Genomic DNA, 72,089 nt, shown 5'->3' with positions numbered 1-72,089 from the left:
GTGGCTAAATGTGATAAATGCCAAAGATACGATAATAACATGCATAGACCTGCAGAGTTGTTACATCCGGTTGCTATACCGTGGCCTTTTATGAAATGGGGGATGGATATCGTGGGTCCTCTACCACAAACAAAAGGCAAGGTAAAACTTTCTTGTACTCACTAATTATTTTACTAAATGGGTAGAAGTAGGAGCATTTAAACAGGTACGAGAAAAAGAAGTCAGAGATTTCATTTGGCAAAATATCATATGTCGATTCGGTGTACCAAAGGAAATCGTGTGTGATAATGGCCCGCAATTTATAGGCGCACAAATCACGGAATTTTTTCAAAGTTGGCAGATTAAAAGGAATACTTCAACACCTTATAATCCGGTGGGTAACGGACAAGCTGAATCGTCAAAAAAAGTCATTATCAACAATTTCAAGAAACGATTGGAAGAATCCAAAGGTAATTGGCTAGAATTGCAACCTGGTATTTTATGGGCATACCGCACCATAGAAAAAACAAGTACGGGTGAAACACCATTCTGATTGGTGTACGGAGCTGAAGCCTTAATTCCAGTTGAGATAGGGGAGCCAAGCACAAGGTACACGCAAGCGTCAGAGGAATCTAATGAAGAAGAAATGTGCATAAACCTTGATCTACTTGAAGGAAAAAAGGAAGTTGCATTAATAAGAATGGCAGCACAAAAACAAGTCATGGAACGATATTACAATCGGAAGGCACGTCTAAGATACTTCAAAATTGGGGACTTCGTACTCAAGAAAGTTTTTCAATCCACAAAGGCGGCTAATGCGGGAAAATTAAGTCCAACTTGGGAAGGACCTTGCAAGATTCATGGTATCGCGGGGAAAGGAGCATACGAGATGGAAACAATGGATGGCAAGATATTACCTTCACATTGGAATGTTGTTCACCTAAAGAGATACTATTTCTAAGCAATACCTATGGTCAGGTATCCTCGTTTTAAAATTTTATTTTTGAAATGTTAAAATTTTACTAACGATTTTAGATGATATGCAAAAAGCTAACCCGTACTAAATGATGAATCACGACCTGCAAGGCATTTGGAATAGATTAAAATTCCCGGTCTAGGGTTAAAACTATTCTGATAGAAATTGAGATAGGTTAAGCCGTCTTCATCTAAAATCGTACCTCCGAGTCCCGTATGTTTTATTCCTTTACAGGAAAAGGACCAAATAAGAGGAGTAATCAAGTGCTCGAGACTTCATACTTCAAAGCTCAAACACTCGGGGGACTATGTAATATACATAGACATATGTATAAAGAAGGCAAAAAAGATTGGGAAATAATCAAAGTTCAAGCCTAAAAAGTTTACTCATTGGATGAATCAAGTGCAGAGCAAAGTTACGAGCTAAGGCCAAAGAAAAACCTTATCATAGTTAGGTTAAAGGCAATGTACTGAAACGGATTATAAATAAAAACCTTGTATTTTATTTTCTTTTTTGAAATTTGTTATAAGGAAAATAGTTATGAAGAAGTTATAAAAGTTATTTAAATACATGTAAGGTGTTATTTAAAACTTGACAAAGTTCAAATAAAAACTTGTCAAAGTTATTTCAAGAAACATGTGTATTCCTATTTCTTTTGTCGTACATTAACACCATTATGAAGTTTAGACGTCTTCTTCATTAAGTGTCGAATATAAAAGGGCCCTCTTTTATAAATTTCATGATTGATTTAAACATTCATGGAGTTAAAAAAGCATTTTACAAAATAAAAGTGCAAAATATTGAATAAGTCCTTAAAATATAAAGTTAAGAATGAGCAAAACAGAAGTTCAAAAATAACTACAAAAACTTCTTAATATTAAAAAGTTTAGACTAAGTACGAACTTAGTCATAAACTAAGAGTTACTTATACAAAACGCCCCGGAAAAGATCTGGGGACTTGGTGTTTTTAACAAAATCTCAAATAGGAAAGGGTTGTAACCACATTCCACCAAAGAAAAAAAGAGGAGTCACATACCATTAACTTGTCACCGAGGAGTTGAAGAAGGAACTAAAGCAGGGTCATCAGCAGCAGCAGGCCCAACTTGACTTGAAGGAGTTGGAACATTCACCGTACCCATATCATCTTCAACATTGTCAGAAGATTCAGCCCCGGGAGAAGGAAAGTCTTGGCTCTGTTGAGTCTTTTCAATAGTTTCTCTTATTTTGGCTAACTCAGCTTCCAAGTTAAAATTCTCCTGGTTAACTTCCACAAGGGTATCATGGCGAGTATTTAAAAATGCCCAACTCACTTCAATTGCGGTTTAGTCTTCAAAAATCTCGTAATCTCTCTCCCAATCAGCAATTTCATTTTTAAGCTTTTCATTCTCAACCAAGGCAGAATCATAAGAAGTTTGAAGGGAAGCATGTGAACTTTCTAAGGAACGAACCTTATCAGAAGATTCCCGGAGATCTTCTTGAGTCTGAGTCAGAGTTTGCACAAGTTCACCGGCATACGCTTCTTTCTCACTTAACAGAGCCTTCAACTCTCTGATTTCTTCACTAGCCTTGGAGAGTTTCTCGGAAAAAGAAGTTTCGAGAAGATTCTTGTCCTTACCAGCATGATTTGAGAAAGCTCTTTCAACCGCCAATTCCGTAGTTAAAACCCTCAATTGTTGCTCTAAGGTGCACTTGTTCTCTTCTAACACTTCTATGTCAATTTGAAGGCTTTCATATTGTTCTCTCCAGTTATCTACTTCAACTTCATACTCATACATTAGTTGCTCCATGTGGGAAACCATCTTCGTCATTTCTGTACCAACGAGGTTGATCTAAAAAAAAGAGAGGAAAAGGTAAGAACCTTAATAAAAAGGAGTAGCAAATCATTAAAAAGGAATACCTTTAGTGATGATTGTATTATGTCATTCATCCAAGTTAAAGAGTTGTGGCTCTCTCGATTGGACCAATTAGGGGCTTCAACCACACGTCAGCCCCACCTGATTTTCTCAAAAGATTACCATCGGCAGGAACCTCGATGATAACTTGTTTCATGGCTCCGCTTCCACTTGAGGAACCTGCCTTAGTTTGTTGAACAGTTGTAGGAGGAACTGTGGAAGGGGTCAAAACAGCCTGGGGGGAGCAGCAATGGCAACGGTCACGACTGGCAAAGAAGGTATCATAGGAGCACATATAGAAAAAGAAGCAAGGGGTGCTTCATCAGAAACTGGGCCTAAACTTTCATAACCAAACCCGCGGGCAAAAAGATATTTAGTAGAATCATGAGTATCAGCGGGAGTTTCATCGTCAGAAATCACCAACAAGGCTTCAACAGGCTCGGTAAGAGGAATAGAATGAGGGGGAGATGCTTCATCATCTGAAATAATTCGTCTCCTAGCCCGTGGCCTTTTTATCAAAGAACCCCCGTCTTGCTCTTCTTCTTCTTCTTCAGAGTCCTGATCAATAGTAGCTTTCCTTTTCGATGAAGAACCCAAAATTATCTCTTGGGCCCTTTCCAAAAAAATTCTGGAAGCTACGACGGCCTCAACACTTACGCCTCGAATGGGAAATCCTGACGAAAAGAAGGATCAAAATAATTTCTGGAAGAAGAAATAAGTAAAATTATAAAATAATCTTACCGTGAGTTTTCACTTTCCAACCAAATCAATGGGAGTGGTTTTTCCAAGACCTACCGTCCATTGGAGAAACATTAAATAGCTTTCTTACCCAACCATGGAAGTTTAGAATTTCATCAACAACTCCCATTGTTGCTGAAAAAGAAAAGGAAAATTAAAATGGTGATCATCAAGATTGAGAAAAAGGTACGAGAAAGTTATTAAAAAGAAAACTCACGTACAAAATTTCACTTCTCAGGAAAGGGAACATTTTCATCACCCACTAAACTAACAATGGGGGTAGCAACAAACCTGGTGTACCAGCCACGGTCTTTGTCATCTTCTGGACTGACCAGAACTCTCTTTCTTCTTGCCACTAGAGTGAAAACTCCTTAGCGAAAGAGTTTGAGAGAATAGAGATGGATTAAATGAAAAAATGTAAAAGGTATACCAGCCATATTGGTCAAATGCCTCAAGTAAGCAACGACACTCCACACAATAGGGCCAATTTGTCCTAAACAGACGTCGAAAAAGCAACAGAATTCAAGGATAACAGGGTCAATAGCAGGTTTGAAACCCAACGTGAAAGGATATGTATAAACAAAAGAAAACCCAGTTAAATAAGAGGTGATTCTTTGGTTCGCATTGGGGATTATAATGGGGAAGTCATGGCTCCAATGGCAATCTATACGAACTACTGAAATCATACCTTCAGTAATTTGACTCGGGTAGATATCAGCACGATCTAATGAAGACAGTTGACTTCTAATGGATTCTCTATCATTGTAGAAAGATAGTTCCGCAGGAACAATTTCATCCACTAAAAGTTCACGAAGAGGTTCAGTGGGTTCTTTAGTCCTAGATGAAGATCTTTGAGAAAGTGAAACTCTAGTTCTAGAAGGAGGAGTAGAACTCGATAAAGGAATAGAGGGGCCTCGTGATGAAGAAGGCCCTAAACTTCGAAGCCTTCCTTCTCTTCTACTTCTAATAGGAGCAAGAGAAAGGTTGTCAACAATGGGGATTCTCCGAGGGTTAGGGTTGGAAGAAGACATAGTAGTACGAGGATGAAGAAAATTAGAATTGAATAATCTAAACTTTTGTGAAAAGGACAAAGGTAAAAATTTATATTTATAGTCAGAAGTAACCATCAAAGGAAAAGGTGCAATGATGGAAACGTCATAATGAGAATTGACGCTTCGTAATTGGTGAAGTCGTAAAAAAGCCTTAAAAGACGCTGAAAGGTTGCAGAGCCAACCAGGAGATGCCACGTGTCATGGACATTAAATGGAAGAGACAGTTGAAGCATCAGGTCTAGGAAAAAATTAATGGCGGCAAATATTCCAGCTTTAATGAGGTCCACTTCCCAAATATTCTATTGATGAATAAATGGCAAGTGGGGGGACTAACTGTATTGGAAAAAATTAAGTTTATATATAGAATTCATTACAAGATGACACGTCATGATGCGTGGACCAGTTAAAGAAGGATATGTGATGAAGAATAATCAAAGAAGCACGAGCTTCAACAGGCACGGGCAGATGTTCAGGGAAAACGCAAAGAGGATAGGTGCTCGAACCTCTTTATGATGGAAGGAAATGAATCTGATAGTAAATAAGGTATAGATACGTACTATTGGGCATTAAATACGGAAAACGTTAAGGAATCTGTATTGCATCAAATATGATTGTTGATTGTAACGTTACATTAAAAGTCATTAAATGTCATTAATTGACAATAATGGCTCAATTATGGTAGAAACAAAATGTATTACCTAGAAATAGCTATAAAAGGAGAAGACTGATCATTTGTAAGGACACGAAATATCATCGGAATATACTGATTTACTTTGCTTTCTTCTGTTCATATTATTATTATTAAAGCCAATTTCTTTTATTCAATCTATATTTGATTATCAGTAACTCGAGTTCTTCTAAAATAAAGCTTTAACCGAAATTTCTATTTTTGGTTAAACACCTTTCACATAGGATTTGCTCAATATTTTTAGCAATATTGAAAATAACTTCGATAAAAGCATAAACTCTCATACTTCATTATTATTCAGGTTTTATGCAACTATAACATTTGCAAATAAACTGCATAACAAAATACATCTGAAATATCAAGATTTCGTTACAATACAATAATTATACCATATATTATATCTGAAATAAACTTATATGATAACACATATGAAAGTACTCATGATAAAATACCATTATTATACAAGTATTATTCCATATATCATACTTAAATTATTCCATGAATCATCAAATGCTACTATGATACTAGAATTAAACTGTTTAACCAAAAATCTGAGTATTTGGTCAAAGCTAGAAATAAAGAGAAATTGGGTTACTGATAATCAGGAGACGAAAATAATAGAAGACTTCTGAGAATAAGTAGTTTTGTATTTCAGTGTAATCTCAATAATATTTCATGTGTCTACAGATGTTGAGTCATTCTCCTTTTATAGTTGATTCTAGGAAAAGATGTAATGCATTTGTCTTAATGAGGCAATTATGAGCAATAAATGACATTAAAAGAAACGTTACACAATCATTTCTATTTAATTCAAATTTTCTAACGTATTTGATATTTAATGCTGTATTTAGACTCTTTTACATCATCAGATTCGTATCTTCAACTTCTTCTGATCTTCGGTCTTTAAATGACTCGAATAGGTACGAGACTCGTACCTATTTGAGTAACGGTCCACACCTATGTTGTTTTCTTCTCCCCATATCTGTTGTCTCCCGTGCCTCTTGGCTATTTATTGCGTTTTGACCTTTTGACCAGTCCACGTGTCATGACATGTCATCTTCAATACAGATAGTCCCCCCACTTTCCATTTATTTATCAATTAAATATTTGGGAAGTGGATCTTCACGAAAAAGAAATTTTCGCTGTAATCAATGCTATGTCAGTACTGATGCTTTAGTTGTCTTTTCTATTTAATGCTCTGCACACGTGTCACCTTATGATTGGCTCTGTAATTTTACAGCCTTTTTCAAGGCTTCTTTATCCCCTTTATTTATAAAGTGATAGTTGCCTTTATTATAGGCTTTCCATCATTATACTTCTTTGTTTGACGATTGCTATTATATACATATTTAACCTTTTTTCCTTTAGTTCATCCTTTATCTGCAATGGCATCTCTGAATCCTAACCCTAAGAGAATCCCAATTCTTGATAGCTTCCCCAACGCCCCTGTAAGACATAGAAGGGGTAGAGGTGGCAGGCTTCGTAGCCTAGGATCCGTTCGTGGTGGTTCCTCTGGTTCCATCACTTCTTCTTCTAGTTTTGGCACTATTTCTAGAGGTTCTATCACTAAGAAATCCTCTTCTAAAGGTAAAGAACTTTCTGAGCCTCTTCAAGAGCCTTTAGTTGAGGAAATAGTACCCAATGACTTATCCTTTGAGAATGATAGAAAATCTCTTCGTGAACAAGTTGTTAATTTAGAGAAAGCTGACACTTTTCCTTCTCTAATCACTGAACCTTTGATTTCTATTGTTCGAAAAGATTGCAACTGGAGAAGTGATCTTTGTATAGTGATCCCTAATCCAAACCAAAGAATATCTTCTTTTAGGATTGGATTTTCTTTTGTATATAGTTACCCCTTCACTTTGGGATTTATTTCTGCTATTGACCTAGTTATACTTGATTTCTGTTGCTTTTTCAAAATTTGTTTGGGACAAATTGGCCCCTTGTATGGAGAGCAGTGGCTTGTTTGAGGTATTTATCTGTAAAAGCCAATGTTAGCTTTACCTTTGCCCACCTTATTCATCTTTACCACCCCAAATTATTCCACCATGGGGTTTTTACTTTAACTTCAAGAAGTAAAAGGATCTTGGTAAGCCCTGAAGATGACAAGGATCGTGAGTGGTACACTCGTTATGTTGCTGTACGCACAGTTGATTTGGTGGGTGAAACAAATATCCCCTTCCCTGAGAAGTGGAACTTTGCACGTAAGTTTTTTTTTACTTACCGTACCTATCTTTAAGAATTTCAATTTCTTTTCTAATTTCATCTCTTTTTGCTTTTCTGTAGCAACTATGGGAGATGTGGAACCAGATCCTAATTTTTGTGGTTGGGTAGATTCAATCTTGAAAGTCGTGCCTATGGAGGCAAGAACTTGGAAATCCATTTCCAATTTACATGGTTGGAAAGTGAAAACACACGGTATGCATCTCTTTATGCTTTTTCGTATGTTAAGTCCTTTCTTGTTTCTAACTTTTTTCATCCTTCTTTTTGTCAGGATTTGCTATTCGAGGAATGACAGCTGAAGTAGCTATTGCCCTTCGAGCCTCTTCTGGTACTTCACTCTCTTTGGAGAGAACTCAAGCTACGCTATCAAAAATGAAAGTTGTAGAAGAGGATTCTGAGAATGATGAAGATGAAGACACCTCTTTAATAGCTAGACCAAGAGTTAGGAGACACATCGTTTCCGAGGATGAAGCTGAAGTTACCCCTGTCTGTGCCTCTCTTACCGAACCTGTTCACATTCTTTCTGATGATGAAACCACTCCGAGGGACACCAATGAGTCTATTCAACGTCTTTTTGTTGGTGGTTTTGAAAGTGGAGAACTAGGTCCAGTTTTAGATGAAGTTCCTTATTCTTCCTCTGTTCCCATTCCTTCTATTCCTCCGTTGGTTTCAAGGGCTTCCTTGCCCATTCTATCTGTTCCTGCTCCCTTGCCTGTCTTTTCTCCCTTACCTGCTTCGAGTCCTTTGACTCCTGTTATTTTTACTTCTTCTACCGCTCCTCCTTCTATAGCTCCCCCTCCCTCTGTTCAACATGCAGAGGAGGGTTCCAGTAGCAGAAGCTTGGCTATGAGGAGTTACACTTGAAGTTCCTGCTAATAACAGTCTTTTAAGGAAGTCTGGTGGAGCAGATGCCTGGCTTGGGCCTTTGATTGGAGATATTGAGAAGAAAAAGATGAGCAGTCACAGTTGCTTAACTCTGATGAATGACATAGTTCATTCTACTTTGAAGGTATTTTTTCTTTACTTACTAACAAGTTTTTTTTATCTCTAAATTCTTATTTCTATGAGTTGTCACTGTAGGCTAACCTCATTGGTACAGAATTGATGGGAAGAATTTCCCTTCTGGAAAAGAAAACTCGTGAGTCTGAAAAGTTTATCCACGAGGCTGAGGAAATAGCCAAGGGAGCCCAGCTAGAAGCAGCTAATTGGAAAGAGCAGTTTGAGAATGCTCAGGGAATTATAGAAGAATTGCAAGAAAGTAGAAATCACCTGGAGCAGCAAAAGCGAGGTCTGACTTCTGAGTTAGCAGTTGCCAAAGCTTCTTCAAGTCAATTTGAAAAAGACAAGGAGCGCCTTGAATGTTGCTTTTCAGAACAGTTATCAAAGTCAAGTGAAGAAATCAGAGAACTTAAGGCACTCTTGGACAAGAAAAAAGAATATGCAGGAGAATTAGTGCAGAACTTGACTCAAGTTCAAGCTGATTTAAAGATCTCCTCTGACAAAGTACGTGCCTTAGAGAGTTCCCATGCCTCCCTTGAAGCTTCCCTTGATTCTCATTTAGCTGAACATCAAGTGTTAAAGAATGATCTTGCTATGTGGGAAAGAGAGTATGAACTTCTTGAGGAGAAGTTTGATTTAGAGGTTAGTTGGGCTTTCTTAAACTCTCGTCGTGATGCTTTAATGGAGGCTAGTCAAGAAAACTTTGACTTAAACTCAGAGTTGGCCAAAGTTTTAGAAACCATTGAAAGAACCCAACAATCATTTGACTTTCCTTCTCCGGCAATTGAAGCTCCCATGGCTAAGGAACCTGTAAATGACGAAGCCGTTTTTGTGGCAGTTGAAGTTGAAGATGTTGCAATTCCAGCTCCCGAGGGTGAAATTTCTACGACTCAGTCTATGGAAGCTGAAACTTCAGTGACTCTTGCTCCCCTCGTTGAACCTAACACTTCAAGCTCAGCTGAAACCGCTCCTGTTGCTGCTTCTTTAGAAGTTGCCACCGTGCTTGTGGCTGTTTCTGGAAGTGAAATTAATATTGCAACTTCTGATGTGCTAACCCCTTCAGTGACCAGTTAAATTTCCAGACTTTGTTTTTACTTTCTTTGTTGTATGATGGTTTTATCCCTTAGTTATTTTTAAGGGATTTTTTGGTGAAAGTCCCCAGTTATCATAATGGGGCACTTGTACAAAATTTTTGTTGACTAAGTTTCTACTTAGTCTTTTTAATTATATCAAGAAGTTTGTTAGTACTTCAATGTGTTCTATTCTTGCCTTTTCCTTATCTATTTAGGATTTATAGGATAGTTTAGCATTTTTATCCTTTGAAAATGCTTTATGATTCTTCTCATGACTTATTAACATGAGGTTTATAAAAGAGGGCCCTTTTATATATCGACACTTAATGAAGAAGACGTCTCAACTTCATAATGGTGTTATAATACGATGAAAGAAATAGGAACACACATGTTTTGTTTGAAACAACTTTGGCAAATTTTTATTCATGAACTTGGACAAGCTTTTGAATATTACATGTATTGAGATACATCTATAACTTTCTCGTAACTGTTTTTCTTGTAACAGATTTTTATAAAATAAATACTATTCAACAAGGTTTTTCCTTATAACCTGTTTCAATACATAGTCATGACCCTATCTTAATGTATTAGGAAGGGTTTGAGAGGTGACTCCGTTGTTCTCGTGGGAAAGAACACTATGATGAATGTTTTGCATCTTCCTTTGTTTTGATAGGAAAGAACACAATGATGAATGCTGAGGTTCCGTAACTTCTGCTCGACACTTGTTTCGATTTACGTCTCCGTCTTACCGCACGTATTTGTGTACAATATGCAGTCCCCCAAGTGTGTGAGCGCTGAAGTATAAAGCCTCAAGCACTTGTTTGTTTCTCACAATTTGGTCCTTTTTTTCTGAAAATAGAAAAACATACGGGACTCGGAGGTGTGATTAAAGATGAAGACTACCTAACCCGTGTGTATTTCCATCAGATTAATTTTTAACCCTGGGTTGGGAATTTTAGAATATTCCATTTTGCCGTGCAGGTCGTGACTCATCATTTGGAACGAGTTAGAGTTTTTGCCTAGCATCTAAAATCGATAGTAAAATTTTAACAATTCAAAGAAAAATTCTAATATAGCGATACCTGATCGTAGGTACTTTCTCAGAAATAATATCTCTTTAGGTGGAAAGCATTCCAATGCGGGGGTAGAACCTTGCCTTCCATTGTCTCCAACTCGTATGCTCCTTTTCCCACAATGTCACGAACTCTGTAGGGTCCTTCCCATGTTGGACTTAGCTTTCCTGAATTAGCAGCTTTTGTAGATTGGAACACCTTTTTAAGCACGAAGTCCCCAATTCTAAAGAATCTGAGGCGTGCTTTCCTGTTATAATACCGTTCAATTACTTGATTTTGTGCTGCCATCCTTATTAATGCAGCTTCTCTTTTTCCTTCGAGAAAATCAAGGTTCACCCGCATCTCTTCATCATTTGATTCCTCCATTGCTTGAACGTACCGTGTGCTCGGTTCTCCTATTTCAACTGGAATTAAGGCCTCCGTACCATAAACCATTGAAAATGCTATTTCTCCCGTGCTTGTTTTTGTCGTTGTACGATAAGCCCATAATACTCCAGGTAATACCTCAGGCCAATTACCTTTTGAATCCTATAACCTTTTCTTTAAGTTGTTGATAATGACCTTGTTTGTGGATTCCACTTGTCCATTACCCACTGGATGGTATGGTGTAGATGTTATCCTTTTAATTTGCCAACTTTGAAAAAATTCTGTGATTTGAGCTCCTATGAATTGCGGACCGTTGTCACACACGATTTCCTTTGGTGCTCCAAAACGGCATATTATATTTCTCCAAATGAAGTCTTTAACTTCCTTCTCTCGTACCTGTTTAAATGCCCCTGCTTCTACCCATTTAGTGAAATAATCTGTAAGTACAAGTAGAAATTTCACCTGACCTTTTGCTTGTGGCAATGGACCTACAATATCCATTCCCCATTTCATAAAGGGCCACGGGGCTATAACAGGATGCAATAACTCAGCTGGTCTATGCATATTATTGTCGTATCTTTGACATTTATCACACTTGGACACGAAACCGTTTGCTTCTTCTTCCATTTTAGGCCAATAATACCCTGCTCGAATCAGTGTTTTTACCAGCGACCTTCCTCCTGCGTGATTTCCACAATGTCCTTCATGTACTTCCCTCATCACATATTCTATTTGGGAAGGTCCGAGACACCTTGCTAATGGCCCACCGAACATCTTTCGATATAGATTTCCTTGATGTAAATAGTAACGAGCAGTTTTTTTGCAAAGTGCATAAGCTTTTCTTTTGTCAGCAGGCACGGTTCCGCGCTGTAAAAAAGCAATAATTTCGTTTCTCCAATCCCATGATAAATGATTAAAATTTACCTCGTTCTTATCAGGTTCGAGAACGGAATGAAATAAATGTACGACTGAATCATTTGTGTCGTTTGCTACGTCTGCTGCAGATGCGAGATTAGCTAAAGCATCCACCTCCACATTCTCATCTCTTGGGATCTGCATTACCTTCTAAGTTTGGAATTGTTTTATTAGTTCCCGTACCTTTTCGAGATATTCTTGCATTCGTGTCTCCCTGGTTGTATAAGTCCCCAGCATTTGATTGACCACGAGTTGAGAATCACTCTTGATTATAATCTGTGTTATGCCGAGTTCTCGTGCCAATTCTAGACCTGCAATTACAGCCTCATACTCTGCTTCATTGTTAGTTATAGAATGACATTTTATAGCCTGTCTAATAGTCTCACCCGTAGGTGGTATGAGAACTATCCCTAGGCCTGCTCCTTTTACATTAGACGAACCATCAGTGAATAAAATCCAAGTCCCCGGGTTTGCACCATTAAAAACTTGTAATTCTTTTTCTGCTTCTAAATGCATCCCCTGGCTAAAATTAGATACGAAATCGGCTAATACTTGAGATTTTATAGCAGTCCTAGGTTGATAAATGATTTCGTATTCACTTAATTCTATAGCCCATTTTGCTAACATCCCTGACAATTCATGTTTATGCAAAATATTTCGTAATGAAAAAGCAGTAACTACAACAATGGGATGACATTGAAAATAAGGTCTTAATTTTCTAGATGCCAAGATCAAAGCTAATGCTAATTTTTCTAGTTGTGGATATCGTGTTTCAGCATCTAGTAAAGACTCGTTTACATAATAGATAGGAGATTGTTTACCTTGGTCCTCACGAACTAAAACAGCACTTACCGCAACTTCTGACACGGCCAAATAGATGAGTAGCTTTTCTCCTTCCTTTGGTTTCGCCAATAGTGGTGGATTTGACAAGTAAGCTTTTAAATTTCTAAGGGCTTTTTGGCAATCTCCGTTCCATTCAAAATGATCTTACTTTTTGAGTGCGGAGAAAAATTTAAAATATTTTTCTGAAGATTTGGGAATAAATTTCCCCAAGGCTGCAATTCTTCCCGTTAGCCTTTGGACTTCTTTTTTACTCGTAAGGATATCAGGGATCTCCTCTATTGCTTTGATCTGAGAAGGATTTACCTCAATACCACGGTTAGAAACGAGAAAACCCAAAAATTTGCCTGAGGCAACCCCAAATGCACATTTTTCTGGATTGAGTTTCATATTAAATTTTCGTAAAATTTCAAATGTAACAGATAAATGAGAAATATGATCATGAGAATGTTGGGTTTTGACGAGCATATCGTCTATATATACCTCCATGGTTTTTCCTAAATGTTCTTGGAACATTTTGGTGACCAACCTTTGATAGGTTGCTCTAGCATTTTTGAGACCAAAGGGCATTACTTTATAACAGTAAGTCCCCCTGTCTGTGATGAAAGAAGTTTTTTCTTCATCACTGGGGTCTATTTTAATTTGGTTGTACCCCGAATATGCATCTAAAAAACTCAAAAGTTCATGTCCTGCAGTTGCATCAATTAACTGATCTATATGCGGTAAAGGGAAAGAATCTTTTAGGCAAGCTTTGTTAAGATCTGTATAATCCACGCAAACCCGCCACTTACCGTTTTTCTTAGGTACAACAACTGTGTTTGCTAACCAAAGAGGATACTTTACCTCGCGGATTGACCCAATTTTCAATAGCTTTTGGACCTCATCTTGAATCACCTGATTTTTGAAAGCTCCTTGCTTTCTTTTCTTTTGCTTTACTGGTGTAAAGGATGGGTCTTCATTTAGTTTGTGAGTCATCACATCCGGTGGTATCCCTGTCATATCAGCATGGGACCAAGCAAAACAGTCCACGTTAGCTTTTAAAAATTCAATCAACATACCTCACATGTCTGAGCTTAAATTGGCTCCAACATAAACCTTCCATTCAGGCCATTGCTCAAATAATATCACAGCCTCGATCTCTTCAATTGTTGTTTTGATATTTTCATTCTCTTCAGGTTCTTGAATTGTATCAGGTCTCGAGTCTAAATCTATCTTTTCTTGTTCAGTTGAGGTTTAATCCTTGATACCTTCAACTGTTTCCTGTAATTGCTATTTTTCTTTATTTACGGTGCTCGTATCTGTTACAGTGTTGATACTCCTGGTTGTCTGCCGATCCACACGAATTTGGCACATTCCCCACGGTGATGGGAATTTAATAACTTGATGTAGAGTTGATGGGACAGCATCCATATCATGGATCCAAGGTCTCCCCATGATCGAATATTGTCACTTAAATTGGAAAAACTCCACCCGCGCATCTTAACCCTTCGGGGCCGGGCGCGCAAAAAGGAGGTGTGACAACACTTGAATTGTCGAACCCGGACAAGCTATGCGCCTTAGGTATCATTTTGTCTTCAGCTTGCATTTCACGTAATACCCTTAATAGTATAATATTTACGGAACTTCCTGGATCAATCAAAACTCGTTTTACATTAGTATCATGTACAAGTAAAGATATTACCAGTGCGTCGTTATGTGGGGTCATTACTCCTTCGGTATCTGCATCATCGAAAGAAATACTTTCGTTTTCTAAAACCTGTCGTACCCGTTTCCCATGTGTTATCGTTACTTTAGAAACCTTGTTGGAGGTCGTATATGTTACACCGTGAATATCCTCTCCCCCACTTATAACATTCACGGTTCTCTTGGGTGAAGGGGGCTTTGGTGGCTCTCGCCTATTTTTCATATAGGCTTGCTTACCTTTCTCACTAAATAACTCAGTGAGATACCCCTGTTTCAATAGATGATCCACTTCACTTTGTAAGAATCTACACTCTGAAGTTTTATGCCCGTGATCATTGTGAAATTCGCACCAATGGTCTGGATTGCGTCTATTTGGATTTTACCGCATCTCTTTTGGGCATCGTACCTTATCTCCCATGCTCCTCAAAACAGCTACGAGCTCAGAGGTAGTGACATTAAAGTTATATCCACCGAAACTTGCCTTTAAACTTCTGTCATCATCTCGTGACTCTTGTCTGTTTCGGTCATTTCTGAACCTTGATGAAGAACCAGATTCCCTGTTCCTCGATTTTTGATCATATCGTTGACTATCCTGCTTTGACCGTGAGTCTTTCCCTGCAGGCCCCATATATGGATCGTACCTGTTTGTACCTGATCTTTTTTCTATTTCTGATCTCCTGGATTTGCTCCTTTCTTCATGATGAAACTGAGGTACGGTATCTTCCTCAATTCGCAACTTCGTACTATACCTGTTATAAACGTCATTCCACGTGGTTGCAGGGAACTATCGAAGGCTTTCTTTAAGTCTTCTCGTGGCTTCTGAACTTTTGTCATTTAAGTTGCTTGCAAAAGCTATTGCAGACCAGTTATCAGGTACATGAGGCAAAGTCATCCTCTCACGTTGGAATCTATCAACAAAATCTCTAAGCAACTCCGAGTCCCCTTGTTTAATTTTGAAAATGTCTTCCATTCTTTTTTCAACCTTTTGAGCTCCTGAGTGTGCTTTAATAAGAGAATCTGCAAGCTCATCAAAAGAGTTTATAGAATTTTCAGGTAAAAGAGAATACTAGGTTAATGCACCCTTGGTGAGTGTTTCTCCAAATTTCTTGACTAACACTGATTCGATTTCTTGCTTGGTCAAGTCGTTGCCTTTTACACCTGTAGTAAATGCAGTTACGTGATCACGTGGGTCTGTTGTGCCATCATATTTTGAGATGTCAGGCATTTTGAACTTTTTAGGGATTGGAAGGGGAGCAGCACTTGGTTTCCAAGGTTTTTGTGAGTATTTATCCACATCCACTCCTTTGATTACAGGGGGAACTCCAGGGATTTGCTCGATGCGCTCATTCTGTTCCTTAAGCTGTTTCTGCAAAGTAGTATTAAATTTTGCAAATGAGAATTATTTGAATTACCTGGTTCTCCTTCCTGTGGTTCACAGGGGGTTCTTCCATTTCCCGAATTAACAAGTCCAGAACGAGGATTCTCCAATGTATTATTATTAGGTGTAGGTGTGGGTGGTGCAACAAGTAATCGACTAACTAGAGCCTGAAGAGCTTTGCTAGCCCGTGCATCAATTACTTTTTGTAAAGCTTCATCTACCCCTTCAAAATGTTCAGATTGCTCTTGTTGATCAGCACGAGATTCAGAAGCAGGAGTGCCTTCACGAGATTGACGTGGTGAATTTTGAGGGGAGGGAACCACGTCAATGTTCTGTAAATCTCCTTGATTTTGATGGATTTGATTTTCATGGTTTCCCAAGGTATTTTCACTGTTATTGTTGTTGTTGTTATTGTTGTTTAACATGATGATAACAACGGATAGAATGTAGCTTAAAAGAAAAGATTATCAGATTCCCGGTAACGGAACCAGTTTGTTTAACCAAAAATCTGAGTCTTTGGTCAAAGCTAGAAATAAAGAGAAATTCGGGTTACTGATAATCAGGAGACGAAAATAATAGAAGACTTCTGAGAATAAGTAGTTTTGTATTTCAGTGTAATCTCAATAATATTTCGTGTGTCTACAGATGTTGTGTCCTTCTCCTTTTATAGTTGATTCTAGGAGAAGATGTAATGTCTTTGTCTTAATGAGGCAATTATGAGCAATAAATGACATTAAAAGAAACGTTACACAATCATTTCAATTTAATTCAAATTTTCTAACGTATTTGATATTTAATGTTGTATTTAGACTCTTCTACGTCATCAGATTCGTATCTTCAACTTCTTCTGATCTTCGGTCTTTAAATGACTCGAATAGGTACGAGACTCGTACCTATTTGAGTAACGGTCCACACCTATGTTGTTTTCTTCTCCCCATATTTGTTGTCTCCCGTGCCTCTTGGTTATTTATTGCGTTTTGACCTTTTGACCAGTCCACGTATCATGACACGTCATCTTCAATATTCAGACTCAGTTTTTTCCCAATACATAAACCATATATAATACCTGCAAATGACTTACTTAAAAAAAATACATCTGAAGCATCTGAATATAATTATTATACCAGTATCAAACTATATATAACAAATGACATACATAAAAATACATGAAATGTCAATATACCATTTTTTAACATTTTTTCTGTGTGTTCTAATTGCAGAATACAAGCAATATGTTGAATATAATGAATAGGGACATGGCAGCATTTCTATTTCAGTTACAAAAGTAAATATCTTAGAACGAATTCATATGATTCTCGGCTGAATTGCTTTGTTCTATTAGAATCTTTTATGATATGCTAATATTTCATTGCCAAAAATGTTAATTAATGAATCCTGCTAAGACTTTGTAAGGTTTTTGTAAATATTGCACTATTATTTTTTTTCCCGGGCAACTCAATTATTTTAATGATAAGAGGAACAAAAATAAAGATTTAATTGAGCCATGTCAAATTGAATATTATAATCAAAAAGGCTGTAGGAACGAAAAATAGTATTTGTTTTCTTTCGACGAAGTGATCTTAAGTACAAATATTTATAACCTATCACCATGTATTGAATTTTAAATAATGATCCAACATCCCTTTCGTAAGATGTCGTGACGACACCTAGTATTATGATTTGCATTTGGTAGTTCGTTAATTTCCTTTTGTTTGTACTGTTAATGCAGTTGTTAATAGTATGTTAGTTGGTTGTTATTAGTTAGTTAAAAGTGACACGTGGCAATGGCCTATTGGTAAGTTAAGAATTAGTTAGTGGAGTTAGTGGAGCAACTCTATATAGATCCTTATGTGTAGTCTTCTGCTGTATTTACAAATATACATTCATTCTTTTATCTAGAAACAAATATACATTCATTCTTTTATCCAGAAACAAATATACATTCATTCTTTTATCCAGAAATGTTCCCTTCTTCTTCGATATAGAAGGTTCCTCCATTAAAGAGATCATCAAGCTTGAAGCTCCAAGTGCAAATTTATACTGTTTTGACATGGTATCAGAGCATGAGCTACTGATAATCTATGAATGTTCATCAATGTAATCTACAACACTCTCGAGTATATCAATCTATCGATCATTCAAATCATTGAGTAGTTTTTTGAAAATTGAATCCTTCAATGGCAGAAGCAACAATTTCATACACTCATCCTCTATATCTTGGTCCATCCGACTCTCGTAGAATTGTTCTAATCCCTGTGAAGTTAATAAGATCAGAGAACTATGGCCTTTGGAGCAGGATGATGGAGATCGCATTATTGGGGAGGAGAAAACTGGGATTTGTGACCGGAACTTGTTCGAAGGAGTCAAGGTACAGACTCTGTATCTACTTATTTCACTAAGTTGAAAGGTTTTTGGAATGAGTATGATGCCATGGTACCTGCCTCTAATTCAAGAGAATATACTGAACACTTACAACAACAAAGGTTGCTACAATTATTAAGTGGCATAAATGATTCTTATGATCAAGCTAAGAGACAAATTTAGTTACAATCGAATGAGCCATCTCTTAATTAGGCATATGATATGGTAATTGAGGATGAGTCGCAACACTAATCTTCTGGCTTGAGTGAAAATATTGATCCAATAGCTATGCAAGTTGGCAAGGGTCAAAGTTACAGGGGAAAGAAGCTCTTTATGCAATGTGAGCACTGTGGGCTTAAATGTCACACAAGGGAAAACTGCTTTAAAATCATAGGATATCTTAAAGATTTTAAAGGAAAGAAGAAGTTTAATACTGGAAACTTTAGTGGACAGCCTTGTAGAGGTAATGGCAATTTTGGAGGACAATTTGGAAATGGCAACTTTGGAGGATAGTTTGGAAATCAACAATCTATCAATGTTGTGAAAAATGTATGTGGAAATGTTGTAAATACTGAAGTTCAATCCCAAGATTCTTGAACAAGTACTGACCTGCAGACCACTCTAGCTGGATAAGGACCATACTTCACTGAGGAACAATACAAACAAATTCTGTGACTATTGAGCAAAGACAACACTGATGCCCAAGCTAATATGGCATGTATTGCTACTTGCCTAATGACTACTAGCTTTACAAATGAATGGATTGTTGATTCAGGTGCTACACACCACATAGCAGCAATTGAAAATTTGTTGACAGATGAAGTCCATACTAGGAAAGCCTCTAAGGATAGTGTACATCTGCCTATTGGAGACAAGGTAACAGTCTCATGTGTTGGTGAATCTTTTTTGTTTGGAACTGGGTCTATTAGTAATTTATTATTCATACCTGAGTTCAAATTCAATTTGTTATCTGTATCAAAGCTAACCAGGCAACTCTCATGTTCAGTCAATTTCCTCCCTGACTTAGTCTTGTTTCAGGACCTTTAGGGTGGCAGGGTGAAGAGGATTGGTAAAAAGAATGTTGGACTATACATTTTGAGAGAAGCAATAAGAAAATAAGGGTTGAGAATCAGAAGTTAGCTGCTACAGTAATAGGAGAAGACTGTGGACTATGGCATATGAGGCTTGGACATCCCTCACCAACTGCTATGAAGAGTATGAACTTAGAAAATGCTGTAAATAATAAGGTGTTGAATAAGTGACTTGTTTGTCCATTAGTTAAGCAAGCTAGACTAGTATTTCCTATTAGCTATTCCAAAATTGAATTCTCTTTTGCTCTTGTTCATATGGATCTTTGGGTTCTTTATAAGGTTGCTACCTATGATAAGAAATACTATTTCTTGACAATTATAGATGACTTTAGTCATTACAGATGGATTCATCTATTGCAGATTAAATCATAAGTCATTGTTGCCATTAAGAACTTTCCTTTGATGACAAAAAATCAATTTGGGACTATGGTGAAGATAATAAGATCTAACAATGGAATGGAATTTTTTAATTCTCAGTGTAAATCACTCTTGTAAGATCTAGGTGTAATACATCAGAGTAGTTACATACACACTTCATAATAGAATGATGTTGCGGAGAGAAAGCATAAACATATATTAGAGGTAGCTAGAGCCTTGAAGTTTCAATCCCAAATGCCAATTAGATACTGGGGCATTTGCATTACCACAATTGTATATTTGATAAATAGGTTACCATTTGTAGCCATTAAAGGAAAGAGTCTCTATGAAATGCTACACTCTAAGTCTCTATCTCTAAAATATTTGAGGGTAATTGGATGATTATGTTATGCAACCATTGTACCAAAAGGGGACAAGTTTGCTGCAAGAGCTAGACCTGCAGCCCTTATGGGTTATTATGAGAGACAAAAAGGCTATCTACTGCTGGAATCGGATAGTAAACAACTGTTTGTAAGTACGGATGTAGTCTTCAATGTGATAGAATTTCCTTTTGCTGCCAACTTAGACACAGAGCAACAATGGTTTCTTGACATAGCTGACAAAGCGTATGGTCAGGATGTGCAAGAAGTACAAATACCCGTTACTATAGTTCACATACCTGATACAGCTGGAGATCTTGAGCCTGAAGAATCAATATCTGAAGGTGATGAGTCTGAATAGACTATAACATCACAGGAAGAGACAATGAAGGAAGTGGTACCACAAGTAGCAGAAACAATACCAACACCACCAGCAGTTGTCAGAAGGTCTGCTAGGGAATCCAAAGAGCCGATTTGGATAAAGGACTACATAGCACCAAACAAGGCTTCCACTAGATATCCTTTGGCAAATTACCTCTCATATCAAAATGTTACCCCCATTTATTGCAGTTACTTGTCTAAATTTTCAAGCTTGGTAGAACCAAAGACTTTCAGACAAGCAATAAAAGAAACTAGGTGGATTGAAGCTATGCAACAAGAAGTCCAAGCTCTGTAGGACAATCACACCTGGGAAGTTGTTGATTTACCTACATGAAAGAACACTGTGGGCTCTAAGTGGGTACATAAGATCAAATATCATGCCAATGAAGAGGTTGAAAGGTTCATGGCTAGGTTGGTTGCCAAATGGTACAGCCAGCAAAAACGCCTTGGGTATCATGACACATTTTCCCCTATGGTAAAAATGGTCACTGAAAGGTCTTTGATAGCACTAGCAGTGTCCAGAGGTTGGTATTTATACCAAATGGATGTGCACAATGCCTTCTTTCAAGGTGATCTTTGTGAGGAGGTGTACATAGAACTGCCTGAATGTTTTAAGAGATAAGGAAAGCAGAATATTTGCAAGTTACTCAAATCCTTATATGGTCTTAAGCAAGCCTCTAGATAATAGAACATTAAACTGACAGAAGCATTACTTGAAACAAGATTTGCTCAGAGTAGTCATGACTATTCCCTATTCACCTTGAAGAAAAAAGGTGGCATAGTAGTCATTCTAGTCTATGTTGATGATTTTCTCATCACAGGTTGCAATGCAGACTTGATCCTTGAGGCCAAACAAGTGCTCCATCAAAAATTCAAGCTAAAGGATTTAGGGGAACTCAAATACTTCCTGGGCATTCAGGTTCTTAGATCAAAGTCTGGCATTATGCTAATCTCTGATATGGGCCTTAGTGGAGCCAAACCTGCTATCACTCCTATGGAAACCAATTTGAAGCTGACTACAGTTGAAATGACAAGATCACTGGCATTATGGGAGATGCATCATTGCAGGATCTTACTTTGTACCATAAGCTGATTGGGAAGCTTATGTATGCTACCATTACACATCCAGACATCAGCTATGATGTCCAAACACTGAGCCAATTCATGCAACACCCTAAGAGATCACATTGGGAAGCTGTACTTAGAGTGGTGAGATACTTGAAAAATGCTCCAAGCCAAGGTGTGTGGGTAAAGGTTGGTGCTGCTTCTGAATTAAGTTGTTGGTGTTTTTCAGACTGTGCAGGTTGTCCAAATAATCGCAAATCAGTCACAGGCTATGCCATCAAATTTTGAGAATCCTTGATATCTTGGAGGTCGAAGAAACAACAAATTATGTCCAAAAGTTCAGCTTAAGATGAATATAGAAGCATGGCTTGAGCAATAGCATAGGTTACTTGGTTGCTTGGTTTGTTCAAAGAGCTTGGAGTGATCATTCAGACTCCAATTACAGTGTTCAGTGACAGCAAGTCTGCTATGCAAATAGCAGCTAACCCTATCTTTCATGAACGTACAAAGCATATAGAAATTGACTGTCATTTCATTTGAGACGAGATCAAAGATGGTGTTGTCATGACAGTCTATGTGAATACTGGAGACCAACTAGCTGACTTGCTCACCAAAGCATTATGTCAAGATCAACATCAGTATCTTCTAGGCAAGTTTGGTGTGCTAAATATTTTGCACCCTTCAGCTTGAGGGGTGTATTATGATTTGTATTTGGTAGTTTATTAATTCCCTTCTATTTGTACTATTAATGCAGCTATTAATAGTGTGTTAGCTGACTTTTATTAGTTAGTTAGAAGTGACATGTGGCAGGACCTATTGGTAAGTTAAGAGTTAGTTAGTGGAGCAACTCTATATAGGTCCTTGTGTATCTTCTACTGTAATTACAGATATACATTCATTCTTTTATCCATAAATGTTCAATTCTTCTTCGATCTAGAAGGTTCCTCCATTAGAGAGCTCATCGAGCTTGAAGCTCCAAATGTAGATTTGCACTATTTTGACACCTAGTCTCTAAGACTAGGTAAGCCTAACAATATGCAGAATAACTAAATAGTAATTTGAATCTTAAAAATATTAACAACTGTATGAATAAAATCTGCAACTCAATATGTACATCTCCCGAAACTCGGTGTAAATACAAGTCACAAGCTCTAGATATAGTACTGAACAATCTTATACATCATTATCTGTAAGGATGTAAAGAAATAAGAAAAGAACATGATAGAATGGGACTCCAAGGCATGTAGACGTGGGTAGGTGTACCTTGAAGTCTCCAAAACAAGCAACTCAACACGCTAATACCGAGGCTAATAGGATGTACCTGGATCTGCACAAAGACATGTGCAGACACCACAACAGTACCCAGTAAGTGCCAAGCCTAACCTCGTTAAAGTAGTGGCGAGATCATGTCAAGTCCTACTGAGATAATAAGAAACAAGAAAAGAAATATAGTGATATAATTAAAGTGACAGAGAACTGAAACGATAAAGAATTTATGGAAAAGTCACAACACGAAATTAAGGAAGTTAACACAACACGAAAGGAAAACAAGGATTTTATATGTTAAGGAAACAACAACCAAATAATACAGCAAGTACAGATGATCAACAGGGCACTCCCGAGGTATCGCCTCGTAGTCTCAAATCATAAAAATAACTCACATTATTTCCTTATATCATCGCGGGAGCCTTTACATTTTTTTTTTGAAAATCATTTTCCCAAAGTAGCACCTCGCATTTCAGCCCACCTTATCATACCGCATGACTTCTAGTGTTTCCCTACAAGCAACGCGTATCAAGTCCACCTTATCTCCCCGTATACGTTACAACACCCAGTCTTTATACCACCGCATGCATATCAATAATCAGAACGACATAGCAGAAACCTCGTGAAAATAGTAACAACCGCACAGTAGAAACCTCATGCAAACAATAACAACATCACGAAAAAACCTCGTGCACACAACCAAACAATCATCTCAACAATAACACAAATTCCAAGACATAACAACTAAATAAAGTGATATTTCACAACTTACACCTTGCCTCAATAGAAACTACGGCCTTTCCAACTCAACAGCAAGATATTTCAAGGATAGCATTCAAGTAGAGAATCCCACAGTTAAATAATGAACACGGTATTAAAAAGCAAATAATTGGACTAAACATGTAGTACAAGTTGCAAAAAAGAGATAAGACAGGTAGATATGTGAAATTGGACTAAACATGATGACTATAACATTCTGAAGTAACTCAATTAAGGCATGAAAAGGGAACTACGTAGCTAAAATCAGAATATCAACATTTAGCCAGTGTACGCACTCGTCACCTTGCGTACACGACCTCCATATATCACAAATAGCACAAGAATACCAAATCCTAAAAGGCATTTTCCCACACGAGGTTAGACAAGTCACTTACCTCAAACCACGCTAAATCAATCAGCTAGAGGGCCTTTCCCTTGATTTTCTAACTCCAAATAGCTCGAATCTAGTCAAAACAATTTCATACTATAAATATAACTACAGGATACTAATTTAAATGAATAAATTATGATCTTAGCAAAGAATTGAAAAATCTCCCCCAAAAGTCAACCCGAACCCACATCTCGATACCTGACCAAAATTATAAAATATAAACACTCATTCGATATCGAGCTCAACCATACAACAATTACACAAATCTAGTACCAAAATCTCGCTCAAATACCAAAAATTCGGCCTAAGAAGTTTCCGACATTTTTCCCCAATTTTTCAACTCAAATACCTAATTTAATGATGAAATCAAAGATATATTTGTGGAATTTAACAAAAATCAAGTGAAGAATTCTTACCCTAATGTTTCCCTTGAAAATCTCCCAAAAGTTCACCCTACACCGAGCTCTCTAAGTCCAAATTATGAAATAAGAAAATAAACCCACGTTTTGAAATTTATGTTCTGCCCAGGTATAAATTCTTCTTCGCGGTTGTGAGGAACAAAATCTCAGGCTGCCAAATTAACACTCCGCGATAAAGGAAGACCACACACGAACGCTGAACAGTGCCTCATCAATCTATGCGATTGTGAAACATACCACGCGACCGCGATGAACAAACGCACGTGAACCTGTTGCCCCTAAATCCTTCTACGCAAACGCAACTTTCTTTACATGTTCATGATTCTCTTAAAACCAACCTTCTGCAGTTGAGACATCCTGTCTTGATCGCATAGAACAGATCTCCCCCAGTGCCAAACTACCCATTCACGATGGCACTAATACACTCACGATCGCGTATAAGGAAACTAGAAGCACCAGATTCAGCAATCTTAAATGATCCGAAATGCGCTAACATTGTTCGAATTACACCCGAGGACCCTGGGAACTCAACCAAACATACCAACAAGTCCTAAAACCTCCTACAAACATGGTCAAAGCGTCAAATCACATCAAACAAATACTATAATCACGAATCGCACATCGATTCAAGCCTAAAAACTTGTAGACTTTCGAACACTTATGCGTTATTGTTGGGTTAAAGCATGTGGGTGGGACTTGTTCCTTGTAATTTATTGCATACTTTGATCATGCTATCCATGCTTAGACTAGTTACTTTTAAAATTGATCATTCTTACCACGTTTATGGGCTTTTGTGATAATTGAGTATTGTTCCTAAAAGTGAGATTGGTATTATGGAACCATTGTTAACGTAAGGTTGATCTTGTTATTCTGTCTCCCCGTTGTTACTTGTTCATTGTTATATTGTAAGGGAGAGTGTTAATGCACGAAGGGTGTTGTCGTGCCGTATGTGAGTTTTAATGCACGAAGGGTGATGTTGTATGCGGCGAAATTAGAGGGCCTAAATTCTTGCTCTCGAGTCGCTTCAGAAGAGCACCTCGAGACCCCGATAGCGCAAAGCTACGACCGATTTCCCTCCCTTGGGGATCGTCGAGGCCCAATTCAAAGAAGATGAAGATCGAGGCTGGAGCAAAACAGGGAATTCCCAAGGCACATGGCTAAGTCTGACAGAGCCGTCCTACCCAGAGCCTGTATTGAGACGTCATGTCTAGCCGTCCCATTTCCCTACCTTTACAATTAATGTCTTTTGTACTATGAAGAGATTCCCCTCCTATATAAAGGGGATCCTCTTCACTTTGTAAGCAGTTGTTGTTGCTCCAACTATTCTACACAAGATCAATAATATCTCTTCTCTCTTTTCTTTCTAAATTACTCGCTCGAGGCTACTCTTTGCATTTATTGCTTTCATACTTGTTTTTCATTTATTGCCCGATATTGTCCATAAAGAGCCTTCTTTAATTATATCTTAACTGTTATCCCATTCCTCTGATCTGCAGTGTACGATTCCTAAAGTACAAAGGCAATGACACGAAAAACGATGAGATCGAGTCCGTCTTATTGAAGAGGTTCGGAGAAGCGCTCTCGAAAGGGGCCTTGATACGGCATCATAGCCTAGATCCCAACCCCATAAACTAACTTACCATACTGGCAGATTCCTTCATAAAGGCAAACACCGGTCCCATCGAAGCAACAGCGAGAAAGCCTAACACATCTGAGATTGAGCAAAGGGAGAATAAATTGCTGATAGAATTCGCATCTCATCCCCAGATTGAACGAACAGAAATATTACCAGTCTCAGACGACCGGGTGGTGTAGACCTTCACTCAAAGCCTAAACAAACAAAGCCTGGTGATTTCAAGGCAGTTGGAACAGAACTTGATCGGGTATCCAGCCAAGACCTGGCCGGACGCCCTTAGTCGGCACCAGTCGCAAATCAGGGTCATGGATGATCAGTTGGGAGCCCCCTCGGGCTCAGTATACCCAAGCAGGCTCCTGGCAAAGAAACCAATGCCAAACAAGGAGAGGTACCGGCCGTACACTGCAAATCAGAGGAATTCCTCGAGACGCAACCTACCTCGCTATGATGGGAGAATGGACCGAGGACAATATCCTCGAGGAATCGCCAATAGAGCCAGATTCGACAGGAACACAAGGCCAGCGAGGTCTCCTCGCCCATCAGGATACAATTTCAACATAGCTGTATCAGACATCGTGTTCACCATCGGCAAAACCAGGGACGCTAAATGGCCCAGGCCTATTAAGTCGAATCCCTCTCAGAGGAATCACAGCTTGGTATGTGAACTGCACAATACACACGGCTTCAAGACCTAAGATGGCCACCAACTCAGAAGGAAAAAAGCCAAGCCACTCAACAAAATCATCGCCAAAAACTGTCAAGCGATCGGATTCATGTTCAGTTCCAAGTAAGGAAGGCGGCCAAGAAGAACGAAGCAAATGGGCCGCAACGTATTACCATGATAGTGGAGAAGAAACGACACTCTCCAAGAACTTATAAAAAAGAGGATAATAAATGCTCGTCATCGGAGAAAAGCGGATCCGGGGATGTATTCCTGAGGACGCCCTCACATTCAACAAAGAATACACCGAGACCTTATCTCGGCCTCACACTGACGCACTGGTAACCTTCTTCCTCATTCGATCCATTTCAAATAAAACATATGCTCATGAATTCAGGTGGCTCAATCAATATTGTCGAGCCAAGGATGATAGGGCAGCTCGGACCGCCGGACCAAATCATGCCCACCTCTCAAATCTTTGGCGGATTCCAAACGGCGATCGCAACGACGAGGTGAAAGACCATTCTCTCAGTCAGCATGGCTGGCCCAAACCGGAATGCCAAGTTCCGTATCATCAAAGGAAGCGCAAGACATGGACGGCTTATTTAGACGATCGTGGAAGCACTGCGTAAAAGCAGTGTCGTCCCCCCTTTGCCCAAAGGATGAAATTCCCCGCAAGGGACGAAATTAAAACCATCGACAGGAAGCAACACACGGCAAGGGGAATGTTCGCATCACATAACGTATCGCCGACACCAATATCTCCACTCTCGAAAGAGTCAAAGGGTAAGAGAACTATGTCTTCGGCCATGCCCGATTAAACACAACGGAGGGTTATACTAGAGTCCTCCCTCCAAAATAGCAGGGACATATCGAACCTCGGAACATCGCTTGCACATCCTGCGGTAAGGTAAAACTACCTCCCTCGTTCGTTATTATACACTAACCTGTATGTAGACACCCAGCCAGGGTGTTCGAAAGTGTTAACTCTACCCGAAGATCCGAAGGCATTAACGACACCCATTGCACTTTTTCCCCTCGGCCAAACTTCTGCCCCAAAGAGGGTCTCGCCAGCAAGGTTCTTAGCAGAGCAACGTGCCTCCTAAGGAAGATCCGACGAGCGTGCAGGGTTTCTTTTGCAATCAACCTCGAACGTTGGAAGGTACCCCCTTGAAGATGCAATCCGCTCGGAAGGGCAGGGAACGACATTCTAGTTCCGATAAGAAACAATGTACCGGGCCAAACGGTCAAAAGAGCCGTGTCCGCGCAGGCCGAGCTCACGACAACAGAACAACATGTACTAACATTAAGCAATCAAAGAATATATTTTGCCAAAAGCATCTTGTACTCCAAAGAAAATTTGGCATACTCACGGCAAGGATCCCCCAATCGAGTGCGTCCCGAAATACTCGGAGGCTTAGCATCAACAATTGGGCACCCACATGACCTCAGGGTCGGAACTCCATGCTCATAAGGCCCCATCGAGGCAATTCCAAGTTCACGAGTAACGGCCTTCGAGCTTAAGCAAACTCGATGACTCGGAGACTGCCGTCAATCACCATTCACTAAAAAATCTGAGGCCCTAAGACCCCGAGCGGGCAAACTCGGTCTAGCCAGATTTGTTTTACATAACAACGAAAAACTGTAAGACCTCAACAGGCATGAAGAAATTGTAAGACCTCAACAGGAATGAAAAATTTGTAAGACCTTACTACAGGAATAAAACTCAATCCCTAAGTTTAGGCTATGTGTCGCATTTGTAAGACTCCCGAAAGGGCATACCCTAGATGTAGACACCTAAACTATCACACTCAAGATCAAAAATGGCTCCGGCCAAACACATATGACTACGGTCAAAACAGTTGCACCAGCCAAAATAACGTGACTCGGGGACGCCCGACCGTCGGTAACAAAATCACAGGCCATTACTTCGAATCTACTTCGAAAAGAACCGGTTAAAACAGGCTACCCTCAATAGGCAAACAAGCTTCGACCATGTCAGCTCCAAATCACAAGGCTTTAAGCTACTCAGCCTACAAGACAAACCTTTCGAGGTGCTCGAACATCGCCGCTAACGACTTGAAATCGAGGTTCTTCCCGAACCAATGACGAGTCAGGCAAAATTATTTCAAAAAAGACCTTAACGAGGGAAAAACAAAGCCTACATATGCCCACGGGCAAAAGCATAAGAGCCATTGTCGCCAGCTAAACTAGCCTCAGGGTCGCACACTAAAAGGTCGCAATGACCAAAAGCATAAGAGCCACTATCGCCAGCTTAAAAATTGAAAACTTGAGGATCAAAATGAGCTCGAGTCACAACCCGATTCGGAGACCGGATCAAAAATAGTTAACTATACATGCCTAAGGGCACAGCGTAAGAGCCACCATCGCCAGCTTCATGAGCCTCAGGGCCACATACCTAAAAGGTCACTTCGACCCGAGGCGCAAAGAGCCATTGTCATCCGCCCATGCGGGCACAAAAAATAACTTGAGGGTCAATTAAGCTCGAGTCGCAACCCGACTCGGAGACTGAATCCAAAATAGTTAAAATACAAATGCCCAAGGGCAAGGCGGAAGAGCCATTGTCATCTGCCCATGCAGGCACAAAAGATTGACGGTCAAGTAGGCTTGAGTCAAAACCTGACTCAGAGACTCAACCCAAAACAGCGGAGCAAAGCATAAAGAGCTCTAACGCCAACTTGCACTAAAGGCCGCATCAACTGAGCATATAAGAGACTCTAGGCCTGCCAGATGAGCTCCGTAACCGTATTACGAATCTAAAGATTCTCGCCAATTCCGAAACCAACCTGCCCGGTCAAAAGCAAAGCAAAAATGGATACATAAGACATAAAGCTTCAGGTTTTCTGTTATTTACATATGCAAAAGGTGTGTTCTCCACCTACAAACGTGCTTTACGAATATCACATACAAAATGGCAAAACCTACGCCCCACTTCAAAAGGCTATAACCTACCAGCCTCATCTTCATTCTCTGCGGCGTCGGCAAGAAGTGACCGAGCATCACGCTCGTCCGCCCTCGCTCGAGCTAGCTCTTCCAAGAGAACGAAACCCCTAGCGCCGATCTCTTCAAGTAGCTCTCTTCGGGATCTGCAACGAACATATTCCTCGATCCTCTTTTCACAATCGAGGGCCCTTTTCAACTCGGATTGGGAATCAGTAGCATCCTTCAAATGGATCGCCATCTCCTGATTAGCCTTAATCCGACTCAATGCTGCTTCAGCCTGAGCATCGACGATTTCACCCTAACCTTCGAGAGTTCAGACATAAGATCCACGATCATATCTGCTTGAACTTCAGCGTTGTCACGAGCCAAGCGGAGTTGGGCCTCGAAGGCGGGAACTTTAGTTAAGGCACCCTTCTCCTTTTAAGTTTGTGCCTGCACCTGAGCTCTTAGTTCGCCACAGTCATTCCTAACTCGGTCGGCTTCACCCCTAAGGTTCTCTAGAGCCTCCATCTTTTTCTACAACTGCGATAGGCAAAAAGACTAACCTTAAGGGTTAAAAAAAGCAAAACGCGTACTACAAGAGGTTACCTACTCCATCAAATAGCTCTCATAATTCGAGCTCCGATACGCCTCATATCGTCAGTGCATCAACTCATCCTCCTTCTCCTCGCAAAGGAGCCGAAGGGACCAACCCTCATCCAGAGATTTTCGAAGCCTAGCCTTGTGACGGAGCATCTCAGACCTGAGCCTATCAAAGGCCTGCAGAAGAAAAACGCGATAAGAAAGGGAAGACACGAAATGCAGAAGGACTATGCCAAAAACTCACCGCGAAATGAAGTCCGCGAACTTCCTCGAAGGCTGAGCACACTCCTGTTGATCCAGCCCTCTCGGCCTTGGAAGAACCAACCTCGAGCGAAGCATGATCACTCGAAGGAACCACCGCTCCGGAACCAAAGACTTCAGGAACAGCAGGCTCGGGTGACGTTCTCTCCTCGAAGACACCGACCCATTTAGCCCCGCTAAAAGCTCCATCGCACTACGAGTGCATATTCTATTTGTTGCCACCATCCCTTGGTTCTGAGGCCGATAGCTCCTCCTACTCTCCGAAGGAACACAGCCTCGCCCCTGGGGACCGTCCGATACCTACGATGGCAATGCCAGTACAAGGGAAAGAGGAAAATGTCATCTCAAATATACGATGACCAAGGTAAAAGCAGTGTACGCACATACCTTGGCAGTTCGCCTCCCATCTACCCCGGGACACAGCTCACCACCTATGCTCGTCGCAAGTCGAATGGGTCGCCAACTTCCGGATCTAGCCGGGCAAATTAGGAACATTGCCTGGTGCACATAAAGTAGTTGTAGGAAAGGAAGAAACACAGTTACTAAACTGCTTTTCGCTATAAGGGAATCTAAGAAAGCATGAGACGCTCCACTCAGGCGCATAATTCCATCCCTCGGGAAATGGCATGAGTTCCGCGGGGATAATGTCAATCGTCTGAACTCGGACGAATCAACTGACCCACTCTCTAACCTCATCCTCCTCATCATCAACAACAAAGGGAATGGATGAACGGCACTACAAGTTTAGTAGGCCTCGATGATGAAAGGGCTGGTGCAACCTCACGAGGTGACTAAGCGTGAATTCAAGCCCAGCCTTCTCCGCAAAGAATCTCATCATCAATACCACTCGCCAAAACGACGGATGTATATGCGCCAAAGTAACCCGATCAAAGGGGCCTAGCACGAAGGAGTATAAGTATACGTTTAGGAATCCATCAGCAGGGTTCGTAATACTCTCATCCGAGGAAAGCGCCTGCAACGCTACCCCCTTGCCCCATCCGCAGTCTCTCCTCACCATCTCAAGATATTCCTCTCTTATCGAAGACATAGTCTTCAAAGTAAACTCCCACAGATCCTGAGCACTGGGAGTGGAACTCTCCCCTCCCTGCCAGGCAGGCCCTGAAGTAGCAGTAATAACTATGGTAGAATTGGCAAACTAAAGAAGGGACCTATACCAACACTTTTTGCGCTTGAGGCAATAAAAGACTTGATGCCAAGGCGGAAGGATGGCTATCTAAAATAATGGGATCTTCCAAAGAAGCAAGAGCCTCTTCATGTATATGTGGGATACAACAATAATTCGCCTACCCATGATAAGCCCCGGGAGGCCAATGACCTCAGAATGGATCCCGAGGTGGTGCCCGACCTCGGAGATTTCCGTCAAGAAGAAGTTAGGCCACAGAGGGTTAGCGACATCTTCTCCAATTCCGAGGTGGTACCCAACCTCAAAGTTTTCCTTCCTCAGAAGCCTGCCTACAAAACCTTAAAAGTTTATCTACGTCAAGCTCAAGGTAAAATCCCTAAGCACCCGAAGTCGACTTTAACTTTGGTGCTCTATCTCCACGAGGCTCGAGGGCCCCAACGATCCAAGTTTACCGGACCACTTCGGGCTTGATTCTGGGAACCACAACGAACTCGGAAAGGAGCCATTTCTGTCGACCAAAGGTCGGAAAAAATATTGGACAAGAATATACAAGAACACGGCAAAAATCAAAAGCAGAAGTAAAGAGGACACCCTCATATTTCATAAATATTGGCTACAACGGCCCTCGTGTGGTCCTTACATACAATTATAAAAGCCCGCAAGGAGTTCTTATGCAGAAACAAAGAAACAAAAGGGTATACACCCATAGTAAGAACCTAAGATCCTAGTCCATCCTCGAAGGTCCATATCCGGTATCAGCATCCTCGAGCATCGCCCCCTCGAGCTCGCATCCGCGAAGGAAGTCCCTTCAACCACTATCTCCTCTTGGGTCCCAGCTCAATCCTGCGGGAAGTCCTCAACGAGGGAGAAGATGAAGAAGAGGAAAAGGAGGGGATGCAGAGGAGGCAGAGAAAAGAGACATAGCCCGCCGAAACCAAAGGTTGAAGATTCGGCAGGCCCCAGCCTCAACGACTGGTGGAGAAACTTTATCCCCCGGGAAAGAAAAAACCCGAGGGATGAAATGTCATACCAGGCCAGGGTAGGAGAGTGAGCAGCGGTGCATAGTGAGAAGGACTTTCTAAAAGAGCGGAGAATTGATTCCCCATCTGTCGTCATCTCGAGCCAAAAGGGACAACGACAGCAGAAGTAACAACAACCACAACAACGACAGGATGGCATAGTCATGCTCAGCAAAGAGGAGCTCAGGGAAAGGGCCACGACGCGACCTATCGGAATAATGCCAAACGACCTTGAGGCCGTAGACTCCAAGTATGGTGATCAACAATAGAGGAAGATGATAAGGAGAGAAGGGTGAGTGAGAAGATGAAGGCACTTGGATAGAAAAACCACGCCAGAATGCCTCCCTTTATATGAGATAACGACGCGATCATCGAGGCCTTGTGAAATACTGACCGGCGGACGCAATTACTGTGTTCTTAAAGAACCAAATGGATGGCGGAACTTTCACCTTGGAGAATAGGAATCGACAATGCATTAAATGATGTCGAAAAGACAAGTCCAAGGGATGTCCCGGTTATTGTAATAACTCGCGCTATAGGATTGCATCATCAGCATGACATCGTCACGGGGAGCTCGATGAGTCAGGTATCAGAATCGTTTGCCATCGCTTCGTTCTAAGAAATGCAAAGACTATTTGTATGTGGCAAAATCATAGGGCCTAATTTCTTGCTATCAAGTCACTTCAGAAGAGCACCTCGAGACCCCGAGGGCACAAAGCTGCAACCGATTTCCCTCCCTCAGGGCTCGTCGAGGCCCGATTCAAAGAAGACGAAGATCGAGGCTGGAGCAAAACGGGGAATTCCCAAGGCACATGGCTAAGTTTGACAGAGCCGACCTACCTAGAACCTGTATTGAGGCGTCATGTATATCCGTCCCATTTCTCCACCTTTACAATTAATGTCTTTTGTACTATGACGAAATTCCCCTCCTATAAAAAGGGGATCCTCTCCACTTTGTAAGCAGCTGATGTTGCTCCAACTATTCTACACAAGATCAATAATATCTCTCTCTCTCTTTTCTCTCTAACTTATTTGCTCGAGGCTACTCTTTACATTTATTTCTTTCATACTTGTTCTTCGTTTATTGCTCGATATTGGCCATAAAGAGCCTTCTTTAATTATATCTTAACTGTTATCCCATTCCCGACTACCCTCGACAGCTCGAGCTCGAGCCGGATATTGACCTCGGGGCCTTTCATCGATCAGTCCAAAGCCCGGGTAGCAAGCCCCTCGATTTCATTACTGCCTTGTTTTAACTTGTATTTCATCATTAAACTTCATACGCCTAACATCAACTGCTCTAACGACTAGCATAAAAATAGATCACTTATTTTTAGAGTCCCATTTACAAATTTAATTGTTGTTATAATTTTCACGGTAAACAGATGTCGTAGCATATTGTGAGTATTAATGCACGAAGGGTGATGTCGTGCCATATTATAAGAGTTAATGTACGAAGGGTGATGTCGTGCAGTATTGTTGTTTCATTGGGAGGTTGAGAGTAAAAGCACGAAGGTTGATGCCATGCAATTTTCTTCATTGTGCTTAATTATTTTTACTGGTTAAAGGTATATTGATTGTTCTGGTTATCAATTTCATTGTATTTCTCGTATCTTGTATCTCCCTTTAACATGTCCCCCTTCCAATAGTACATGTTTAGCTTTTATTTGTTGTTATCTTGTACATATACTGTTATCGATATAGGTTTATTACGTGTGTGTCTTGTCATAGCCTCATCATTATTTGGTCAAGGTTAGGCTCAACACTTACGAAGAACATGGGGTCGAGTGTACTCAAACTATACTCTACACATCTTGTCTAGACCTTGGTACTGATGCTAGTTGTTCGTAAGGCATATCAGCTTGTATCTGCTCATTGGAGACTCGAGGTAGATCTGATGGTGTCCGCAGACCTTGAAGTCCCCTTCTATTTTTTTCCTACTTTACTATTTTTTTCATTCAAAACAATTGTATTTCTTTCAAACTCTATTTGTAGAGAATCCTAGAAGCTCGTGATTTGTGACTCTAGATACGTATTGTAGTACATATTATGGGCATGTATGTTATTCCGCATTCGGTTTTATTTCATTTTGGCTTAATTAAATTTATTTAATGAAATTGAATAACAATTAGCTTAACGGTTCTATAACATTTGCTTGCCTAGCAAGTAAAATATTAGGCATCATCACGGTCCCAAAAGTGGGAATTCCGAATCGTGAGAAAAGTACCTAGTAAATTTATGTAGGGCCTTTAATACATGGTCGATGACTCATTAATCAACAACACTTCTATAACTAATTGTATATCTGATTATGCTACATGTGCTAGCCCACAAATATATATATCTAAAAGATAATAATTAGCATTAGAAGCAACCTATTACGTGACCCTTAAACCCTGTTAAAAAAATAACCTTTTGTGCTTTTGATGGAGCTTAGTGTGCTGACCCGACAAATTCACGACTGATTTTCCCGCCTAAGGGGCCACAAACCGAGTCAAACCTGGCTGCCAAAGGCCAGGGAATCTTTTCACATGAAAGACACGGTCCCACGGCCCGCCAGGACAATCATGGCAGCCACTCTCTGCCAACAAAAACAAGTGCTGCACAGCTGGGTAAGACCACAATCTGTCAGCACAATCATGGGAGCCAATCTGGGCCAGCAGGAATTAGTGCACAGCAGCTGGACAGGGCACTGACAGAAAATCTACTAACATAATGATGGAAGTCACTTAGTGCAGTGCCTCACAGCTGGACGGGTCCACTGCCAACAATACCCATCAATAGGCATTTTTGTGTATAAATAGATATGCTTAGGTCTTGTTAGAAGGCAGATCTCACATACTTAGCTTGTACTTCCTTTTGTATATCAAGAAAATCCGAAAATTGGCCTTGGCCTCCAAACTCTTCTGTGTCTTTTACTTCATTATCTTTCCATCCTTGTGTGTTGAGCGCTTGCCATTCCTTAAGCACGAATTTGTGCTTATTTTGGGTTAGGACTGAAGCTAGCAGTAGCATAAGGGCTGTCTAGTTGTCCGCACGTAGCTTACTGGAGTTAAGCCCGTGACAAATTGGTATCAGAGCGAGGTTAACAGAATGGCAACGGATAGAGATAATGTCGATCTAGACAACATTCGCAGAAGAGACGAGTCACCAATAAAGAGGCAGAAATCAAAAAGGAGAGGGACGAGCAAGACGTGAGATCCCACCATAGCATCAACAAGTGAGGTACCACCCCCACAACAAGTTAGCCATGTTGTAGATGGAGGTTTGGCTGCACTTCTTTTGGAAATACGAGCAAACCTATTCGAGGCTAGTTTAGCTGCTTTAAACCAATGCCTTGAAGTTGCTGAAGGCAACTTCTGCTCGCTTGAGTCTACTGCTCTAGAAGAACTGGGAGACATCAAGGAGACTTTAGATCATTTGAACGATGAGCACAAGGATGGACTGACCAACTTTGAGCTTAAGCTGATCGAGGTTGTATCCGCATTGCACGGGGAAGTTGAAACCCTAAAGCAACAACTGAAGGTAGTAAGGCTTGCTGGAGGCACAGATCATGTTACTATGCGTGAAACCAAAATCAAGGTCCCAAAACCGAAGGAGTTTAGGGGCAAACAAAATGCTCAAGATGTAGAGAACTTCCTCTGGAAGATGGAAGACTACTTCGAGCACCTTAACATCGTTGATAAGGCTGCTAAGGTTTGTGCAGCAACGATGTATCTTACTGAAACCGCCATGTTATGGTGGAGACAGAAGAAAGAAGATACGGAGAAGGGTATTTGATCCATCAAAAACTGGGAACAGTTCAAGTTTGAGCTAAAGCGCCAGTTTTACCCACAAAACGTTGTCAACGAGGCTCGTCGAAAGTTGAGAGAGCTCAAGCAGACAACTTCTATTCGGGAGTACGTGAAGGAGTTCACCAAACTCATTCTTTAGATTCCCAACATGGCAAGCGATGACTTGCTATTCTATTTCATAGACGGCCTTCAAAATTAGGCCAAACAAGAACTGCAGTGGCGTCAAGTTCAGGACGTCGATGAAGCGATTGCGGTGGCTGAGTCCTTCAATGATTTCAAGACAGAAGCCCCAAAAACAAGGGACAACCACTTCAAACCTGATAGAGACCACGATTATCGGGACAAAGGCAAGCAAATTGCTACCCCCGACCACGAGTCCAAAGAAGGAAACAACGGACGTAATTGGCGCGATCGGTACACACAAAAGAAGACGGCGGTTAATCCGCGCAATGCTTGCTACCTCTGCAAAGACCCTAATCATAGCTTCAGAGATTGTCCTTCTTTAGGCAAACTCAGTGCCTTAATTGCGGCCGAACTGAGGCCAACAGATGATAGAATCCAAGTTGAGAGACTAGACGAGGAGGCAGTTGAACTACTGCCAGATCTAGCCCATCTTGCCAACTTGATATTGGGCGTAATTGGGTAAAGGAGCCTGTTTTGAAGCAAGCTGCCCAAAGAAATCCTGACCTTGCCAAAATGGGTCGTACGTTAGACAACGTGGAAATAGGCAAGGGCCCTCAGATGAGGAACAAAGGGTCCCTGTTTGTGGATGCAGCACTGAACGAACAGTATGTTCGCATTATGGTGGACAACGGTGTGACACACAATTTTGTTACTAAAGAAAAGGCTAAGTCACTTGGCCTTGCGTTTAGTCCCAATAGTTTCGTGTTAACGACGGTAAACTCCAAACCCACCAACATATTTGGAGTTGATCGCAATGTACAGCTCAACTTGGGAGCTTGGTTGGGGAGCGTGAATTTCTTTGTCGCTCCCATGGATGTGTTCGATCTGGTACTGGGGCTAGACTATTGGGACGAAGTTAAAGCATTCTTTTTCCCTTATCTTGACCAGATCTACATTTATGACCCAAGGGGTCCATGTGTGGTACCAACAATTTGGGTGCCACAATTCGATAGTCAACTATCCACAATGCAAATTGTGAAGGGCTTCGAGGAGGAAGACGCCACAATTTTGGCTACCAAGACAGAGACCAAGGAGGACAAGGTTGACAATACCTTGCATGAAGGCAAACAGTGAGTCCTTAATCAGGATACAGACTCTACATCGGGAGCAATACTTCTAGCCATGAATCTGAAACACATGGCACCTCCGAAGTCGGAGGATTCAAGTAAACAATCTAAAGAGTTGCTTAGGGTGGGGCATGTCAGCCCGTCAAAGGAACCCTTTGGATAAAAGGGTGTTATGGAGTGCGGGCAGTTCAAAGATCAAGTTCCCAATTCCTTGAAACTCTATGGCGACAAGGGCGTCACCATTTCAAGTGGGGGAGTATGTGCTGACCCAACAAATTCACGACTGATTTTCCCGCCTAAGGGGCCACAAACCGAGTCAAACCTGGCTGCCAAAGGCCAGGGAATCTTTTCACATGGAAGACACAGCCCCACGGCCCGCCAAGACAATCATGGCATCCACTCTCTGCGAACAAGAACAAGTGTTGCACAGCTGGGTAAGACCACAATCTGTCAGCACAATTATGGGAGCCAATTTGAGCCAACAAGAATTAGTGCATAACAGCTAGATGGGGCACTTGGCAGAACATCTGCCAACATAATGATAGAAGTCACTTAGTGCAGTGCCTCACAGCTGGACGGGTCCACTGCCAACAATACCTATCAGTAGGTATTTTTGTGTATAAATAGATATGCTTAGGCCTTGTTAGAAGGCAGATCTCATATACTTAGCTTGTACTTCCTTTTGTATATCAAGTAAATCTGAAAATTGGCCTTGGCCTCCAAACTCTTGTGTGTCTTTTACTTCATTATCTTTCCAGCCTTGTGTGTTGAGCGCTTGCCATTCCTTAAGCACGAATTTGTACTTATTTTGGGTTAGGACTGAAGCTAGCAGCAGCATAAGGGCTGTTTAGTTGTCCGCACGTAGCTTACTGGAGTTCAGCCCGTGACATTAGCCTTCATTTTATCCCAATTCAGTAGGAACCAGCAAACGATAATAAAAGATATTGAGTTAATTTTATCCATGGTCATTGAACTTTTGTGTTTGTTACCCAAAAGTCACTTTTCTTTTGTTTGTTACGTAAAAATCATTCAACTTTGTGTTCATTACACAAAAGTCATTTTTCTTTCTTTTGTTACACAAAAATCATTTTACTTTGCTCTAGTTATCACAAAAGTCACATTTTTACTTGAAAAGTCTATTGTGCCCTTGATATTATATAAACCTTCATATTTATGTGATACCTTCTATATTATATACTATATAATATATTTTTAACTATGTATTTTATTTATAAAATTTTTAAATAAAATAAATTTATATTATTTTATTTATTATTTTTAAAATATATTCGTATATTTAATTTTTTCTTAACGTTAATTTTCAAAATATATTACTAGTGTTATTAAATTTGTCAGTAATTTTTATTTATATTAGTAGAGAAATAAATCGGCAAGTACATTTTTGTGAGAAAATTCACAGGTAAACAAACTAGAAAATGAGGAAAAAATCATATGTTACTCTGAAGGAAAATCCCTAGGTACTACATGCGAATTTAGCTGGGTATATTTTTTTATGTATTTACCAGGGCAATTGGTTATTTGGGAAATTATATTACTAGAAATTCAGGAAAAATCGTCCAAAAGAAATAATCAAAGTTTGTCGGTAATGGCCAATAACCATCCAAAACGCGACCATTGACATGTGGTCGGTATTTTGAAGGTCGGAAGGGCATATTGACCAAAGTTGGTCAGTAATTATAGACCAACTTTGGTCGGTCAATTAAATTAAAAAAATTGCTGAAAAAAATTGTTTTATAACGCTACTAATATATCTTGAAAATTAACATTAAGAAAAAATTAAATATACGAATATATTAATAATATTAAATTATTTTATCTATGAATATAATATATAGTTAAAAATATATTATATAGTATATAATATAGAAGGTAATACATAAATATGAATGTTTATATAATATCAAGGGCATAATAGACATTTAAGTAAAAATGTGACTTTTGTGATAACTAGAGTAAAGTAAAATGATTTTTGTGTAACAAAAGAAAGAAAAGTAATTTTTGTGTAATAAACACAACGTTGAATGATTTTTACGTAACAAAAAAAAATTGAGTAACAAACACAAAAGTTCAATTACCATGGGTAAAATTATCTCAAAGATTTTCAAATGATAGTTATAGTTGAGAAAAATCTCCTACTTTCAACATGAAACGTATTTATAAGAAATCAATAGCAGCGATCCAAATTTTTCAGTGGCCAATGAGGCAAAAACCCTTATCTGTACTCCGAAAGCTTAATTTCTCTACTCCAAATGTTAGACCCACGGAACACAAAAATAAAAAAATAAATAAAAAATTAACCAATTCTTAATATAATCCACTCAAAACAGTTTTATCGGCAAATCATATAAACCAATTCTTAATAATAAAATCAAACACATCGGATAACCGAAAAGGATAAAATCGATATGATACGGACTGAACTCTGCCGAAACCTAATAAAGTCAACTAACCAAATTAACACAGCAGAAAACATGAAGAAGCTGAACAAATTACCGACCCGACTGGTCGTTTTGAGTTCTAGCGCGTCGTTCAGCAGTTTGAGGCTATGAGCAGCTTCACTTCAGGTATTATGACTTGTACGCGTGGTTAGAATTGAATTCCGGGAATTTCGGAGTTGATTTAGAAATAAAATTCCCGTTTCGAAAGCTTTAAGTTGGAAGAATTGACTAAGATTGGATTTTTGAGTAAACGACCTCGGAATCGGGATTCAAAAGTCCCAACAGGTTTGCATGATAATTTCAGACTTGGGTGTATATCCGGGTCGGGTTTTAGAAGACTCCAGAACGTTTCGTCACCAATTGTGGAAGTTGGCATTTTTGAAATAATTTCATAAGTTTGGGTTGAAGTGCTTTTCAGTGTTATCGATGTCTATTTGGGATTCAGAGTCTCAGAATAACTCCGTATGGTGATTCTAGTGTTGGGAGAACGATCGGAAGTGAATTCAGAGGTTTGTGGGTCATTTTGGAGTCATTTGAATAAAGATAGAAATTTGAAGGTTTTTGAGAAGTTTGACCTGAAGTGGACCTTTTGATATCAGGGTCGGATTCCGATTCCGGAAGTTTAAGTAGGTCTGTAATGTCGTATATGACTTGTGTGCAAAATTTGAGGTCAAACGGACATGATTTGATAGGTTTCGGCATCGAATATAAAAGTTTGAAATTCTAAAGTTCATTAAGCTTGGATTGTAGTGTGATTCATGGTTTTAGCGTTGTTCGATGTGATTATGGCCTCCAGCAGATCTGTGTTATGTTATGGGACTTGTTGGTATGTTTGAACGGGGCCTCGGGTGTGTTTCGGGATGGTTTCGGATCATTTCGGGTTGTTTTGCAATAGTTGATGCTGGTGTCTGGTGTTGTTCTTCGCGTTCGCGAGGATAATCTCGCATTCGCGAAGAAGGAATTGGCTTCAGGGACTTTGTTCTTCGCGTTCGCGAAGAAGTAAATCTCTATTGCACAGGTCTAAATTCGGAGGCTTATATCTCGCAATCTATAACGAATTTGGAGATGATCCAAAAAATGAAAGTTGTAGCTCTTTGTGTCTTGTTTTCAGAAAGATAAACTATTTATCATTTGGATTTGTGTAAAAAAACGTTATGGCTAGTACACTACAGGCTATCCGGGAAGATGAAGAAGAAATTTGTGTTGCGCAGGGCTGACTTTGGAAGCTTTTATCTCAAAATCTATAAGAAATTGGGAGATGACCAAAACATGAAAGTTGTAGATCTTGATGTCTAGTTATCAAAACATTAAATTGACATTTGATGTTTTGTACAAAAATTATGGCTATTATACTAGATGTTGTCTGAGAAGAGTTTGGAAAAATGGTTTTTGGGAATTGTTTTCTTCGCGAACATAATGGGGGTCTCGCAAACGTTAAGAAAAGTCGTCTGGGTAGTGTATAAGTGTAAAGAAATGGGTTTGGCTCATTTCATCTTATTTCCTCCATGAGAGCCGACCTAGGAGCGATTTTGGAGCTCCATCTTCATCATCTATGTCAAGGTAAGTGATTCTCACCTATTGCAAGTTAATTTCTTGGATTATATCTAAATTTTAACATGGACAATCATGTAAATTAGTAGAAATTTTGCGATTTTTTTGAAAACCTAGGGAATTTGTATTCTTGGATTTTGACCACAATTTTGGACATAAAATTGAGAGCAATTTATATATTTGAGTTCGTGAGGTTTTGGGTAAACTTTATCTTCGAAAAATTTCGGAATCCTGGCATGTGGGCCTGAGGGCGATTTTGTCAACTTTTCGATCGGGGTTAGAACTTATTATAAATTGGGTTATTATGAGTAATTGAACATATATTAATAGGTTTACATAATTGTTGGCTAGTTTTGGAGCATTGTGCATCGATTTGAGTCTTCAGAAGGGCGTGGAATGCCGGTTTTGGAACTTCGGAGTGAGGTAAGTCTCCTTTCTAACCTTATAAGAGGGAATTAACCCCATAGGTGAACTACATTATTATGTGCTTCTTTTTGAGGGAGCTACGTACGCACGAGGTGACGAGAGTCTGTACGTAGCTACCAGCTATGCCCATGACCAGATTAGGCTTACATCATGTTTTGTTGATATTATTGTTAATTTATGTTATTGTTATCTTGAGAAGAAACAAGATTAGGGTCATGTAATAATTGTGCTGAAAGGAATTTGAATTGAGGAATTTAAGATTTTTAATGGTTTTCATAAAACTTCGTATTTTCGAAAGAATTGAGAAATATTATAATAACTTAAGAAATCTATGAGTAACCACGTTGCATGTGCATTTCGCGAGCGGGGAAAATCTCTTTAAAAGCTTCACGTTGAATTGTCCTTATTTTGAAAGGAATCAAGAAAAGGATTTTGATTTATTAATAAATCATATTTGACCGCGTTGCATGTATCATTCACGAACGGGGAAATTCCGTAAATTATATTTGACCGCGTCGCACGTATGATTCACGAGCGGGGTATTTCCTTCTATTTATGTACCACACTCTACGAGCCGTTCTCCTCGGTAGAATTTATGTACCACACTCTAAGGGTCATTCGCCTCGGCAGGTTAATAGATACATCTATGGTTTGAGCCGTTCGTCCCTCAGTAGTGCACAGTTTACTTTTATGTTGGATCGGGCCGTACGCCTCAGCATTTCCTATACATACATTATCCTTATGGAATTCATGCGTAATATTTGGCTAGAAGCTGGTGTATCTTAGGGTTTTTCCTTGATTTGATTTATGACAACCTCTTGATGATAACCACTATATCTTTATATATATGCTCCGGTTACGGAGGGAACTTGCTAGTTGAGAGCTCGAGAAAAAATTGTAAAGAAGGGAATTGTACCACGTATTTAATACATGTTTATCTCATATATTTACTATATTTCATATTTATTTACTTCTCTACTGTATTTGGTATGATCCAAGGATCACTAGTAAGTGTCGAAGTCAACATCTCGTCACCAGTTCTTCGAGGTTAGACTGGATACTTATTGGGTACGTGTTGCTTTCATACTCATACTACACTTGCTGTGAATTTTTATTGCATCGGCACATGTATGTCTAGTGGCCTCGTTAGGTGCAGCGGCATGGTTGATACGGAGACTTAGGTGAGCTGCATCTCTCGGGACGAGCCGCAGCCAGCAGAGTCTTCTTCAGAGTATTGTATTTTCCTTTCTGCCCAATTTGTTTTCCAGACAATTATTGTATTACATTTTAAATTCCTAGAAATTGCTGACGCACTTGTGATACCGGGTTCTGTGGATGACTATGGGATTTTTCAGTATTCAATTTGGTAAAGACATCATTATCTACTCAGTGAAGTTTATTATATATTGTTTAATGTAAGAAAAAGAGGATTTTAAAAAAAATTACTAAATTGAGAATTTAATTAACTTCTTGGTGTTGGCTTGCCTGACACTGGTGTCCGGTGCCATCACGACCACTAATGGATTTTGGGTTGTGACAACATGGTATCATACCACTAGATTCACTTAGGTCTCACGAGTCATGAGCGAGTCTAGTAGAGTCTTGCGGATATGTATGGAGACGTTTGTACTTATCTTCGAGAGGCTACAGAGCTGTTAGGAGCATTTCCCTTCTTGATTCCTCATCGTGCGGTTTGATTCCCTTGAGGCTTATGCTTTAATTTCCTTCCTATTCAATCTTATGTGACGTGAAGCGATGGTTCTAAATCGAGAATCAAGGAATTGTAATGGTACTGCATATATGGTGCGTGATGTTTCCTCTTGCGTATTTGACTGAGCAGCGAAGGATGAGGAAGGGCATGTGGAAAGTGTCTTGTGGTGGTTAAACTCCTAGAAGGCCAAGTGTGAGAAACATGAGTCGAGTAGTTTCTTAAAGGAGTGAGTTTGACCAAAGTGGGAGAGTGGCAGAGTAGCATATGGGTTCAGTGGCAGGATAACTACACACCTTGAGGAAAAGTTTAGAGTGAATTGGGCTTCACGGTGGTCAGTGACTAGGTTTGCGAGCTCGAATTGAAATATTGGCTGTCATACGACGGGAAATTTGGTGCAACAAAAATGAGTTGCTTGATATGAAGAAGGATACAACATGACTTTGGATTGCAATGTATTGTCGCGCCTTTAGTTGATGTCCATGAGGAGTGAATGGACTTGTGCAGCTAGTGAGTGAGCATGGGCTCAGGATGGGTTACTGATTTCGTAGTAGTTGGGCAGTGCAGCTTTGTTGGGAGATGTCGGTATGTAATTTCCACATGTGGGTTATCTGTTGTGAGTAGGTTCAGCAGTCGCATGGTTGGCGAAGTTTCTACAAAGGATTTTACTGGCTATCAAGTAAGAGGTCGAATATGTGGATGTTGCTAGAAATTCAGAGTGTTCATAAAATGCTAATGGAAGGATTTCGAGGAATTTGGCGGTTTGATTGTGCAAGATCATGTCAATAATAGATAAAGGACCTTGGTGGGTTCCAGGGTTGTGTCATAGTTTCTTCAAGCTAAGTGGGAGAGTCCTACCGCCTACGATTGGGTTGTATGATAGTCTATTTATGAGATTTCTGGTTATTAGTATATTGGCGACATATTATGACTATGGAAGAGGGTCATCAGTAGTGATTTGAGCAAAGAATTTGAGGAATGCATGCTATAATTAGCCTTATTGATTATATTCGGGACAAAGTCAGAGTGGGTGGCTCTCAATAACGGTCCTAGTGGATTCAAAGGTTAAAGTGTGGTGCCTAAGGATTTCGAGTCCATAAGTATGGTTAAGAATCGAGCTTTTGCAGCGGATTATGAAAAGAGGCTTGGAATGTTCTATGATATCTTTGGCTTGTAGTGTAACATTGGGGGGAATGCGAGAAAATGACTTCAGATTCATAGAGGAATCAACAAGATAGTGTGTACCAGTTGAAGATGCGAATAGGGTATGAGATGGTTCATGGGATTTGGGAAAATGTGGTCTCGTGGAATGGGGTCACTCAAGATGAGTGCGGATTTAGGTTGGTGATATGAGGAATGGAGCTATTATAATCCCTAAGGCAAATTAAAGATGAATTAGAAGAAGTTAGATTGGCTAGCCATAGTGGAATTGGCATAATGGTGGCAGTGATCAGTTCCTTCACCGTGATTAAATTATGCATGTCATTTGTGGCAGTACGTTCGAGGCTTGACGGCCGCCGTAATTAATTTTATTTGGAAGTATTCAAGTATTAATGCATGTTATGTGTAGGCGAATCCTAGAAGGGTTATGGTGGTTTAGACCACTGCTTGAGGATTTGAATGTTCTACAGTTATGAGAATTCACTCGCGTGTTGCTATGATTCTCTTGGAATGAGTTAAGTAAAAAAATTTCTCTGTGATGAAGTGTTCACCCTATTAGTGGTTCAGGAGTCAGGATGAAATTCTTGTACTATCGCATATTTGCATGTTAGGTACAGTAAGCGGTATGAAATTTGAAAGTGAGGATCAAGGTTGCGGTTCGGTGTTGGCAAGGACGTCACAAACTCGGATGAGCAGAAAGGGGATTTGAATGTTTAGAGTAAGCTGGTATTGTCTTCAGCGTCATCTAAGATCGGTGTTTTGTGAAAGAGGCTTTGCATCCTGGTTATGGATTCTTTATTTTCTTTACAACATTGTATGGCCAGTGGTGAAGGTATGCAGACTTGTTACCTGGTGCGGGAGGACGTGGGAGTGTATCTCACGAGAAGATTGTCTAAGTGTGACATGTAGTCACTTGATTGATTGAAGATTTAAACCAAGTATGAAGATTGTGGTAATATCACTAATTTGAGAATTTATGCCTGGAGAGCACTCGGTTTATTGGGTTGTGGACTATGGAGGTTTTCTCCGAATATGAGGGTTGTTCTTGTGAGTTATGGAAAAAGGGGTTATTTTTGACCCTTGAAAAGTTATTTAGCCTAGTACAGCGCAGTCAGAATCGGCTCGAGGTCGGTGGGTGGATTTAAATATGAATATGGGCTCTATATCAGGCCAGATGTGTTTATTTCAGCATAACACTCCTTATGGAGGAGTATTCGGACGTTGGATGTTATCTCATTGTCGGCTATTTCATGTAGTACTATATTGCGTCGTGTGAGTTGTGAAACGGCTTGATAAATTTCTTATGCGTTAAGGTTTCGTGTAGCGATGGTGTCATATGAGCAGGATGGCTCTTGAGATTCAGATCATATATCGCACCTCAGTTGTGCTTGAGTTTTGTAGCTGATTGCGCTATATGTCTCTCCAGGGTTGGTATTATGCTCTTAGCGTGCTTGTGACCGATATTCGGTATTTTGTTGTAATGAGCAATTTAGTTCTATATGTATCTCCTTATTTGAATTTTATGTGTGGATCGGGTGGCACGCCACCACAGGTATGTTATTTGGATCGGGTTGCATGCTGCAACAGTGTGATGTTGAATACAGATTTCTATATTCTATTTTAGTGTGTCTTTTTTCCCATTTTCTGAGGAAAGTTCATATTAGTGCGTGAGTTGAGTAGTCCCTTCCAGAGTTCGTTTTTTGTATATATCACGTTCGAGTTCATAGCCTATTAGCACATTGTGGCATCATATGAGACTTTTGATCATATCTGGGGTGGCTTATTGCCTAAGTTGTTCGTACTGGGTGAGACGAGATCATTGGATTTAGGATCAGTGCAATCTGATTATATAAAGTATATTAAGGAGCAAAGACCATTATTTGGTTCATAATAAGGTGATGGTTCTTGTCAGGAGTATAGACCCAATGATTTGTTGATTCGGTAGTTGGTTATGAATTTTTACACGTCTCTTCTGTCATGGCGGTATTGTAAGAGTTAGAGCAAGACCTATGTATGTCATGGAGTGCGTTGGGAGCATCAGATTCGTGGAATTTCGACTATTATGATCAGAGAATGTTATTGTGGTCCTGTGAATAAAGTGCTGCAAGGTGTAAATTCAGCAAAGCTATGCAGTCACGTTCTGGTACATAGTGTGGTGATTAATAAGGTGATCGTATGTTGGAAACAAGCCTGGCAGAGAATCTAGATGTTGGAACTGGGCACTAACACTTATTTTCCTAAACGAAAGAGAATATCTTCAGATTTTGCTCGAGCTAATGTTCTCAATTGGGTCATGGTAGCACGGGTAGGTGCTCGAGGTGTTAAACAGTGATTTCGGACAACTCTAGCATAGTTCTAAGCACATTCGAGGACGAACGTATGCTTAAGTGGGAGAGAATGTAACGACCCGACCGGTCATTTTGAGTTCTAGCGCGCCGTTCAGCAGTTTGAGGCTATGAGCAGCTTCACTTCAGATATTATGACTTGTACACGTGGTTGGAATTGAATTCCGGGAATTTCGGAGTTGATTTAGAAAGAGAATTCCCATTTCGAAAGCTTTATGTTAGAAGAATTGACTAAAATTGGATTTTTGAGTAAACGACCTCGGAATCGGGATTCGAAGGTTCCAACAGGTTCGTATGATGATTTTAGACCTGGGTGTATGTCCGGATCGGGTTATGGAAGACTCGGGAACGTTTCGGCACCTATTGTGGAAGTTGGCATTTTTGAAAGAATTTCATAAGTATGGGTTGAAGTGCATTTCTGTGTTATCGATGTCTGTTTGGGATTCCGAGTTTGGGAATAGCTCTGTATGGTGATTCTAGTATTGGGAGCGTGATCGGAAGTGAATTCGGAGGTCCGTGGGTCATTTGGCTAAAGATAGAAATTTGAAGGTTTTTGAGGATTTTGTCCGGAAGTGGACTTTTTGATATCGGGGTCGGATTTCGATTCCGGAAGTTGGAGTAGGCCCGTAATGTTGAATATGACTTGTGTGCAAAATTTAAGGTCAATTGGACGTGATTTGATAGGTTTCAGCATCTAATATAGAAGTTTGAAATTCTAAAGTTCATTAAGCTTGGATTGGAGTGCGATTCATGGTTTTAGCATTGTTTGATGTGATTTGAGGCCTCGAGTAGGTCCGTGCTATGTTATGGGACTTGTTGGTATGTTTGAACGGGGCCCCGAGGGCTTCGGGTGTGTTTCGGGGTGGTTTCGGATCATTTCGGACTGTTTTGCAATAGATGATGCCGGTGTCTGGTGTTGTTCTTCGCGTTCGAGAGGATACACTCGTGTTCGCGAAGAAGGCTCATATCTCACAATATATAAGGAATTTGGAGATGATCCAAAAATAAAAGTCGTAGCCCTTTGTGTCCTATTTCAGAAAGATGTACTATTTAGCATTTGGATTTGTGTACAAAAAGGTATGACTGGTACACTACAGGCTATCCGGGAATATGAAGAAGAAATTTGTGTTGCATAGGTCTTACTTTGGAAGCTTATATCTCAAAATCTATAAGGAATTGGGAGATAACCAAAACATGAAAGTTGTAGATCTTGGTATCTAGGTCATTTGGAGTTTTGTACAAAACGTTATAGCCATTATACTAGAGGCTGTCTGAGAAGAGTTTTGAAAATGATTTTTGGGAATTGTTTACTTTGCGAACACGAAGAAGAGTCGTCTGGGCAGTGTATAAGTGTAACGAAATGGGTTTGGCTCATTTCATCGCATTTCATCCATGGGAGCCGGCCTAGGAGCGATTTTGGAGCACCACTCTTCATCATATATGTCAAGGTAAGTGATTCTCACCTATTGCAAGTTAATTACTTGGATTATATCTAAATTTTAACATGAAAAATCATGTAAATTAGTAGAAATTTTGGGATTTTGTTGAAAACCTAGGAAATTTGTATTCTTGGATTTTGACCACAATTTTGGACATGAAATTGAGAGCAATTTATATATTTGAGTTCGTGAGGCTGTGGGTAAACTTTATCTTCGAAAAATTTCGGAATCCGGACACGTGGACCCGAGGGCGATTTTGTCAACTTTTCGATCGGGGTTAGAACTTATTATATGGGTTATTATGAGTAATTGAACATATGTTAATAAGTTTACATAATTGTTGGCAAGTTTTGGAGCATTGTGCATCGATTTAAGTCTTCAGAAGGGCGTGGAATGCCGGTTTTGGAACTTCGGAGCGAGGTAAGTCTCCTTTCTAACCTTGTAAGAGGGAATTAACCCCATAGGTGAACTAAATTATTATGTGCTTCTATTTTAGGGGGCTACGTACGCACGAGGTGACGAGAGTCCGTACGTACCTACTAGTTATGCCAATGTCCGGGTAGATTAGGTTTACATCATGCTTTGTTGATATTGTTGTTAATTTATGTTATTGTTGTCTTGAGAAGAAATAAGATTAGGGTCGCGTAATAATTGTGTTGAAAAGAATTTGAATTTAGGAATTTAAGATTTTTTAAGGGTTTTCATGAAACTTCGTATTTTCGAAAGAATTGAGAAATATTATAATGACTTAAGAAATCTATATGTAACCATGTCGCATGTGCATTTCGCGAGCGATGAAAATCTCTTTAAAAGCTGTACGTTGAATTGTCCTTATTTTGAAAGGAATCAAGAAAAGGATTTTGATTTATTAATAAATTATGGTTGGCCACTCTCTCATGGGAGCTGGTCGTTCTCCTAGGCAGGTTAATAGATGCATTTATGGTTTGCGCCGTTTGACCCTCGACAGTACACAATTTACTTTTATGTTGGATCGGGCCGTATGACATCTATGGTTCGCGTCGTTCGACCCTCGGCAGTGCATAGTATACACACATCATTCTTATGGAATTCATGCATAATATTTGGCTAGAAGTCGGTGTATCTTAGGGTTTTTTCCTGATTTGATTTATGACAACCTCTTGATGATATCCACAATATCTTTATAAATATGCTCCGGCTACGGAGGGAACTTGCTAGTTGAGAGCTCGAGCAAAAATTGTAAAGAAGGGAATTGTACCACGTATGTAATACATGTTTATCTCATATATTTACTCTGTTTCATATTTATTTACTTCTCTACTATATTTGATATTATTGGACCACTAGTAAGTGTCGAAGTCGACATCTCGTCACTACTTCTTCGAGGTTAGACTGGATACTTACCGGGTACGCGTTGCTTTTGTACTCATACTACACTTGTTGTGCATTTTTGTTGCACAGGCACATGTATGTCTAGTGGCCTCGTCAGGCGTAGCAGAATGGTTGATACAGAGACTTAGGTGAGCTACATCTCTCGGGACGACCCGCAGACAGCAGAGTCTCCTTTAGAGTATTGTATTTTCCTTTCTGTCCAATTTGTGTTCCGGACAGTTATTGTATTAAATTTTAAATTCCTAGAAATAGCTCATGCACTTGTGACACCGAGTTCTGGGTTGACTGTGGGATTTTTCAGTATTCAATGTGTTAAAGACATCATTATCTACTCAGTGAAGTTTATTATATATTGTTTAATGTAAGGAAAAGAAAGGATTTTAGAAAATACTAAATTGAGAATTTAATTAACTTTTTGGTGTTGGCTTGCCGGACAGTGATGTCCGGCGCTATCACGACCTTTAATGAAATTTGGATCGTGACAGCTCTACACATCGTTTACCAAAAATCAAAATTATCCAAAGTCGAAATTATCAAATTATTTCTTCACTCAAGCGAAGCAAGAAATTAAATCCAAAGATAATAATAGAAACCGAACAGAAAATCTGATTTATTGAAGAAATTTTCTCAAACACATATAAAACAAAGGCCCTGAAAGTTGGAGGTAAAGGAAGCGAAAATTCAGCCAAAACATAACTAACCTAATAACTATCTCGGCCAAGTACATAAATTGAGCCGCAACACAAGAGAGAAGATCGGAAGAGACTTAAGGAAAATAAAACAGGAGTTGAGTAAGTAATGAAACTCTGGAGAAAGAGTAGTAGTACGGACTTTCAGTTTGAGTTCCATATTTGAACGTGGCAGAGATTGGAAAATCAGAAATAGCACGTGTCCAGAAAGCCAGAAAATTGCTATTACCAAAATAACCTACTACCCCAAGCTCCTCTCCTTAGTCACTTCTATAATAGTATCGATATAGATTAGATAATATAAATGTAAATAAAAAAGTAAATAGTAATCAAATAAAGTAAAATAAAAATAATAATAATAATAATAACTAGTGATAGTTAGCCGGTGCTTAGCACGAGCCCAATCCAAAACTTGAACTATATAATTAAAGTTAGCTTTGTTACAAAAGTTCACATTGTTCTGTGAAAATGCAAAAGTTTTGGACACTAATTAATACTTCCTCGTGTTTACTTTAATTGTTTTTTTATTTTTCTTTAATCCATAATATTTGATTTTTTAGATATCAAGAAGGGATTAATTTCTTTTTTTTTTCATAATTGGCTTAGGAGTAAAAAGCCTAAGAGTATTTTTATATTTTTAATGAATAAATTAAGGTTAATATGGACATATTGTTAATTAGTGCTCAAAGGTGAATTTCATAATATATGAAAACAACCAAAAATTAAATAAAAGTAGATCGTATGCGTATGTGATTTTCGTGGCATATAAACAACTTCAATCAGGGGCGGATCTATGTACAAGGTTCGGGGTAGTACGCCACCCGCAAGCTTCGGCGAAAACTATATATATATATATATATATATATATATATATATATATATATATATATATATATATATATATACGAAATAGTATATATATTTAAAGTGTCACCCACAAAACAAAAGTGGCCAAGGTACCGGTGGCAAAGGTCCATTTTTTCCTTTTGCTGGTTGTGAGTTCGAATCCAACACACAACATGTTTTTTATTTTAAATGTTTTATTTTTAATTAATGAGATAAAGTAATCATAAAAAGCTTTATAATTAAAATAAAATTTCTAGAAAGCTAAAAGACTTCCCCACTTTCCCCTTTCCCAAAATTGTCACCAGCAAAAGGACTTTTAATTAATAAGATAAAGTAAAAGCCTTTCCCCTCTCCCAAAGTTGTCTCTCGCAAAAGGAATTCCCATATCCAATTCCTAAGTCCCCAACCGGCCAACCCCCACTTTGCTTGTCCAGTTCTCACGCTCACGGCTCACCTCTTCAGTTCTTCTCTTTTGCTATTTCAAACTACATTTGTGCACCGGTAAAGCTTCCTCTTCTTCTTCCTCTTCCTCTTCCTCTTATTTATTTCTTAACCCTATATGGGCTATGACTATTTTTTTTTTCCATTAAATATATGTTTTTTCTGCTTTTTTTTTTGTATTTAGTTGGATTTTGATGTTCTTGCAAAACTTTATTGTCACTTGTGATTTATTTGTTATGTATTTCTTTGGTTTTGTTTAAAATCATATGCCACTTAAATGGTTTCATTGTAGAAATTAATTTCGTGGCTAAAAGAAAGAACATCCCCAATATTTTTGACCAAGAAAAATTCAAAATTAACTCCATTTTAACAATAAAAGTATTAGGGAAAGTTGAATAATTTTCATTGGCTAAGCTTATTGATGGTATGAAGTAGTAGAAATTATTCTATATTTCCTAGTGAGCTACATAGAAAGCTTTCTCACTAGAATGAGCTTTTATTTTATAGGAATTGAATTCAGATGGATAAATTTGTCACGAGGTTGGACCATTCTCAACCAAGTCCTAGTTGTCAATCCTTGAGCCAAGCGAATGCCAATGTTTCTCATCTTATATAGAGCGTGATGTATTCACAAATGTAAGTAATGATGTCATTATGGATCGTTTTCAAAATATGAAAACTCGTCGAGGACAATTGTAAATAGATGATGTATATTTATAATATTAATATTATTGTTGGAAGTTTTATGGTTGCGTCAATTAGTTATAGTTATTATACTTTTTTCGTTTGATCGATTTGTCTATATAAATAAAAAAAGATGAATAACCCAAACCGACGCCCGAGTTGATCAAATCAATTAGCTTGACACCCGGAACCTCCAAATCCTGGATCCGCCCCTGACTTCAATTACATGTTTTTCCTTATTAATTATCTCAATTAATATCGCCCTTTTGAGTAACCCCAAATAATAGTGAGTACTACCTCTATTTTAATATGATCACATATTGAGTGCATATGAAGTTGTAGGCCAAAATTCAACATAAAGCTTTAATTTATTTTGGGTGTACTTCATTTTAGTAACTTTTGATTCTTTTTTACTTACAAATTCTACGTATTTGCTGAGAAATAAAAAAAAAATTAGATAACCAAGAATTTCAATTGCACTCCACATTATGGAATTCTTATTAAAGCAAGTTATTTAAGATGAAAAATTGAGATTTTAAATTGATAGAACAAAAATATATTTACAATCCAGATTATGTGATTCTTCTTATCAATTTCATATTAAGTTTTCCATTTCTACTATATACACAAAGAATAGTAAATTATATATATTGGAACCACTAACTTCAACAACACAATAGTAATAACCACAACTTACATTTAAATGTGATACTTGAATTTATAAGTACACTAATAAAAATATTTTTTGATCCTTCCGTAGAAATAATATTATTTTTATAATGCATTAATTAATTTTTTTTCCACAAAGGTTTCTCACTATAGTCAAAGCTATGGGTGCTCGCGGACAACTACTGTATAAAGATATCATGCATTAGCAAAAAATATAAACAATCATAACTTGTCAAAGAATCGATTTTTGAAACATGAAATATCATGTGAATTGAAAATAATACTTCTAATTAAGATAAAGTTTACTAATAATTCCATAATCAAATATGATACACATGGCATTTTTTGCTATTTCCAAAAATACTTGATACACCATGAAAGAAAGAAAAAATAGTAGTTCGTTCTTTTATCTACTTCAACTTAATCTTCTTAACAATCATTCATAAGCGATGATGTATTATTTTATTCGTCATTATACAACCTGCTCTCAAAAAGTAATTTTGTTAACTCATGATTTGTAAGAAAAGATACACCACTAACATACTTAAAATATGAGAAATACATCACATAAGCATAAGGGGAGCTACCTATTATTGGCCCTATAAATCTAAATTATTCCTGAAATATTTGTAAAGTTCTTTCCTTCTTTTTGTGTTGTATGTTGAAATTTCTTATGACATTCTACAGTACCAAATAATTCACGTAGATTTTCAAATATGATCAATTCTAATAGCAAAAGAAAATAAAGTCTTAGTGTTATTCTCCACTTTGCACAAGAAATTTTCGAAGGGAACAAAAATTAAGCTAAAATGTTTTATTGAGTTAGTCAAACCAAGTCTCGAAGGGAATGAAAATTCCACCCAAAAAAAAGAGAATAAAAATTAAGCTAAAATATTTTATTGAGTTAGTCAAACCAAGTAAACTCAATTAACCTTAAAATAATTCTCCACCTTCTTTTCTCTAAGAAATAAATTAAATCAAAGTTAAAGCGGAGAAAATACAAATTTAAAAAGGCTAGGGATAGAATTTGAAAGGCTTTCAATTTTAGAAAGTTAGGCACAAACAACAATAACATCCCAGTATAATCCCACAAGTGGGGTCTGGGGAGGGTAATACGTACGCAGACCTTACCCCTACCCCGAGGGGCAGAGAGGCTGTTTCCAGGAGACCATCGGCTCAAGAGAGCAACAAGAGACAATATATTAGTACTATCAATAGGCTCATAATAAAACATATAATACATAACATAAAATAAAAATAACAACAATATAAGAAATATAGAAAATACGAAAATGATGGAGAAAAGGATGTAAGGTATACTAATATTCAACAGATATAACGCTGCATCAGTAGCTGATCAGTAGCATCCTAAGACTAACTCCTAAATGGTTAGTCTCACTCTAGTGCGCTGTATTAATATTCACAAACTACCCTCTAACCTACAACCTTAATGCTCGACCTCCACAATTCCCTGTCAAGGGTCATGTCCTCGGAAATCCTAAGTCGTGCCATGTCCTGCCTGATCACCTCCCCCCAATACTTCTTAGGCCTCCCTCTACCTCTCCTCGTGCCCACCACCGCCAGTCGCTCACACCTCCTCACTGGTGCATCAGTGCTCCTCCTCTGAATGTGCCCGAACCATTTGAGTCTTGCTTCCCGCATCTTGTCCTCCATGGGGGCCACGCCCACCTTCTCTCGAATATCTTCATTCCTAATCTTGTCCATCCTTGTATGCCCGCATATCCACCTCAGCATCCTCATCTCTGCTACTTTCATCTTCTGTATGTGTGAAATTTTAACCGGCCAACACTCGGTCCCATACAACATAACAGACCTAACCACTGCTCTATATCGAAAATCCAAAAGATTAATGAAGGGGTTGTATATTGCATCAGTTTTCCAAACGTAAAATATCAACTCAAAAAAGAAGCAGATTCCTCTTTAATGGACTTTTCTTTTCTCTAGGATTCTCTCTCCAAGATGTTACTCTCGCCCCTCTCTAAACTCTTTCATTGCTTTCCAACCTTGCTACACATAATTCTTCACCTATCAATCAATACCCTGAGCATCTGATACCTTATCATCCACAATCCCCAAATGGACCCACCAAATCAAAACACTATACAAATCGATAAACCAAATTTTTAATCCCTACCTAAATCTTTCCTGCAAACTCTCACGTCCACTTCAACTTCACAGCTCCCTACCAACATTCTGGATACTCAACCAATAACAAACTTAGTTGATTTAACTGCTGAAACTTCAAACGGTGACGATCTAGATAATTTTATCCTTCTGACCACCAAAGACAAAGCTAGACTTTACACCCCTTGGCAACATTCCATCATCATAAAGATGTTTGGCAAAACAGTTGGCCACCAACTATTAAAAATTAAACTCACACACTTATAGAACCCCACAGAAGAAATTCACTTAATTGACTTGGGCTGTAACTTCTTCCTTATCAAATTCCATTATGAAACCAATATGTGTACGGCTCTACATGAGGGCCATGGTTCATACTCAACCATTTCTTATCCGTTCATCGTTGGGAACCCGAGTTTATTGCCTCAGCAGCACAGCTAACTTATGCTGCTTTATGGGTGAGACTACTAGAACTTCCCACGGAGTTCTACGATTTTGAAATTTTAAAAAAAGGTGGGCAACAATATTGGCCAACTCTTAAAAGTTGATACATGTACCACTACCACCACACGAGGCCGGTATGCACGAATATTGTTATATCCCATGTTTTCATACGTGAGAATACGTCGTAAGCCAATTGATGTAAGCTCGGAAATGAGATAGTTTTTAAAAGTACATAAGCTCATCATTTTATATTGGAGGTTAAAAATGTATAAGATCATGAATAACACGTACCAAAAGGGTTGGAAAGCTTAGACGCTAAACGAATTGAAGAAAATAAGTTTCATCGAAAGTCGACAAGTTTGTAATGTTATAACATATACTTTTGGGGTGAGACTAGGGTGATTAACATGATAATGAAGTTAAGTTATGAGTTATTTTAGTCGTATGATAGTCGTGTGTTATGTTTCTAAGTCAAGCGATTTGTGGAACAAAAGTTGGCAAAGGTCATCACAAGTTGCATTCATAATGTGCTGAAATTTAGGTCATATGTAGATGCACTTTCCTCCCAATATATTTGAAATAAAGGGATGATCTACATATCAAATTGAATTATATACGAGTGTAGTTTTTAACACATTAAACCGTTCATCGATACGATATCAGACTAGAGAGATATTCGCGTTTTCGTGAGACTGCGCCAAGCAGCTCTCTATGGGGCCCACATAGGCGGTTTAAGACATATGGATATATATAAGATGGATCAACCCCATTTTAAGTCATTATTTTCAGTATATTCAGATCTTAGAACCCTAGAAACACTCTCTCAAGGTTCTCTCATGATCCAAGACCCAAACAAAGGGCAAACAACACAAATCAAGTGTTGAGAATCCCGTGGCGCTAGTAAGTTTCTTGTTCTTCTTGTTGTTGCTGATTTTTGGGTGGTTCCAGCTCGTGTGGGAGGTTATTTTAAGTTGTTTATGTTTTGTAAAATAATCTCCCATAGTTTTCATATCAACCCTAGGTTATTTCAAGTCTTGCAAATGGATTATACCATATTTCAACATCAAAAGTGAAGAATAACACCTCTTTGAGGTTGTGTTGTCATTGAAGATAGTTGTGGGCTTTTTTGTGCTAAAATTTAAAGTTGTTGCTACTGGATAAGGTGAGTATAACAGCCTACTTATTGTTCTTAAGCTTTCTTGTATGTTGGTTATGTTGTTAGGATGATAAACTATAAGATAATACTTGGATTAGCTTAAGTCACTTCTATGGTGTTGTATTGCCATTGAGGGCTATTGTAAGCTAAATATAACTTGGATTTTGACTTCAAGATACTATAGGAGGTATGTGTATTGTGTTCTTATAGGAGCTTAAGGTTATCTTGATGTTGATTAAGTTAAATGGTTGGACTAGACATGAACTAGTGGATAAAGTTTCCAATTGAAGATAGTTAGAGTTGTGGATTGTTTCCTTTGTTATAAATATATGATATAAGGGTGGAATCATTGATGAACTAATTCATTATCATGTTAATGATGTTGTTAAGTGATGTAAGAAGTCTATAAGTAGTGATATGGGTTATACGGATTTCAATCGAAGCTTGTCGGTGGTGGTGAAGTAGTTGTGACTTGTTGTTGTTATATAGTGTCTTGTTATTGATATTCATATGCTTATGGATTTCTCTGGTTGTTGTTGTTGGTATATGGTATTGGATAGGCCCTTGTTACAGAGGAGTTGCTGCTCGAATTTACGTAAATGAGCTACTAGGTTAAGTTACAGACTTAGCATTTTTCTCAGCACTAATTTTGAATATCCTTATACTATGATAGATTGAGTTGACTTGTTTGAAGAGTTGCTTGGAATGGATTAAGGACTCAATGGGTTTAAGGTATGTTAAGACACTTCCTTCTTTCTTTTGTCATGATCTAAAGTGAAATGAATACGCTATTTCATAACGGATCTACTCCTAGCAACTAAGGTTGTCCATGTTGTTCTTTCCTTATAAAGTTATTCTAAGCAAGTGTGTATGATCCTTGAATCTTACTAAGGTTCATATTGAGGGTATGGATTTCTATAATGTTAATCAAAGGTGCAACGACCTTAGGTCACTCTGAAAAATTAAGAACGTGATTCCATGAGTCTAGCATGCATTATATTTTTGGAATTATTTTACTCTACCGAGCCGCGCTATAGTCGGCCGGGTACCACACCTATTGTGCAACCACTGATCAGTTGGGTTTATCGAGCTCCACGTGGCCGGGTACGATTCTACCGAGCCTTATGATGGTCGGTTATGTTTTTACCGAGTCCTCTCTGAGGCTGGCTACGATATGATGATGATGATGCCCACAGAGGCGTATGTTTTTAAAAGGTTATGTATATATATATATATATATATATGTATTATGCATTTCATGTCAGTAGCCCCCAAAGGCACTCAGATGTTACAGGTTACATCTCCTCTATCTCTCTTTACATTACTGTTCTTATTTATGCTTCCCTACTTTACATACTCGGTACTTTATTCATATTGACATCCTTTTTGCCTGGGGACGCTGCGTTTCATGCCCGCAGGTCCTGATTGATAGGTTGAAAGTCCTTCTAGTAGGCTATCAACTCAGCGGAGGTGTTGGTGCACTCCACTTGCTCTAGAGTTGCCTATTTGGTCAGTATGCTTTGGATATATATTGATTGGTATGGCGGGACCCTGTCCCGACCTTTATGATTTTATGTACTCTTAGAGGCTTGTAGACAGATGTCAGGTGTATGGATACTTGTATGGCCTTGTCGGCCTAGGTTTTGAGTTTACAAATGGTCATGTCGGCCTTATAGGCCCTTATGTCACATGTATAAATTTGTATATCATGATGGATCATCATATGTTGAGTATTCCCTTACGTTTTATTCTTGTTATCTCATGACGTGTTTTCTGGCTCATTTACCCATGATAGTATGATAAGAAAGATATGTTACGTTGGTACTCGGTTAAGTAAGGCACCGGGTGCCCGTCGCGGCCCCTTCAGTTTGGGTGGTGACAAATATGCATAGAGACACCATTGGAAAAGCCTCTCAAAACCCATATCTATATTGGCTCACACAAGCAGGTACTACTATATGAAAGCCTAAATCTGCTTTGTACAAAGTGTGGCAGATTTGGCCATGAAAGTTGGAATTGCCAGGTTTCACCAACACCACCTCTAAACTCCCTACCAACCAATCATGTAACCAAGCAATGTTCTACCCCCACAAACACTACCCCTGACTCCGAATAGAAAACTGTCACCTTCCTTAAAAAAGCCAACTACCAACAACGGGCAAAATCAACCACGTAAAATCCAACCACAAGCTTACCATCCACAGGCAACTGCTCAACACCATCAACAGAGGACAGGAAAGTCGGTGGCCACCACAGAGCAACAGGCAAAGGTCACTAACCCTAATTCTATTCGTGCATGGGCTAATACTAGCAATCACCTTTTGTTAACCACTAACCCCTTCGGCACGTTAAACCAAATAGACCCTATGGACTCACCAATACACTGTCCCAATATTAGGCCTTCTACACTAATTCCTACTGGACCTCCAAGCCCAGACCTGCCACATAATAACACTTCAGCAAACCCAAAAAATGCGGTCACTCAGCCCACTCCAGACCAACCTCTATTATACAATACCTCTCCTAAAAACATCTCACCAACTATATTAAGCCCAAATAACTTGATTATAAAGCCTACTCCATCGACTGCACTAACTAATAATAAAAACTACCTAATTATTACAGACCTAATCGAGACTCAACCTCTATCCCAACCCTCTCATGTAGCTAGTACAGCTGGCACAAATACTACTTCAAGGAACCCTACAAATGACACATCACCTCCTCTTTCTGACAATTTACACCCAAAATCCATAGTAGCCCACTTAGGAGCTGTCTCCTTGCATGCCACCCCTTAGCGGCCAATCACCAACCTTCCTTCTCCAAATACACGCAAAAGCTCTGCCCTTTCCATAGCAGACAATGATTTGCACCAATGTGAATCACAACTCTCCATGGATAACCCTATGCCTACTGTTACAACCCATTTCAATAATAGGTCATGATGGCGCCCAACACCATTGTCGGGCAAGCCAACATGGAAAATACTAAATAAGCTCTTATTTACTTTTACCCAAAATAGTTGCAATGATTCCTTAAGTTGAAATAAAATCAGAAATGATCATTAAAGCCATAAATAATTATACAACCCCAAAAATAATACAGTCTACTAATGTGTGTGCCAAGACCTGGTGTCACAAGCGGTGGGCAACTAGTAGAATATACGAAAGAATCACACTATCCTGCTGTCCGAAATAGAATTGACAGCAAAAAATACATAAGAGAAACTCCTTCAGGCTGCTAAACGGCATGGGAAGGGAAGCATCTCACCGTAGAAGTCTGAAATCCGCTCAGGGATGCGCACCAGACTAATAGCCAGATACACCTACCTCAGATCCTGTACAATTAAGTACAGAAGTATAGTATGAGTAAATAAAAAATATGTACCCAGTAAGTATCCCGTCTAATCTCGAAGAAGTAGAGACGAGAGGTCAAAATGATACTTACTAGGGTCAAATAGTAATGAGAAGGAATTTATAATAAGCATGGATACCACAATTTACTAGCATTGTATGGCAAGGAATAACAGTTCTTTTCCAATTAATATCATGGGTATCCATTTATGTTTCAAGGCATATTTGAAGTTCAGTCCATGGAGAAATACTAAGTAAAGCATGCGTAAGGAGCACGAGGGACGTACGACCCGATCCAACATAAAAGTAAATTGTGCACTGCCGAGAGTCGAACGGCTCGATCTATAGATGCATCTATTACCCCGTTCGCGAATCACACGTGCGACGCGGTCAAATATTCAAATTCTCTTTTAAAAGACCAAGCAAAGACAAGGTTCCTCTTACTAGTCTCATTTATCTTAATCAACATAATTTATACCAATCCGAATTTATCATCAAGTTACAAGAATATCACATAGAGCATGCTTTTGGGTCCTAGACTACCCGGACTTAACATAATAGTAGCTACGCACGGACTCTCGTTACCTAGTGCGTACGTAGCCCCCGCATATAATAGCAATTAATTCAATTATTACACCTATGGGGACAATTCCCTCTTACAAGGTTAGAAAGGAGACTCACCTCGCTCCAAAGTGCACTTCGAATACCAAGAACGAACCCAAGCCCTCAATTCGGAGCTGAACAATCCCAAACTAGTTAAATGAGGTAGGAACTAGTCAATATAAACTCACAAGATTGAATTCTAGCTATTAAAGCAATTTTCCAAACTTTAACACAAGTTTCCTAAAATCTGACCCAGGGCCCACGTGCCCGGATTCCAAAATTTTTCGAAGGAAGTCGTTCTCTATAACCTAAGGATCAGTAATATATGATTTCTAATTAATTTCATAACAAAATTCATGGTTAAATCTAAATTTTATCAAAACCCTAGGTCTTGCTATAATCCCATAGTTTTCACTAATTTTTGTGTGTTAATCTACCCAAAACCCAAGTATTAAACTCATATTAAGTAGAATTAACTTACCTCATAATACTATGTTGAAATCCCCTCTTTGAAAGCACCCAAATCGCCCAAGTGTAGAGATAAAATGAAATAAATGGCCTAAGTTCCATTTTTAAAAGTTGTGCCTAGGTCTCTGATGTCGCATTTGTGACATCAGGTTCGCAATTGCGAAATCGCAATTGCCACAAAATCTTCGCAATTGCGAACTGGCTTCCTTCCTGCTCTCATTGCAAATGTGATCTTGGGGTCGCAAATGCGAACCCTGCAGGGTTCGCAATTGTGGTGCAATTGTCGCAAATGCAACACTGCCTACCTGCTGCCTTCATCGCAATTGCGGTGGATTCCTCGCAAATGCGAGGTCACAATTGCGAACAATTTCCTCGCATTTGCGAGACCTGCAATTTCCCACAGAAACACCAGAAAACTGGGTGTTTTTCACCCCCAACCATGCCCGAAACTCACCCGAGCCCTCGGGGCTCCACTCCGAACACTCACACAAGTCCAACATCATTGTACAAACATGCTCGAGCGATCAAATCGACGAAATAACACCTAAAACCACGTGTTCAACACCAAAGCACATGAAATCCTTAAGAACATTCAAATTCCTATCTTTACAATCGGACATCCAAATTACGCCAAATCAGTCTCGTTTATCACCAAATTTCACAGACAAGACTAAAATATTATACCTAACCTGTACCGGGCTCCGAAACCAACATACAGGACCGATACCAATATGATCAAGCATTATTCCTTTTCATTAAATTCATAGAATTTTAATTTAACAATTATTAATAAAAATTCATTACTCAGGCTAGGGACCTCGGAATTCGATTTCGGGTATACGCTCAGGTCCCATATTTTCCAACGGACCCTTCGAGACTATCAAATCACGAATCTGGGTTCGTTTGCTCAAAATGTTGACCAAGGCAAACTTAGCCTTTTAAGAAAATCCTAAGGAATCAAATGGGTATATTTCACTCCAAACTCTTCCAAATCTAGAACCAACCGTCCCCACAAGTCATAGATTAGCTAAACCTAGCATGGGGAGTTTTGTTTAAGGGAACGGGGTTCTAAAACGCAAAACGTCCAGTCGGGTCGTTATATTCTCCACCTCTTAAACAAACGTTTGTCCTCGAATGGACATAGAAAATTACCCGAGCTACTGAATAAATGTGGATATATGCTCCGCATGTCCTCCTCGGACTCCCAGATTACCTCCTCGACTGGTTGGCCCCTCTACTGGACCCTCACCGCAGAAATCCTCTTGGGTCTCAACTAGCGATCCTATCTATCAATAATGGCAACTGGTTCCTCCTCATAACCCAAACTCTCATCCAGCTGAATAGTACTGAAGTCCAACATATGGGATAAGTCAGCATGATACTTCCGAACCATCGATACATGAAAAAACGGATAAACTCCTGATAAGTTGGGGGTAAAGCCAACTCGTAAGCAACCTCCCCAACTCGCCTCAACACCTCAAATGGGACAATAAACATTGGGCTCAGCTTGCCCTTCTTACCGAATCTCATAACACCCTTTATTGGCGAGACTTTCAAGAGGACCTTCTCGCCAACCATAAATGATACATCACACGCATTCTGATCCGTGTAACTCTTATGTCTGGACTGAGCTGTGCGAAGCTTCTCCTGGATCAACTTACCTTATCCAAGGCATCCTATACCAAATCTGTACCATATAACTTAGCCTCACCAGGCTCAAACCACCCGATAGGAGAATGACAACGACGACCATATAAAGCCTCGTATGGAGCCACCTCTATGCTGGACTGATAGTTATTGTTGTATGTAAACTCTGCCAAGGGCAAGAACTGATCTCACTACCCTCCAAAGTCAATCACACATGCTCTGATCATGTCTTCCAACATCTAAACTGTCCGCTCCGACTGCCCATCGATCTGAGGATGGAATGTTGTGCTGAGCTCTACATGGGTCCCCAACTCACTCTGAACAACTCTCCAGAAATGGGAAGTGAACTGAGGGCCTCTATCTGATATGATGGAAACAGACACACCGTGCAACTAGACTATCTCCCGAATGTAAATCTAAGCATACCTCTCTGCTGTATAAGTAGTCACCATGGAATAAAGTGGGCCAACTTGGTCAACCTGTCAACAATGACCCATACTGAATCACACTTCCGCAAAGTGCGCGGCAACCCAACTACAAAATCCATGGTAATGGGCTCCTACTTCTACTCTGGTATAGGCATCTACTGAAGTAGGCCACCCAGCCTCTGGTGTTCATATTTGACCTGCTGGAAATTCAAACACCTAGCCACATACTCCACTATGTCTTTCTTCATCCTCTGCCACCAATAATGCTACCTCAAGTCATGATAAATATTCATAGCTCCCGGATGAATGGAATACCGCAAACTGTGTGCCTCTTCTAGAATCCTCTCTCTCATACCATTAATATTAGGAACACATTGATGGCCCTAGAGTCGCAAAACACCACCCTCGCCAATAGAAACCTCCTTGGCACCTCCCTGAAGCACCGTCTCTCTAAGAACTGCCAAATGTGGATCATCGAACTGTCGGGCCTTGATCTGCCCCAATAATGAAGACTGAGCAACCATACACGCAAGAACTTGGCTGGGCTCCGCAGTGTCCAACCTCACAAGTTTGTTAGCCAAGGGCTGAATGTCCAAAGCTAGTGGCCTCTCCTCTGCTGGAATGAATGCCAAGCTACCCATACTCTCTGCCTTTCTACTTAAGGCATTCACGACCACATTCGCCTTGCCCGGGTAATAAAGAATGGTGATGTCATAATCCTTCAGTATGTCAAGCCACATGTGTAGCCTCAAATTAAGATCCCTTTGCTTGAACAAATGCTGCAAGCTACGATGATTAGTAAAAACCTCACATGATACCCCATACAGATAATGCCTACATATCTTAAGAGCATGAACAATCGCAGCCAACTCTAGATCGTGCAAAGGATAATTCTTCTCATGAACCTTCAACTGACATGAATCATACGCAATAACTCGCCCCTCCTGCATCAATACACACCCCATTCCAACGCGTGATGTGTCGCAATATACCGTATACATCCCCGAATCGGAAGGCAACACAAGAACTGGTGTTGTAGTTAAGGTTGTCTTGTGCTTCTGAAAGCTCGCCTCACAATCATCGGACCAATGGAAAGGAGTACCCTTCTGGGTCAATCTGGTCAGAGGTGATGCAATAGATGAAAAGCCATGCACGAATCACCTGTAATAGCCTACTAATCCCAGGAAGCTCCTGATCTCAGTCACTGAGGTAGGACGTGGCCAACTCTGAACTGCCTCAATCTTCTTGGGATCCACCTTAATGCCCTTTCCTGACACAACATGCCCCAAGAATGCTACTAACTCCAGCCAAAACTCACACTTAGAGAACTTAGCATATAGCTTTTGCTCTCGCAAGGTCTGAAGCACTACTCTCAAATGTTGCTCGTGCTCCCCCAGGCTACGGGAGTATATCAAGATGATGTCAATGAAGATGATGACAAAAGAATCAATATAAGGCCTGAATACCCTGTTCATCAAGTCCATAAATGCTGCTGGGGCATTTATCAAGCCAAAGGACATTACCAAAAACTCATAATGACCATATCTAGTCTGTAATGCAGTCTTCGGAACATTTGAGTCCTGAATCTTCAACTAATGGTACCATGACCTCAAGTCTATCTTAGAGTACACCCTAGCACCCTGCAACTGGTCGAACAAATCATTGATACGAGGCAACAGATACTTGTTCTTGATGGCGACTTTGTTCAACTGGCGGTAATCAATACACATCTGCATTGTCCAATCCTTCTTCTTCACAAATAACATTGGTGCACCCCAAGGTGATACACTAGGTCTAACAAACCCCTTTGCTAAAAACTCCTAAAGTTGCTCCTTAAACTCCTTAAAAGCCATGCGGTACGGTGGAATAGATATAGGCTGGGTTCCTGGAGCCAAGTCAATACAGAAATCAATATCACGATCCGGTAGCATGCCAGGAAGATCAGAAGGAAACACATTGGCGAACTCTTGAACCACTGGAACTGAATCAATCGTCGAAGACTCTGCGGTGGTGTCCCGAACATAAGCTAGATAAGCCAAACACCTCTTCTCGATCATATGCCGAGCCTTCAGGAAAGAAATAACCCGACTAGATGTATCAGCTGTGGAACCCTTCCACTCCAACATCGGTAACCCTGGCATCGCTAATGAAGCAGTCTTAGCATGGCAGTCTAGGATGGTATGATATGGAGACAACCAATCCATGCCCAGGATGACCTCAAAGTCGATCATGTCAAGCAATAGGAGATTCGCTCTAGTCTTGAAACAATAAAATGTGACCACACATGATCGATAGATCTGATCCACAACAACAAAATCACCCAAAGGAGTGGACACATGAACAGGAGTGCCCAAAGGCTAAGGATAAATAACCAGGAAACGAGCAAATAGAGATGATACATATGAATAAGTAGAACCTGGATCAAATAATACCGAAGAATCTCTACTGCCGATGGAAATAATACATGTGATGACGACATTTGAGGCTAATGCATCTGGCATGGCCGGAAGGGCGTAGAATCTGGCTGGAGCACCGGCTGGCTGGCCTCCACCTGACTGAGCAATAGCTGACTGACCCCTCACTGCCTGATCTCCACCTCTAGGACGGACCCTACCAGTCTTCCCTCTACCTATAGGTGGCAGGGCAGCCGATGCTGAAATCATAGGCTGCTGACCTTGGTGCACTACCTTGCCCCAAAGTCTGGGACAGGTCTTCTTCATGTGACCCGGATCTCCACACTCATAGCACACTCTCGATACCGTAGCATGCTGCCCTGAAGTCTGAGCCTGCTTACTCGAATACCTACTAGAAGAACCCAGGATGGCTGGTGGGCGATATGAACCTCTGGCACGATACTGAAGTGAGCACTACAAGAATCCTGATGACTAGAATACCCGCCGGAGGAACCTTGAATAGCTGGTGAGCGGTAAGAACTCTCCATCATCGCACTGAAATAAGGTCTCACTGGAGCACCTCGAGGAGGGGTGGTGGTGCTGAATACGGGGGTCTGCTAGGCTGGCCCCTCCCGAAGTGGCCTCTACCCCTAGCTGGGGCACCTCTAAACTCTCCCGAAAATCGGGCCCTCTTGTCCTGCTGAATCTACTCTCTACCCCTTTGGCGATACCCCTCAATCTTGCGAGCAATCTCTATCACTAGCTGATACTTAGTATCCATCTCCATCTCTCGAGTCATGCTATCTCGAATACCGAGGTGCAACTCGGAACAAATCTCTGCACTCTCTCTGCATTTGTGGGAAGTATCATAAGTGCATGGCGAGACAACTCAGAGAACCTCTCCTCATAATCGGTCACAAACATCTGACCCTTCTCAAGATGCTCAAACTGATACCGTAGCTCTTCCCTCTTAGAGGGTGAAATATACCTATCCAAGAAACTGACCCCAGGTAAGGGGAGGAGAACCTGCTGGCCTACCAAGAACATAGGACTGCCACCATCTACGGGCCCTGCCCTCCAGCTGAAAAGTAGTGAAGTCAACTCCATGCAACTCCAATATCCTCATGTTGTGCAGTCTATCCCTGCACTTGTCAATGAAATCCTGAGCATCCTAATGACGCTCACCCCCGAAGATAGGAGGGTGAAGTCTAGTCCATCTATCTAATAACTTTTGTGGGTCACCGTCTACAGCTGGTTTGAGCAGGGGCGCCACTGCGACAACTGGCTGGGGCCCATCTGCGAGTAGTGCACCCGGAGTCTGATACACTACAGCTGCATGCCTAGGAGCCTAAGTAGTAGTGGTCTGTGCTCCCCCTACTGCCTGTGATGTAGCTGGATTTGTTGGAAATAAACCAGCCTGAGTCATAGAATCCATGAACCGTAGCATACGGCCCATGACCTCCTAGAATCCCGGTGCTGTCATAAAGTCCTCCGAGGTAGGCTTAGCTGCGGGCACCTCACCCTGCTCCTCAATGATAGGATCTCCGCAGGATCTGCTGGTGGTGTTATTGGAATAGCTCTAGGACGTCCTCGTCCCCTACCACGGGTCGGTGCCCTCCCCCAGCCTCTGCCTGGACCTCTAGCAACAAGGGGAGCAGCTCCGCCCGGGTCTGGAACATCAGTCGTGCGTGTCCTCACCATCTGTGAGAGAATAGAAGAGGAAAATTTAGTATACCAACCACTGCATGATAGGAAATGAATAAAGAGTAGTTTTTTCTAACACCCTATAGCCTCTCGAAGATAAATACAGACGTCTCCGTACTGATCCGCAAGACTCTATTAGGTTTGCCCATGACTTGTGAGACCTACGTGAACTTAGTGCCCTAATACCATGTTGTCACGACCCATTTCCATAATAGGTCATGATGGAGCCCACACCATTGCCGGGCAAGCCAACGCGGAAAATACTAAATAAGCTCTCATTTACTTTTACCCAAAATAGTTGCAATGATTCCTTAAGTTGAAATAAAATAAAAAATGATCAGTAAAGCCATAAATAATCATACAATCCCTAAAATAATACAGTCTACTAATGTGTGTGCCAAGACCTGGTGTCATAAGCTATGGGCAACTAGTAGAATATACAAAAGAATCACACTATCATACTGTCCGAAATAGAATTGACAGCAAAAAATACATAAGAGAAACTCCTTCAGGCTGCTAAACGGCATGGGAAGGGAAGCATCTCACCGTAGAAGTCTGAAATCCGCTCAGGGATGCGCACCAGACTAATAGCCAGATACACCTACCTCAGATCCTGTACAATTAAGTATAGAAGTGTAGTATGAGTACATAAATAATATGTACCCAGTAAGTATCCCGTCTAATCTCGAAGAAGTAGAGACGAGAGGTCGACTTGATACTTACTAGGGTCAAATAGTATGAGAAAGAATTTATAATAAGCATGGATAGCAAAATTTATTAGCATTGTATGGTAAGGAATAACAGTTCTTTTCCAATTAATATCATGGGTATCCATTTACGTTTCAAGGCATATTTGAAGTTCCATCCACAGAGAAATACTAAGTAAAGCATGCGCAAGTAACACCGAGGGACGTACGGCCCGATCCAACATAAAACTAAATTGTGAACTTCCGAGGGTCGAACGGCTCGAACCATAGATGCATCTATTAACCCGCTCGCGAATCACACATGTGACGCGGTAAATATAAATAAACTCAACAACAAGCGGACCATAATGTATATCTGAGAAGTGGTTATTCACAAGAATATTCAAATTCTCTTTTAAAAGACCAAGCAAAGACAAGGTTCCTCTTACTAGTCTCATTTACCTTAATCAAAATAATTTATACGAATCCGAATTTATCATCAAGTTACAAGAATATCACATAGAGCATGCTTTTGGGTCCTAGACTACCTGGAATTAACATAATAGTAGTTACGCACGGACTCTCGTCACCTAGTGCGTACGTAGCCCCCACATATAATAGCAATTAATTCAATTATTACACCTATAGGGACAATTTCCTCTTACAAGGTTAGAAAGGAGACTCACCTCGCTCCAAAGTGTACTTCCAATACCAAGAACAAACCCAAGCCCTCAATCCGGAGCTGAACGATCCCAAACTAGTTAAATGAGGTAGGAACTAGTCAATATAAACTCACAAGATCGAATTCTAGCTACTAAAGCAATTTTCCAACCTTTAACACAAGTTCCTAAAATCCGACCCCGGGCCCACGTGCCCGGATTCCGAAATTTTTCGAAGGATGTCATTCTCTATAACCTATGGATCAATAATAAATGATTTCTAATTCATTTCATAACAAATTTCTTGGTTAAATCTAACTTTTATCAAAACCCTAGGTCTTGCTCTAATCCTATAGTTTTCACTAATTTTTGTGTGTTAATCTACCCAAAATCCAAGTATTAAAGTCAGTTTAAGTAGAATTAACTTACCTCACAATGGTATGTTGAAATCCCCTCTTTGAAAGCTCCCAAATCGCCCGAGTGTAGAGATAAAATGAAATAAATGGCCTAATTCCTATTTTTAAAAGCTGTGCCCAATTTTCTGATATCGCATATTTGCGACATCAGGTTCGCAATTGCGAAATCGAATTTCCACAAAATCTTTGCAATTGCGAACTGGCTTCTTTCATGCTCTTATTGCAAAAGCTATCTTGGGGTCGCAAATGTAGACCCTACAGGGTTCGCAATTGCGGTGCAATTGTCGCAAATGCGATGCTACCCACCTGCTGCCTTCATTGCGAAAAATTTCCTCGCATTTGCGAGACCTGCAATTTCCCACAGAAACACCAGAAAACTGGGGTGTTTTTCACCCCCCAACCCATGCCCGAAACTCACCCGACCCCTCGGGGCTCCACTCCGAACACTCACAAAAGTCCAACATCATTATACAAACTTGCTCGAGTAATCAAATCGCCGAAATGACACCTAAAACTACGGGTTCAACACCAAAACACATGAAATCCTTAAGAACATTCAAATTCCTATCTTTACAACCGGACGTCCGAATTACGTCAAATCAATCCCGTTTCTCACCAAATTGCACATACAAGATTAAAATATTATACCGAACCTGTACCGAGCTTCGGAACCAACATACGGGCTCGATACCAATATGATCAAGCATTATTCCTTTTCATTAAATTCTTAGAATTTCAATTTAATAATTTTTAATAAAAATTCACTACTCAGGATAGGGACCTCGGAATTCAATTTAGGGCATATTCCCAGGTCCCATATTTTCCTACGGATCCTCCGGGACCGTCAAATCATAAATCCGGGTCCATTTGCTCAAAATATTGGCCAAAGTCAAACTTAGAATTTTAAGAAAATCCTGAGGAATCAAATGGGTATATTTCACTCCAAACTCTTAGAAATCCCAAACCAACCATCCCTGCAAGTTGTAGATTAGCTAAAGCTAGCGCGGGAAGTTTTATATAAGGGAACGGGATTCTAAAAAGTAAAATGACTATTCGGTTCGTTACACCTACTATACTACCAGACATCCATACCACAACCTCTCATACATCATCCACTATCACTCCAATCATCACTTGCCCCACTCTACCCAGCGACAATATAACTCCAGCCCCTTTACTAACTCAAAATGCAACAACCCTGGCTAACCAACTTCAGAGAGGTCAACCAAACCAACAACCAATTCTTGCTACTTCCCACGACTGATCATGAGCGGACCACCTCACCCCAACCCCACAACACCACTGATATACACATCCCAATCACCACCACTGGAATACCCTCTCCAGTCCTAGTTGGAAATGAGGCTGCAGGGCTATGCCCTAATATTTACCATGGAACTCAACAACCAGGAAATTATTCTCCTAGTCCAGAATCCAACTCACTTATCAGAGATTGTCACAGAGGGCATGAGACTGGGATGGAAGCAGTTGCACAAAACCACAGGCCCAATCTCTATACTCTCGTGATGGTGGACCACACACTGCCCTCGTCGTCCAACAACTCACCATGGGCACATCCCCCCACTCCTCCATTATACAGCTTCAACCAAGTAATGGGCCTCCTACCCTTCTATCCACAACACAACACGGGCTTGATATATGCCTCGTGGTTCAAGCACATGAACTCCTTTCCACCACCACACATACTCATGTCCCCGTCTAGCACCTAGGACCCTCTATCACCACCCATGAGTCCACCAACCACACCACCTCCATCGCCCAATGCACTAGGAGAACAAACAAGGCTAGAATTTGCACAAATAATGGAGGAATCGAGGGAACCCAGGACGGAGTTCATATGGCTAAAGGGGTTCTATCTATACAACGTCAAGGAGCAATACGCAAAAAAGTTCATACTTAAATTCTCACTAGAGCTTCTAACATGCAGTATCAATCTCAGAGAACATCCAAATCCATAGAAAGGGAAATATTCCATGGTAATAATTCCCACTCTAAGGCAGATGACTTCAACTCGAACTCCACTGGGAGTGCCGAGTGACTATGCTGATTTAGATACCAACCTAAACCCACAATCTATTATGAATCTGATCGTTTGGAATTGTAGAGGTTCTAACAACGGGGAATTTAGAAGGCAATTTAGGTCAATATTGGATAACTATAGGCCAGTCCTAGTAGTCCTCTTAGAGACCCGTATGCATGATCACACTGTCTTAAAAAATGACTTCAATTTCTCACATATGCATGGTCCAGATATGGCCTAATACCCTCAAGTGGTTATTTTCATCCATATATGCCAATAACTTCACTGTCTCACGTAGCAATCTTTGGGAAAATTTAAAATGCATGCATGATTCTTATACAGACCCTTGGTTAGTGGGGGGGGCTTTAACGAGGTAACTAGGGCTACTGAAAAATTTGGGGGTAACCCTATTAATAATACTAGGGTTGATGCCTTTGTAAACTGCCTCAACTATTGTCAACTAGTCGACTTAGGTTTTAAGGGTAGTTGGTTTACTAGGAC

This window comes from Nicotiana tabacum, chromosome 1, assembly GCF_000715075.1.
Source record: "Nicotiana tabacum cultivar K326 chromosome 1, ASM71507v2, whole genome shotgun sequence".
Taxonomy (NCBI): Eukaryota; Viridiplantae; Streptophyta; class Magnoliopsida; order Solanales; family Solanaceae; genus Nicotiana; species Nicotiana tabacum.
The sequence above is the reverse complement of the archived record's forward strand: the minus strand, read 5'-3'. Positions refer to the sequence as shown.